The sequence below is a fragment of the Triticum aestivum genome, chromosome 6D (genome assembly GCF_018294505.1).
Source record: "Triticum aestivum cultivar Chinese Spring chromosome 6D, IWGSC CS RefSeq v2.1, whole genome shotgun sequence".
Lineage (NCBI taxonomy): Eukaryota > Viridiplantae > Streptophyta > Magnoliopsida > Poales > Poaceae > Triticum > Triticum aestivum.
In genome coordinates this window covers 158,828,629-158,900,717 of record NC_057811.1, presented here as the reverse complement: position 1 = coordinate 158,900,717, position 72,089 = coordinate 158,828,629, and the positions used below count along the sequence as shown (strand labels likewise).

Genomic DNA, 72,089 nt, shown 5'->3' with positions numbered 1-72,089 from the left:
TAGAAGGTATACCCAATAGTTTCCTTAGGGTATCCTATGAAGACGCATTTTTCCGACTTGGGTTCGAGCTTTTCAGGTTGAAGTTTCTTGACATAAGCATCGCATCCCCAAACTTTTAGAAACGACAGCTTAGGTTTCTTCCCAAACCATAATTCATACGGTGTCGTCTCAACGGATTTCGACGGAGCCCTATTTAAAGTGAATGCGGCAGTCTCTAAAGCATAGCCCCAAAATGAGAGCGGTAAATCGGTAAGAGACATCATAGATCGCACCATATCCAATAGAGTGCGATTACGACGTTCGGACACACCATTTCTCTGAGGTGTTCCAGGCGGCGTGAGTTGTGAAACTATTCCACATTTCCTTAAGTGTGCACCAAACTCGTGACTTAAATATTCTCCTCCACGATCTGATCGTAAGAACTTTATTTTCCTGTCACGTTGATTCTCAACCTCACTCTGAAATTCCTTGAACTTTTCAAAGGTTTCAGACTTGTGTTTCATTAGGTAGACATACCCATATCTACTTAAATCATCAGTGAGAGTGAGAACATAACGATATCCTCCGCGAGCCTCAACACTCATTGGACCACACACATCGGTATGTATGATTTCCAATAAGTTGGTTGCTCGCTCCATTGTTCCGGAGAACGGAGTCTTGGTCATCTTACCCATGAGGCATGGTTCGCACGTGTCAAATGATTCGTAATCAAGAGACTCCAAAAGTCCATCTGCATGGAGCTTCTTCATGCGCTTGACACCAATGTGACCAAGGCGGCAGTGCCACAAGTATGTGGGACTATCGTTATCAACTTTACATCTTTTGGTATTCACACTATGAATATGTGTAACATCACGTTCGAGATTCATCAAAAATAAACCATTGACCAGCGGGGCATGACCATAAAACATATCTCTCAAATAAATAGAACAACCATTATTCTCGGATTTAAATGAGTAGCCATCTCGAATTAAACGAGATCCAGATACAATGTTCATGCTCAAAGCTGGCACTAAATAACAATTATTGAGGTTTAAAACTAATCCCGTGGGTAGATGCAGAGGTAGCGTGCCGACGGCGATCACATCGACCTTGGAACCATTCCCGACGCGCATCGTCACCTCGTCCTTCGCCAGTCTCCGTTTATTCCGTAGTTCCTGTTTTGAGTTACAAATATGAGCAACCGCACCGGTATCAAATACCCAGGAGCTACTACGAGTACTGGTAAGGTACACATCAATTACATGTATATCACATATACCTTTGGTGTTGCCGGCCTTCTTCTTGTCCGCTAAGTATTTGGGGCAGTTCCGCTTCCAGTGACCACTTCCCTTGCAATAAAAGCACTCAGTCTCGGGCTTGGGTCCATTCTTTGACTTCTTCCCAGTAACTGGTTTACCGGGCGCGGCAACTCCCTTGCCGTCCTTCTTGAAGTTCTTCTTACCCTTGCCCTTCTTGAACTTAGTGGTTTTATTCACCATCAACACTTGATGTTCTTTTCTGATCTCTACCTCAGCTGATTTCAGCATTGAATATACCTCAGGAATGGTCTTTTCCATCCCCTGCATATTGAAGTTCATCACAAAGCTCTTGTAGCTTGGTGGAAGCGACTGGAGGATTCTGTCAATGACCGCGTCATCCGGGAGATTAACTCCCAGCTGAGACAAGCGGTTGTGCAACCCAGACATTCTGAGTATGTGCTCACTAACAGAACTGTTCTCCTCCATTTTACAGCTGAAGAACTTGTCGGAGACATCATATCTCTCGACCCGGGCATGAGCTTGAAAAACCAGTTTCAGCTCCTCGAACATCTCATATGCTCCATGTTTCTCAAAACGCTTTTGGAGACCCGGTTCTAAGCTGTAAAGCATGCCGCACTGAACGAGGGAGTAATCATCAGCACGTGATTGCCAAGCGTTCATAACGTCTTGGTTCTCTGGGATTGGTGCTTCACCTAGCGGTGCTTCTAAGACATAATCTTTCTTGGCTACTATGAGGATGATCCTCAGGTTCCGGACCCAGTCCGTATAGTTGCTGCCATCATCTTTCAGCTTGGTTTTCTCTAGGAACGCGTTGAAATTGAGGACAACGTTGGCCATTTGATCTACAAGACATAGTGTAAAGATTTTAGACTAAGTTCATGATAATTAAGTTCATCTAATCAAATTATTTAATGAACTCCCACTCAGATAGACATCCCTCTAGTCATCTAAGTGAAACATGATCCGAGTTTAACTAGGCCGTGTCCGATCATCACGTGAGACGGACTAGTCAAGATCGGTGAACATCTCCATGTTGATCGTATCTTCTATACGACTCATGCTCGACCTTTCGGTCCTCCGTGTTCCGAGGCCATGTCTGTACATGCTAGGCTCGTCAAGTCAACCTAAGTGTATTGCGTGTGTTCCGAGGCCATGTCTGTACATGCTAGGCTCGTCAACACCCGTTGTATTCGAACGTTAGAATCTATCACACCCGATCATCACGTGGTGCTTCGAAACAACGAACCTTCGCAACGGTGCACAGTTAGGGTGAACACTTTCTTGAAATTATTATAAGGGATCATCTTACTTACTACCGTCGTTCTAAGCAAATAAGATGCAAAAACATGATAAACATCACATGCAATCAAATAGTGACATGATATGGCCAATATCATCATGCTCCTTTGATCTCCATCTTCGGGGCACCATGATCATCTTCGTCACCGGCATGACACCATGATCTCCATCATCATGATCCCATCATTGTGTCTTCATGAAGTCGTCACGCCAACGATTACTTCTACTTCTATGGCTAACGCGTTTAGCAACAAAGTAAAGTAAATTACATGGCGTTATTCAATGACACGCAGGTCATACAAAATAATAAAGACAACTCCTATGGCTCCTGCCGGTTGTCATACTCATCGACATGCAAGTCGTGATTCCTATTACAAGAATATGATCAATCTCATACATCACATATATCATTCATCACATCTTCTAGCCATATCACATCACATAGCACTTGCTACAAAAACAAGTTAGACGTCCTCTAATTGTTGTTGCAAGTTTTTTTTACGTGGTTTGTAGGTTTCTAGCAAGAACGTTTCTTACCTACGTATGACCACAACGTGATTTGCCAATTTCTATTTACCCTTCATAAGGACCCTTTTCATCGAATCCGTTCCGACTAAAGTAGGAGAGACAGACACCCGCTAGCCACCTTATGCAACTAGTGCATGTCAATCGGTGGAACCTGTCTCACGTAAGTGTACGTGTAAGGTCGGTCCGGGCCGCTTCATCCTACAATGCCGCCGAAACAAGAAAAGACTAGTAGCGGCAAGAAGAATTGGCAAACTCAACGCCCACAACTTCTTTGTGTTCTACTCGTGCATAGTAACTACGCATAGACCTGGCTCTGATACCACTGTTGGGAATCGTAGCATAATTTTAAAATTTTCTTACGCTCACCAAGATGCATCTATGGAGTATACTAGCAACGAGGGGAAAGGAGTGCATCTACATACCCTTGTAGATCGCGAGCGGAAGCGTTCCAATGAACGTGGATGACGGAGTCGTACTCGCCGTGATCCAAATCACCGATGACCGAGTGCCGAACGGACGGCACCTCCGCGTTCAACACACGTACGGTGCAGCGACGTCTCCTCCTTCTTGATCCAGCAAGGGGGAAGGAGAGGTTGATGGAGATCCAACAGCACGACGGCGTGGTGGTGGATGTAGCGGGTCTCCGGCAGGGCTTCGCCGAGCTTCTGCGAGAGAGAGAGGTGTTGCAGGGGAGGAGGGAGGCGCCCAAGGCTGTAGTTGCTGCCCTCCCTCCCCCCCTTTATATAGGCCCCCTGGGGGGGGCGCCGGCCCTGGAGATGGATCTCAAGGGGGGGCGGCGGCCAAGGGGGAAGGGGTTGCCTTGCCCCCAAGGCAAGGGGGAAGCTCCCCCCCCTAGGGTTCCCAACCCTAGGCGCATGGGGGGAGGCCCAAGGGGGGCGCCCCAGCCCACTAAGGGCTGGTTCCCTTCCACTTTCAGCCCACGGGGCCCTCCGGGATAGGTGGCCCCACCCGATGGACCCCCGGGACCCTTCCGGTGGTCCCGGTACAATACCGGTAACCCCCGAAACTTTCTCGGTGGCCGACACTTGACTTCCTATATATAATTCTTCACCTCTGGACCATTCCGGAACCTCTCATGACGTCCGGGATCTCATCCGGGACTCCGAACAACTTTTGGGTTTCCGCATACATATATCTCTACAACCCTAGTGTCACCGAACCTTAAGTGTGTAGACCCTACGGGTTCGGGAGACATGCAGACATGACCGAGACGCCTCTCCGGTCAATAACCAACAGCGGGATCTGGATACCCATGTTGGCTCCCACATGTTCCACGATGATCTCATCGGATGAACCACGGTGTCGAGGATTCAATCAATCCGGTATGCAATTCCCTTTGTCAATCGGTATGTTACTTGCCCGAGATTCGATCGTCGGTATCCCAATACCTTGTTCAATCTCATTACCGGCAAGTCTCTTTACTCGTACCGCAATGCATGATCCCGTGACTAACGCCTTAGTCACATTGAGCTCATTATGATGATGCATTACCGAGTGGGCCCAGAGATACCTCTCCGTCACACGGAGTGACAAATCCCAGTCTCGATCCGTGCCAACCCAACAGACACTTTCGGAGATACCCGTAATGCACCTTTATAGTCACCCAGTTACGTTGTGACGTTTGGCACACCCAAAGCACTCCTACGGTATCCGGGAGTTGCACGATCTCATGGTCTAAGGAAAAGATACTTGACATTGGAAAAGCTCTAGCAAACGAAACTACACGATCTTTTATGCTATGCTTAGGATTGGGTCTTGTCCATGACATCATTCTCCTAATGATGTGATCCCGTTATCAATGACATCCAATGTCCATAGTCAGGAAACCATGACTATCTGTTGATCAACGAGCTAGTCAACTAGAGGCTTACTAGGGACACGTTGTGGTCTATGTATTCACACATGTATTACGATTTCCGGACAATACAATTATAGCATGAATAATAGACGATTATCATGAACAAAGAAATAGAATAATAACCCTTTATTATTGCCTCTAGGGCATATTTCCAACACTTGTTACTTCGAATTGCTAGGTTTTGCGGATCATCAGCAAGGCAAGTAACACTTTGATCATACTTTCCATACCCAGTTTTATTGCATTAGATCTATTCCTCAAACAATTGCATGATTAGGATCTGATTAAATTGTGGGAACTGGGAAGTAGTTGAGGTAGTACCTACTACCTGTTTTCTTATCAAACCCTTGGGAGTTACTTCTACGTTGCTATTATATTGCCATGCTATGCTCGTAGACGTGGATTGGGTTTTGAGAGATATTCATGACAGATGTGAGATGTTTATTAATGGTTCAACTTAAGGTGGCAACTAAAACTCACATCTGGGTGGATTGAGGCACCTGGAGAATCCAGTGTTGTCTGTTTGTATAAGGACCGCCACCCAGGCTCAAAGGGATCATAAGATTATTCATGCTAGAAACTTCCGTGTGCAGCCACAAGCTATTATGGGCTCTAGCATAGTTGAGTAGGTTACATGATCTCTTGAAGAGGTGGGCTAGCAGATGTAGGGGAAAGTAGGTGTACCAGTCCATCCAGAGTAAAGAGTGATTGTTTCTGAACGACTGTGTCTCGGTCATCCGTTTCTCAAACATCATGTAGTGCGAGAATCAAGCGGAGGCGATCGAGTCTTGTGGGGAAAAGTGCGCAAACCTCTGCAGAGTGTACAAACTAATCATGGTTAGCCGTGTCCCCGGTTATGGACAACTTGAGTATCTAGTACCTGGATTATCATTTGAATCTCATCACCATGTTACTTTTAATTAATTTTGTTGGGTTAATGATGACACTTAATTGGGATTGAGTTGGAGGTACCTTCTCAATGTTTAACAACCACCATGATAGTTAAATAAAATTTATTCCTTCGCAGTAGGGAAAAATTGGCTTTACGCATAAACTTTAACCGTAGAGCTTTCCACCAGCCTTATATGCATGCAGTATAGCATTATTATTGTTCATTACTCTCTATGTGTTACATTGCCAGCATATTCTATGTGCTGACCCGTTTTCGGGCTGCAACGTTTCATGTTGCAGACTTTTCAGACGACGGGTAAGGTGCCTTAGGTCGTGGTCTTATACTCAGTGATGCCGCTGGAGTTGATGGACTCACTTATCTTCCAAGTCTTCCGCTGTTATCGTTATTAGATGGCCTTAAGCCATATTTATCATAGTTAATCTCTTCGGAGATATTCGATGTAATAAGTGTGTGATTGCTACTCTGTTATAAATCCTCCATTTGTACTGTGCGTGTCAGCATTACTGATCCAAGGATGAAACTGGTGCACAGCAGCACAGACCATTTGAGGTCTGGTCGCTACAGACCGGGGGGCCATAGGTTTCACTAGTGGCTTCTCTCAAGATAGCATGTATTACGGTGGGTGAACAAATTACTGCCGAGCATTGATAGAAAAGCGCATAGTTATGAAGATATCTAAGGCAATGATCATGAATATAGGCATCACGTCCGTGTCAAGTAGACCGAAACGATTCTACATCTACTACTATTACTCCACACATCGACCACTATCCAGCATGCATCTAGAGTATTAAGTTCATAAGAACAGAGTAACGCATTAGGCAAGATAACATGATGTAGAGGGATAAACTCAAGCAATATGACATAAACCCCATCTTTTTATCCTCGATGGCAACAATACAATACGTGCCTTGCTGCCCCTGCTGTCACTGGGAAAGGACACCGCAAGATTGAACCCAAAACTAAGCACTTCTTCCATTGCAAGAAAGATCAATCTAGTAGGCCAAACTATACCGATAATTCGAAGAGACTTGCAAAGATATCAAATCATGCATATAAGAATTCAGAGAAGAACCAAATAATATTCATAGATAATCAAGTTCATAAATCCACAATTCATCAGATCTCGGCAAACACACCGCAAAAGAGTATTACATCGAATAGATCTCCAAGAACATCGAGGAGAACTTTGTATTGAGAATCAAAGAGAGAGAAGAAGCCATCTAGCTAATAACTATGGACACGAAGGTCTGTGGTAAACTACTCACGCTTCATCAGAGAGGCTATGGTGTTGATGTAGAAGCCCTCCGTGATCGATTCCCCCTCTGGCAGATCGCTGGAAAAGGCCCCAAGATGGGATCTCATGGATACAGAAGGTTGCGGCGGTGGAAAAGTGGTTTCGTGGCTCCCCCTGATGTTTTTAGGGCGTAAGAGTATATATAGGCGAAAGAAGTACGTCGGTGGAGCTCCGTGGGGCCCACGAGGGTGGGGGGCGCGCCTACCCCCTGGGCGCGCCCTCCTGCCTCGTGGTCGCCTCGCGGAGTTCCAGACTTCAACTCCAAGTTTTCTGGTTTGCGTTTGTTCCAACAAAGATCATCGCGAAGGTTTTATTCCGTTTGGATTCTGTTTGGTATTCCTTTTCTGCGAAACACTGAAATAGGCAAAAAAGCAGCAATTTGCACTGGGCCTTCGGTTAATAGGTTAGCCCCAAAAATAATATAAAAGAGCATATTAAAGCCCATTAAACATCCAAAACAGATAATATAATAGCATGGAACAATCAAAAATTATAGATACGCCGGAGACGTATCAAGCATCCCCAAGCTTAATTCCTGCTCGTCCTCGAGTAGGTAAATGATAAAAACAGAATTTTTGATGTGGAATGCTACCTAACATATTTTTCAATGTAATCTTCTTTATTGTGGCATGAATGTTCAGATCCGAAAGATTTAAGATAAAAGTTTAATATTGACATAAAAATAATAATACTTCAAGCATACTAACCAAGCAATTATGTCTTATCAAAATAACATAGCCAAAGAAAGCTCATCCCTACAAAATCATATAGTTTAGCCATGCTTCATTTTCGTCACACAAAATGCTCCCATCATGCACAACCCCGATGACAAGCCAAACACTTGTTTCATACTTAGCATTCTCAAACTTTTTCAACTTTCACGCAATATATGAGCGCGAGCCATGGACATAGCACATTAGGTGGAACAGAATGGTGGTTGTGAAGAAGACAAAAAGAGGGAGATAGTCTCACATCAACTAGGCGTATTAATGGGCTATGGAGATGCCCATCAATAGATATCAATGTGAGTGAGTAGGGATTGCCATGCAACAGATGCACCAGAGCTATAAGTGTATGAAAGCTCAACAAAAGAAACTAAGTGGGTGTGCATCCAACTTGCTCGCTCACGAAGACCTAGGGCAATTTGAGGAAGCCCATCATTGGAATATACAAGCCAAGTTCTATAATGAAAAATTCCCACTAGTACATGAAAGTGACAACATAAGAGACTCTCTATCATGAAGATCATGGTGCTACTTTGAAGCACAAGTGTGGAAAAAGGATAGTAACATTGCCCCTTCTCTCTTTTTCTCTCATATTTTTTGTTTGGGCCTTCTCTTTTCTCTTTTTTTATGGCCTCTTTTTTTTCGTCCGGAGTCTCATCCCGACTTGTGGGGGAATCATAGTCTCCATCATCCTTTCCTCACATGGGACAATGCTCTAATAATGAAGATCATCACACTTTTATTTACTTACAACTCAAGAATTACAACTCGATATTTAGAACAAAATATGACTCTATGTAAATGCCTCCGGCGGTGTACCGGGATGTGCAATGAATCAAGAGTGACATGTATGAGAAATTATGAATGGTGGACATGCCAGAAATACGATGTCAACTACATGATCATGCAAAGCAATATGACAATGATGAAGCATGTCATAATAAACGGAACGGTGGAAAGTTGCATGGCAATATATCTCGGAATGGCTATGGAAATGCCATAATAGGTAGGTATGGTGGCTGTTTTGAGGAAGGTAAATGATGGGTTTATGGTACTGGCGAAAATTGCGCGGTACAAGAGAGGCTAGAAAGGTGAATGGGTGAGAGTGCGTATAATCCATGGACTCAACATTAGTAATAAAGAACTCACATACTTATTGCAAAAATCTACAAGTCATCAAAACCAAGCACTACACGCATGCTCCTAGGACGAACTGGTCGAACAAATACCCTGTCGCCATCGAGCACCACTGGTTACCTCTGCTACCCATGTTTACATTCGATGTGTTTCCCTTCATGTGATTTGTCTCGATGCATGACTTAGTTTCCTTTCGGCACTTAGTTTTAGCTTGATGTAGTTTGTTTTTCATTCGCTCCGCTGCTAGGTTCTGAGAGTTTTGAGATTTTCAAAGAAATTTTAAAACTCCCATTCACTCCCTCTGGTAGACATACTTCATTCCTACAATAACACTCAGTTCTGACAGGCTTCCCTTGTTCCAAGTTCTACTGATCAGCTGGTTATTCCTGCCCCAACAACTTCTGGCACAGGTCCTTCATCCTTGGGCTGCAAGGGGAAATAAGTTGTGCCTGAGTGCTCTGTTGCTCTTCGTTGAAGCGCTCGCTCCAACAAATATGATGGCTTTCGGGTGCCGCCGGTTTCTGACAGCAAGATGAAGGTTTCCAAGGTCAAGCCAAGGACTATACCTACTGCCATCAAAAACAGAGAAGCTACTGAAAAGCAGATCCATCCGGCGACGAACGTTAAGGTGATCCAGCAAATTGGTACAACGCTGTGTGCTATTGAAAGTGCAACTATCCCTGTGTGGTTCTGGTAGTTCCTAACAACATATAGCTCATTGAGCTAATGATATCTCAAGATAAATATTTCAGGAAAGCTCAATGATTGGCATGGCATGGATTATAAATGATTGGCATGGCATGGATTAGAAATGTGGACCCCTCAAAATGCTAAGGACAAAAGATTGGCTCAAGCTCTAAAGCTCAAGACTCTACATTTTACATTTAGTGATCCAAGATCAAATTGAGTCCATAGGAAAAGCCAATACTATTAAAAGGGGATGAGGTGTTGCTTAATGGGTTGCTTGCTCAAAATGCTTAGTGATATGCTCCAAAAACCCTCAACTACTTTCTCATATCCACATATGTCCCAAACCAAAAGTCAAACTCGGCCCTACCGATTTGATCTATCTGGCGCCACCGAGTTCATTTGACATAGCCACTGCCACAAACCCTAGTCATTTCGGTCTCACCGAGATGTGATTGCAAACTCTCTGTTTCCCTCCATAACATTTTGGTCTAACCGAGACGAGCAATCGGTCCCACTGAGTTTGCAAAGTCTCTGTTTCCCTTTCATAATGTTTCGGTCTCACCGAGATGAGCGAATCGGCCCCACCAAGTTTGCCTGGACAACTCTCTAGTTAGCTTATTACCAAACTCGGTCCCACCGAGTTTGTGTAATCGGTCTCATCGAGATTAGGTTATGCCCTAACCCTAATGAAATCGGTCTCACCGAGTTGACATGTCGGTCCCACCGAAAATCCTAACATTCACATTTTGAACTAAATCGGTCTGACCGAGTTTCATTATTCGGTCCCACCGAGTTTGGTGATTTGTGTGTAACAGTTAGATTTTGTGTGGAGGCTATATATACCCCTCCACCCACTCTTCATTCGTTGAGAGAGTCATCAGAACAAGCCTGCACTTCCAGCATACATTTTCTGAGAGAGAACCACCTACTCATGTGTTGAGGTCAAGATATTTCCAACCACATAAGTCTTGATCTCTAGCCTTCTCCAAGTTGCTTTCCACTCAAATCAGCTTTCCGCCAAATCCAAATCTGTGAGAGAGAGTTGAGTGTTGGGGAGACTATCATTTGAAGCACAAGAGCAAGGAGTTCATCATCAACACACCATCTATTACCTTTTGGAGAGTGGTGTCTCCTAGATTGGTTAGGTGTCACTTGGGAGCCTCCGTCAAGATTGTGGAGTTGAACCAAGGAGTTTGTACGGGCAAGGAGATCGCCTACTTCGTGAAGATCTACCCTAGTGAGGCAAGCCCTTCGTGGGCGATGGCCATGGTGGGATAGACAAGGTTGCTTCTTCGTGGACCCTTCATGGGTGGAGCCCTCCGTGGACTCGCGCAACCGTTACCCTTCGTGGGTTGAAGTCTCCATCAACGTGGATGTACGATAGCACCACCTATCGGAACCACGCCAAAAATCTCTGTGTCTACATTGTGTTTGCTCCCTTCAAACTCCTCCCTTTACCTTCATGTGCAATGATTTACATTCCGCTGCTATACTCTTAGACTTGCATGTGTAGGTTGATTTCTTGACTAGTGCTAAGTTGCTAAAATTTGCCAAGACTTAAAATTGGGAAAAGGCTAGATTTTTATTTGGTCAAGTAGTCTAATGACCCCCCCCTCTATACATACTTTCGATCCTACAAGTGGCATCAGAGCTATGGTCTCCATTTCCCTTGATTTCCATAGCTTTTGGTGATCATAGCCTTGGTTTCACAACCTAGGAGAGTATGGCGTCTAGCGAGGGAAATTACCACCGTAGAGGTCCTTACTTTGATGGTACTAATTTTGCTAGTTGGAAGCACAAGATGAAAATGCATATTCTTGGACATAACCCCGCCGGTTGGGCTATTGTGTGTATTGGCTTGCAAGGTGAATTCTTTGATGGGAGAGAACCGAACCGTGAAGCTACCGCGGAAGAGTTGAAGATGCTGCAATACAATGCTCAAGCTTGTTTTATTCTCTTCAACGGATTGTGTCCCGAAGAATTCAACAAAATCAACCGTCTTGAGAATGCAAAGGAAATTTGGGATACTTTGATTGATATGCATGAGGGTACCAACTCCATCAAGGAATCCAAATTGGATGTGCTTCAAAGTCAACTTGACAAGTTCAAAATGAAGGATGGTGAAGGTGTCGCTGAAATGTACTCTAGGCTTGCTCTCATCAAAAATGAGATTGCCAGCTTAGGAAGTGAAGAGATGACCGATAGATTCATCATCAAGAAGATCCTAAGAGCCTTGGATGGAAAATATGATACCGTGTGCACATTGATCCAAATGATGCCCAATTACAAAGATATCAAGACAACGGAAGTCATTGGAAGAATTGTTGCTCATGAGATGTCACTTAAGGATAAGGAAGAGCTCCACAACAAGTCAAGTGGTGCTTACAAAGCCTCATGTGATGCTCCCACATCATCAAGTGAGAAAAAAACCTTCAATGAAGAATTAAGCCTAATGGTGAAGAATTTCAACAAGTTCTACAAGAGTAGAAGCAAGGAAAGAAGTTCCAAGTCAAGGTCCTACAATGACAAAATATCTTCAAGTCGTGAACAAAATTCCTACAATTATGGAAGACCCGGACACTACTCCAATGAGTGTACAGCTCCCTACAAAAGAAGAGAAGATTCTCCCAAAAGAAGAAGTAGAAGAGAAGAATCACCACCAAGAGAGAGAAGGAGTAGAGATGATCGTTATGAACGAAGAACCTCTCGGAGAAGCAAGGATTCAGAAAGGAAGGACAAATCATCAAAGAGCTACACAAAACAAAGACATCAAGCTCAGGTTGGTGAATGGGTATCCGGCTCCGACTCCGACCATCACTTCGAAAGAAGTCATCACTCCGACTCCGAATATACTCAAGATGAAGGTGTTGCCGGTCTAGCACTTGTGTCAACCAATTCCTACGACATATTTGACTCGCCAAATGAAGGAATTGGAAGATGCTTCATGGCTAAAGGCCCAAAGGTATCACACCCCGAGTATGTTGATTTCAATAGTGATGAAGATGATTTGCTAGGAGATGATGATTTACTTGTTGACAACTCTAGTTATGAAAACTATGATGAACTTGCTATTAATCATGCTAATCAAGATAAAACGAATGACGATGATAAGAAGGAGATTGAGCGTCAAACTAAAGAACTAAACACTCTTAAGTTAGCTCATGAAACTACCTTGGAAGATCATCGAGAACTTTTAAAGACTCATGAGAAGCTACGCTTTGAAAAGCTCAACCTTGAGCAAGAGCATGGGTTCTTAAAAGCAATCAATGATGATCTTCCGCAAGAAAAGTTCTTCTTACATTGCCAAGCGTTTACTCTTGTCTACTTACATGCCACGAGTAAAATCTAGCAACAAGAGTAAGAAAGATTCTTCATCTAGTAGTAACAATAATCATGCTAAATCCAATGTTGTTGCTTCTAGTAGTTCTCTTGATTCCACTAATGATTCTCTTAGCCAAGTTACACTTGAACAAGAAAATAGCTTATTGAAGGGAATTATAGAGAAAGGTCTTTACAATAGCCTTGCAAGAAGTAAGCAATTTGAGGAAATTGTACGCAAGCAAGGAAGGCCCGGGAAGAATCAAGGTGTTGGTTTTGAACAAAAGTTCAATGCCAATGGAGTTGAGTGGGAAGAAGATCAATACCCCAAGACGAAGTTTGTTCCTCAACAAGAGAAGTATGATCCTACTTCTTTCCAAGGAACACAAGATCAAGATGATCTTCCACCACAAGACCACAAGCAAAAAAGGCAAGGACAAGCTTCAAGAGGAGATTGATGCATTTGAAGAAGCTCCCAAGGCCTTGGTCAAGTGGGTTCCCAAGACTACATTAAGTACGACTACAACTCCAAGGATTCCCATCAAGATGATGTGGATCCCGAAGAAGAAGAACTAGAGAGTTCTTGAAGGTGACTCCGCCAACATACTTCGCTCATATCCTTTGGCAAGGACATGTGCAAACAACTTCCACATATTGCACTAGTTCAAGGAGTCACAAACCCTCTTGTTGGTAAGACAAGGGACAAGGTAACCTAATGCTTTCATGGACATCATCTTGTGTGTACATCACTCTATGTCTATGGATATCCTTGTTTGTTCCTTGTGGGACTAACCCGTGTAGGTATTGAAAGTGCAACCCACTCCAATGGATTGCTCCGGATGATCTACATCAACATTGAGCGTCCACATCTTCAACACCTAGATGAAGTCATCATCAACAAAACTCAAGGTTAGTTCATCCCTCTTAGGGGGGATATCACATCTAGGGGGAGCTTTACTCTAATCAATTGAGCTAAAGCAACTCTAATGGTGTGAACACAACAATGCTTTATGTAAAAGTGGTAACCCCACTTGTGCTTAAATGATGAGTATGACCTATGATCAAATATTCTCATTTGATCCTAAGTCAATATACTCATATATAGATGACCTAGTCATCGCCAATTGCTTGATAGATGCTAGAGAGTTTGTGCATGCTTTGTCACATACTTTATTTGCCATTTTATTGTGTGAGCATGTTGGTTGCATATTTTACTCATTCGAGGACATCCATTTGTTGCTTTGATTGTTTGGCTTTTTCTCTTTTGCCAAATGGATGGACAAGAATGCCTAAGAACTCCCTCTAGCTATCTATGCTCTTCTCGTCCCAAACTCTATTCATGCTACATCACAAAGCTTGATCAAGTTAGATTCGAACCACTCTGTGTGAGGAGCACTCGGAGTCCCCGATTCGTCATAGACTTAAACTTCCAAAACCTCTTTGCGCATTTCGGTATGACCGAGTCATCCACTTCGGTCACACCGAGTTCACTAAGTTGATCTAGGTTTTCCATCTCGGTGCAACCGATTTGAACTTTTCGGTCACACCGAGTTGCAGTAACCGCTTGCGATTCTGCATCTCGGTGCCACCGAGTTGTTCCACTCGGTCACACCGGTAGGGTCGGGATATATAAACCCACGGGTGAGATTTTGGAAAATCCTTGAAACTCCTCAGCCCGCGCGTGTCCTGCTCTGCCTCCTCGGGTCTCCGGATCGTCTCCTCGCCGCCAGCGACCTCCCGCCGCTGGTTTCCGTCGCCGTCAACGAAATTCTGCTCCGTCGTTGTCGCCGTAGTGAACTCCCGCCGAACTAGGGTATGGGTTCGACTCTTTGTGCTATTTCCCTACTCCGATTCATAGCACATTGCTTTTCCATGATCTTTACCACGTATGAAAACAATTTATCCAGAGAAAATATCCTTTAGGTTAAATTTGATTCGAAAATTTAGGGTTAGGTCTCCGCCGAACTCATCTCGGACCGACCGAGTTGTAGAAATCGGTCCCACCGATTTGGCTTAGGCCATTGCACATGTGTTTTTGGTCTGACCAAAAACTGCAAATCGGTGCGACCGAGTTCGACTCTCTGTGAAACCCTGGCAATCTCGGTGCCACCTAATTGTGACTCGGTCTGATCGAGTTCACTAGTTTAGGTTCCAAAAGTTGCTTCGGTATCACCGAGATTAACAAATCGGTAGCTCCGAAATGTTTTCTATGGAGAACTGAAACTAAGTTTTGACTCATTTGTTTTGCAAAAACTCTACACTTTGTGATGCTCATCTACTCTACCTCATCTACATCTACTCACAGGGTTTGCTGTCAGTGTGATTGCCAAGATGTCTAATCAAAGTGATAGCCAAAACAGATCTGAAGAGCAAGTGCAATTGAGTGAGGGCACTAATCCCTCAAGCAACTATGGTGAGGGCTGCAGGAGCACACCAAGTAACTTGCCCAAGGCAGCCACTAGAACAAGGAAGAAGAGAACCTCAGACTCTAAGGATGAGGACTATATGGCTATTGAGGATGAGGCCACCTCAAGGAAGAAAGTGTTGAAGAAAGAGTATGACACAACTGCTGCAACTAAGCCAGGGATGCATAAGAAGGCACCAGCAAAGAGAGTCCCAATGTCAAAGCCAAGGAAAGTTCCAACAGGAGAAACCATGAAATTCACAATAGAATCAGATGATGGTGAGGCAGTTGGAGATGGTAAGAAGAAGAAGAGGGCAAGAACCACATCTGCAAAAGTTCTTGGAAAATCAACTATGGTTAGAGATTTAGAAGAAGAGGAAGAGGAAGAGGATGCTGCACCAGCTCCCAAGTCTCGGAAGCTTATGGGAGATGCCATCAAGTCAGGGGCTGCTCCATCAAAGCCCAAGACTGCTCCCAAAGAAACAGCTCAAACTCAGAAACCCTCTAAGCCCAAGAGAAGCACCAGAAACATTCCTGCTGAAGAGAAGAACAAGGCCCCAGTGCCTGAGGCTGAAGAAGAGGATGATGAAGCCCTAGTGCTAAGAAAACTGAAACCCAAGATTCCAGACCACAATTACACTCATCCTGTGGCTGAGGACATGCACATCAGGAAAGGTGCAGGATTGAGACTTTTGAGACAGTCTGATCCCTATGCTGTGAGGAGGAGGACTGTAGTTGACTACAGGTTTCACACAAAAGAACAACAAGACTTCTATGAGACCATTCTGCTTGACAAGAAGCCAATTGTCTGTGACATGAGATGGGTTGATTGGGAATACATCAAAGAGAATGAAGATCACTTCCCAGGTGTACAAGACAGCTTCAAAGCTTGTGGAGTTGACAAGTTTGTAGGTCAGAAGCTCACCAAATGGAATGATGAGCTAATCATGTAGTTTTATTCCACTGCTCATTTCTATCCAGATGGGAGGATAGTGTGGATGTCTGAAGGTACAAGGTACCAATCAACTGTAGAAGAATGGGCCAAGTTGATCAATGCCCCAGAAGAACATGAGGATAATTTTGATGTGTATGCCAAGAAGAAGAAAGACCACAACTCTATGGCAAACATGTACAAAGAGATCCCTGATAAGGCTTTGGAGACAAACAAGCTTGGATCTGTACATTACTTGTTTTCTGGTCTGCCTACTATCAACACCATCTTAAGGCATACTCTGTTACCCAAGTCTGGAGATCACAAGATGAGTAGAGGACATTCCATCAACTTGCTGCAAATCTTTGATGTCCCTAAAAAATTCAAGGTCATGAGTCTGATTGTTGAGACAATCAAGAGGACAGCTGCTGACCAGAAAAGATCTTGTGGGTATGCTCCACATATTCAGATGCTCATCAACTCCAAGATGGGCACATGGACTTACTTGTTGGACAAAGAGCATTTACCCTTGCTCCCAGATTTTGAAGATAATGAAGTTGTCATGAATGAGAATAAACCTTCATCAGCACAAGCACAAGAGAAGAGAGCTAAAGCAAAGGCATAAAAGGCTGCAAGGATGCCAAGTGCCGAGGAAGCATCTCAGGTGTTCCTGAAGAGCAAGCAAGATTAGCTTGGATATCTGATTCAAGCTACATTGAGGATTGAGAAGGGCTTGGCCACCCTGACTCAAAATCAGGAGAGCTTGGAGAGGATCATAGAAACAAAGTTTTATGATCTTGATCTGAAGGTCACTGAGATACAGACAGCAGTTGAGCAGCTCCAGGAGGAAGCAGAAGAGAAGAAAGGGAAGGCTACTATAGATGCTTTTCGAAGAGTGCCTAGAGGTCAGAGGTCTGCTGCAGTGCCAGTACCAGATATTAGAGCTACATCGTCAGCACCAGCAGCCACAGCTTTAGTGCCACCTCCAGTAGCCACTCCACCAGCTCCAACTACGTCAACTGATGCCTTCGTCCTTGGAGTTCTCTCTACATCACCTCCCAAAGACCAAGCCTGAGAGACGCATAGCACTATGCATTTTTGAACTTTTTGGCAACTTGTTGCCAAAGGGGGGAAATGTATAGATCATATGCTTCAAGAGAGAGTGTTTGCCTCTTTGTCTCTCTTGCTTTTGGTTGAACTTTATTGTGTGCTTGGTTGATACTCTATGTCTGTGTGAGATACTTGTTTGATCATGTGTTTGATCATATGCTACTTTAATGCTTGCTTGGATGATATTATCTCTTATATCCCATATATGTTCATTCACTTTGCTTGGTGATGAGTGCATGCTTTTAATTTCCATCATTTTGAGCGCTCCACCAAGATGTATGTGACATGGAAGAGTAACCCATGATCCTAATCGATTGTGCATTTGCATTCAAAAGCAAATTTTAAATAATGCACAAATTTAGGGGGAGCTCTTGCTTATCACATACTTCTCAAAGCGACGATGTATTTAAATCTTATGATCATTTGTCGAAGCTTTGATCTATATGTTGTCATCAATTACCAAAAAGGGGGAGATTGAAATTGCAACTATCCCTAGGTGGTTTTGGTAATTCCTAACAACATATAGCTCATTGAGCTAATGATATCTCAAGATAAATATTTCAGGAAAGCTCAATGATTAGCATGGCATGGATTAGAAATGTGGACCCCTCAAAATGCTAAGGACAAAAGATTGGCTCAAGCTCTAAAGCTCAAGACTCTACATTTTACTTTTAGTGATCCAAGATCACATTGAGTCCATAGGAAAAGCCAATACTATTAAAAGGGGATGAGGTGTTGCTTAATGGGTTGCTTGCTCAAAATGCTTAGTGATATGCTCCAAAAACCCTCAACTACTTTCTCATATCCACATATGTCCCAAACCAAAAGTCAAACTCGACCCTACCGATTTGATCTATCCAGCGCCACCGAGTTCATTTGACATAGCCACTGCCACAAACCCTAGTCATTTCGGTCTCACCGAGATGTGATTGCAAACTCTCTATTTCCCTCCGTAACGTTTCGGTCTAACCGAGATGAGCGATCGGTCCCACCGAGTTCGCAATGCAAACTCTCTGTTTCACTTTCGTAACGTTTCGATCTCACCGAGATGAGCGAATTGGTCCCACCGAGTTTGCCTGACCAAATCTCTGGTTAGCTTATTACCAACATTGGTCCCACCGAGTTTGTGTAATCGGTCTCACTGAGATTACGTTATGCCCTAACCCTAATGAAATCGGTCTCACCGAGTTGACATGTCGGTCCCACCGAAAATCCTAACGTTCACATTTTGAACTAAATCGGTCTGACCGAGTTTCATTATTCGGTCCCACCGAGTTTGGTGATTTGTGTGTATCGGTTAGATTTTGTGTGGAGGCTATATACACCCCTCCACCCACTCTTCATTCGTTGAGAGAGCCATCAGAACAAGCCTACACTTCCAGCATACATTTTCTGAGAGAGAACCACCTACTCATGTGTTGAGGTCAAGATATTCCATTCCAACCACATAAGTCTTGATCTCTAGCCTTCTCCAAGTTGCTTTCCACTCAAATCATCTTTCCACCAAATCCAAATCTGTGAGAGAGAGTTGAGTGTTGGGGAGACTATCATTTGAAGCACAAGAGCAAGGAGTTCATCATCAACACACCATCTATTACCTTTTGGAGAGTGGTGTCTCCTAGATTGGTTAGGTGTCACTTGGGAGCCTCCGTCAAGATTGTGGAGTTGAACCAAGGAGTTTGTACGGGCAAGGAGATCGCCTACTTCATGAAGATCTACCCTAGTGAGGCAAGCCCTTCATGGGCGATGGCCATGGCGGGATAGACAAGGTTGCTTCTTCGTGGACCCTTCGTGGGTGGAGCCCTCCGTGGACTCGCGCAACCGTTACCCTTCGTGGGTTGAAGTCTCCATCAACGTGGATGTACGATAGCACCACCTATCGGAACCACGCCAAAAATCTCCGTGTCTACATTGCGTTTGCTCCCTTCAAACTCCTCCCTTTACCTTCATGTGCAATGTTTTACATTCTGCTGCTATACTCTTAGACTTGCATGTGTAGGTTGATTGCTTGACTAGTGCTAAGTTGCTAAAATTTGCCAAGACTTAAAATTGGGAAAAGGCTAGATTTTTATTTGGTCAAGTAGTCTAATCACCCCCCCTCTAGACATACTTTCGATCCTACAGCTATTCCAGCAGAAGAACTCTCTGGAGAAGCTCTGCTGGCGCCACAGGAGGAAGAACCATCAGCCTCAACTTAATTTCCCTCTATTTACTTTTCAATGCCTCTTTTGGTGAACTGGAATGTCCTATGTTGGAATGTGCGTAGTTTAAATTCGGGGGATAAACAACTAGTGCTCTCGAATGCTATCGTCTCTAGTGGTTGTGCGGTCGTTTGTCTGCAGGAAACTAAAAATACCTCTTTTAATTTTCCCTTTATTAAATCCTACTGCCCTCGTCAATTTGATCAATTTGCCTTTGTGCCTTCTCGTGGTGCCTTTATTGGCATTGCCATAATATGGAATAGTTCTATTTTCTCGGCTGATGTTCTCTTTTCTAAAGATTTCGCTCTTGTCACATGTTTCCGTTCCACCCAATCGACGTAATGTTGGACACTTGTCAACGTTTATGGGCCATGTCAAGGGGAACAGAGAGATCACTTTATTCAATGGTTATGTGCTCTAGATATTCCTTCCAATGAAGACTGGCTTCTCGTGGGCGACTTCAATTTCATAAGAGCACCGAAGAATCGTAATAAACCAGGAGGAAGCATGACAGATATGATCACTTTTAATGATTTCATACGCTCCCAAAGCCCGATTGAACCGCCTATCAAAGGTCGTACCTTCACTTGGAGTGATATGCAACAAGACCCCCTTCTTGAACAACTCAATTGGTTCTTCACAAGCACAAATTGGACCACTTCATATCCCAAAACTATGGTGAAACCTTTAGGTAAACCTGTCTCCAACCATATACCTTGCGTTGTCAGCATTGAAACAGCTATTCCAAAGTCCAAGCTAATTCGCTTTGAGTCCTTTTGGGTGCAGCACCCTGGATTCATGGAGGTAGTCACGACTTCCTGGGCCAAACATGTCAAATCCACAAACCCTGCCACAACTCTCTGCCAAAAATTAAAAATTTTGCGTCGTGATCTTAAACACTGGAGCAAAGGTATTTCCAGACTATCGGTGGCGATTGAGAACTCTAACAAAGCCCTCCATGAGGTTGATGAGCTGGAAAACAAGCGTGCCCTATCCATACCAGAAACCAATTTTCGAAAAATACTCAAGGCTCACATTTTGAGATTACTAAGATATCAACAACTCTACTGGAAAAAGAGGTGTACCATCCGATGGGTCCAATTTGGCGATGAGTCGTCCCAAAATTTTCAAGCAATGGCCTCAAAAAGCTATAGGAGAAACAATATTGCCTCTCTAACTACTGGAAATGGCATAACTGTTGAAGATCACGCAGGGAAAGAATCCATTATATTCCAAATGTTCAAAGATAGATGGGGTCCTCAACAAAACACAATATGAAATTTGATCTCTCCAGAATCATTAAAAAATGCAAGGGCCTTGATGAGCTTACTGTTCCGTTCTCCCATGAGGAGATTGACAAAGTAACAGAGAGATGTCGGTGGATCAAGCACCTGGCCCGGATGGTTTCACTGGAGTTTTCTTAAAATGATGATGGCCAATCATTAAAGAGGACTTCTACAACTTGTGCAATCAATTTCATAATGGCGATCTCAATCTGGAAGGCATCAATGATGGTTTTATCACTCTGATCCCAAAAATCATCTCACTTAAAACGGTTAATTATTACAGGCCAATCACACTTCTAAAGTGATGTCTTAAAGTCATCACTAAGATATTGGCCAACCGACTGCAAAAAATCATACTGAAGATCATCCACCGTAACCAATATGGCTTTCTTAAAGGAAGATCCATCCAGGATTGTCTTGCATGGGCATATGAGTATATTTATCAATGCCAATCTTCCGAGAGGGAAATTATGCTTCTGAAACTAGATTTTGCAAAAGCGTTCGACACCATTGAACATGAAGCCATGATTGAAATAATGAAACATGGGTTTCAATGACAAATGGCTAAACTGGATTCGCTGCGTATTCTCTTCAGGTAAATTCTCGGTCCTACTCAATGGAACTCCTGGTCGCCAATTTCATTGCAAATGTGGAGTAAGGCAGAGTGACCCCCTTTCTCCCCTCTTTCTCGTGATGGCGGCTGACCTCCTCCAAGCAGCCATTAATGATGCCTTTGCACGCAATCTAATCCAACTGCCATTCCCCTCCCCCAACCAAAAGGAATACCCGGTTATTCAATATGCCAACGACACAATCTTGATATTACTAGCATGCACCCAACATGCAATAGTCATCAAAGACATTCTGACTGATTATGCTACCTCCATTGGGTTAAAAATAAACTTTCATAAATCGACGCTCATGCCCATAAATTGTGCTACCGAAAAGAGTGAGGAGCTAGCCAACATTTTCAGCTGTGTTGTCGGGAAGATGTCGTTTACTTACCTTGGCCTCTCACTTGGCACTACCAGACCTACAGTTCAAGAACTCATGCCGCTGGTCTGTTCGGTGGAGAGAATACTTTCGGCCACACTTAACATGATTTCCTATGGTGGCAAACTATCCTTCCTCAACTCGGTGATCACCTCCCATATCATTTTCCCTTTGCACTCTACAATTATCAACCAAAATCATTGAGTTACTGGATAAGATATGAAGGAAAAGCTTGTGGACCAAGAAAACTGATCATGGAGATAAGAATAATTCACTAGCCTCATGGGACATGGTGTGTTGACCCAAGGACAATGGTGGTCTTGGTGTGATCAATCTCCGAATACAGGGGGATGCCCTACTGATGAAATATTTACACAAATTCTATAATGGTTGGAACATGCCTTGGGTGCAACTTATCTGGGAAACATACTACACGGAAGAAATCCCACATGCCTCCGACCCATGTAGATCATTTTGGTGGAGGGACGTCGCAATAATGCCAACATACAGAGGGATCTCGACGGTACAAGTGGCAAATGGTAAAAATGTGTTGTTTTGGAAAGATCTGTGGAGAGACACCATTCTGGCTGAAACCTACCCACGTGCATTCTCCTACGTAAACAATGAGGACCTCTCGGTAAGAGATCTCTTGGCAATCATGTCATTGCGGGAGGCGTTTCACCTACCTCTTTCCGCATAACACTGCTGGAATCAGCAGATTTGCTGTCTGCCGACTCTTTGCCGTTAGCTAGCGGACAGCAAAGAAAGGCTTTGCCATCAGCCACAAGAAAACGAACGGCAAAGAGGCAGCAGACAAGTTGCAGCTCGAAACCGTGGATGTTGACATCTCCAATGAACCCAATTTTTGGACATACGTTTGGGGGTCTAATGTTTTCACTGCTCAACACTACACATTCTGCTTTGGAGGCATACATGCACACCAAGCATTTGGGTGGATCTGGAAATCAAATCGACCATGAAGATCAAAGTCTTTGGATGGCTACTCCTATCTGACCAACGCAACACAAGAAACATGCTTAAACGATGACACTACAACATAGGAGAGGACCATGATTGCATACTCTGTGGACTACATATTGAAGAAACACTGGAGCACCTGTTCTTTGAATGCCAATTCAGTGCTAGTTGCTGGTCCAGCCTTGGTCGTTCTTGGCCTCATGGTCGCTCAAGACTACAAAACATAACTAGGTCCAAAGAAAATTGGAGTTGGCCGCTATTCATGGAACTATTTCTGCTGGCATCTTGAAGCATATGGAAGGAACGCATCAATAAGCATTTTGGGGGGATTGCTCCTTCAAGAGCCTCTTGGCTAGACGGGCTTAAAACTGATTTCTCTCTCCTTACCTATAGGGTGAAGGAAGAACATAAGCATATCATTCCCCTTATACTTTCCTCTCTTAGATAGACCCTCAGTCTTACCTCCCCAAAGGGGGATGGATTCTAAATCAACTATGTACAACACCCTTCCATTATATTAATTCATAAACAGTAGGAGGTTCTCCTACTGTCCAAGGTTCAAAAAAAATATTGTTAATAACGCTACTTGAAGCAGCGATGCGTCCATCCCATTGCTTTGATAATCCCGGTGGGGAATTTCTTCCCAGTGTATTATGTATTGATGGTTATTTAAGGATTTGTTTTGCAGATGCATTTCTGTAATTGTTCCCGAATCTTGATTGTATTCTTAGGCTTAGTTTGTGATTGTGATGATTGCTATAGCCGGGCGCAACAGAGCACACTATTCTGTCTAGTAAATATCAAATATCGAAACAATGATATGCTAGGAGAACGTAGAGATCCAATGCATAAACGTGACACAAGAATGCTAGTTATATACTTGTCTTTGTATGATTTTAGATATTTATAACGTTCATGCAATAATTCTTTTTATACCATGTTTTAAACATGATTGTAACTGAAATCCACGTACATTTTTTATTACTACAAGTATAACATATTGTGATGATCGTAAAAAAACAGTTAGTTCAAAAAGATTGTTTCATATTTTTTGTATTGAACAAATTCAATTAGTTTTCCTCCTAATAACAATACAAACAAAGATAACAAGGCAAAAAATGCATCCACATTGTTCTAAAAGAGTGAAAACTCTATTTGTTTGAAAAAAGTTACAATTTCTTACTACGCAAGACAAAGTTAAACTTGTGAAGAATATACATGAGTGGAAATTAAATTTGAAAGATAGAAATATCATATCTACATGATTAATGAAAGAAAGCGACTTGTTTGTCTTTGTTAAAGATGGCTCAAGTGTTTTTCAAGGGAAATCCATCATTGCAACTTTATTCAGTGGTTATAATGTTACATGGTTTGCTAGTCACACTAATATTAGATCGTGTGGATCATGCAGCGACATGTTGGCGGGTGATCCAACAAAATTGCTAGATAAGAATGTGCAACTTGACTAGCTTCCCAAGGGGTATTGTTCAAACTTGATATAAGCAAACCCCTGACATATAAAGGTACATTCTTCATAGCTTGCAACTGCGACACCAATGAAGTTCCTACCATTATGCATGGTCCCTCTACTACCTCCACACACCTACAGTTGATTATTAGTCTAGTGCATCGCTAGTCTTGAAAAAAGCACATAGCCGCCCAACAGGGCCCTTGCTTCTTGCATGACGGTCGAATTAACATAGTGTATATATGCTATGAATTTTCTAGGATCATTATAAGTGTTGCATTAGCACCCCACTCATCGTTGTTATCGAAAGCTAGATCCACATCCAATTTTACATAGTAGTTGGGCGGCTTCTCCTAGCTACCTCTGAATCCCTTTTGTCTTCTATGTAGCTGTAGCGTAATGAGACACAAGGCACAAATGAATTGTGTTGAGCGAACCAGAGCTTGAATTGGTTTAGCTCGAACACTATTGGACGTCGATACCACCACTATTTTTTAAGATCCACATATTTCATCATGTGAATCAACTCGTATACGTATTTGTGGATCTTTATCTCTTCATGAGTATTGAAACATGCCAAAAGTAAGGAAACAACTTTTTTGGCTTTGTTAAAAATTGCACAAGATATTAGTATGCTGAGAAAACAACAAGAATGAAGTACTATATAAAAAGCTTCAAACGAATGTTACAGAAAGAGGAGAGATGTTAGGGCATCCATAGTGTTTGATTTTACTGCCTTTATGGCCGCCTCCATGCCTTTAGAGTCCGGCCCCATACATTACAATTGTCTGCCTCTAGGCAAAAATGCCTGGCATCTTCTCCAAGCGAAGAGGCAGCCTCTAAGCTTTTCCTTTGATTAAAATATTCTCACGGGCCTACTTGTTATTAGGATGATCAAGTTCATGCACAGTTTTGATCAGAAGAGACGAGTACAAAATAGAATTATTTAGTTTTTTAAGGGGCACAAAATTATTTAGAGGCGAGTACATGGGCCCCAGCTTAGAGGTTGAGCTGCCTCCAAACCACTGCTGGTGCTCTTATGCTCCTTTTTAGCCCATGATAGCCTACAAGGACTCAACTGTAATTATCTAGCCCAATTTCAGCCCACAGGAGAAGGACAAGATTGTAATTCCATCTTTGCAGAAAGGACCTGCTATTTTTCCCAGTCTAGGGTGCGCGTGAGCACGAGCCCAAATCGGTGCCCAAACCCTAGCCGCACGGCCAGATCGTCGGCGTCTCCCGTAGCCCCACCCCACCCCACCCGCCGTCTTCCCCTCTCGACGCGGCCTCGCTTCTCACGTGCCGGTTCGGTAACCCTAGCGCGGCGCCGGCGGCCGGCGTGCGGGGCAGCAGGCTTCGGCGCCGGGTGGGCCGTTGGGGCAAGCTGCAGTTGCGAGGTGCGTGTCGGCGTCAAGTTCAAGCGAGCAGTGGGGCAGTGTCAGGCGGAGCGGCAGCATCAGTGAAGCTCAAGTTCAAGCTAAAGGTTTGATAACAGGATCGACTGACTGATTCTTCCATTCCGAGTCTTTTATTCTCTTTATTATCCTCGGGTGATCTTTACAGCAATGTGGATCTCTCCACCGACCAAGGGCGAGGTAGCCAAAGTAACGATTGTATAATTCCAGGGATTTTGTGTTTTAAAACGGCCCCTGGGATCATAAGGTCGCAGGGTCGCAGCCAATAGTGTTGTGGTGGCTCATGAGCTTCAAGATACTCCAGTGTTTTAACATATGTCTTTTTTTATCAGATATTCACGTGGTAGGAATTCCTTTCATAAAAAGTTCATTGCTTTGTGCTCCCGGAGTCTGTAATAAGTAGACTGGCTCAGTGGTATTTGGCACCCTGCTTCTCAGCGTTGCAGCCGCTTGTGGATGGTGGTTTTTTTTTTCTTTCCTTGTTTTTAGCTTGGAGTTCATGCTGGTGACATTTCTCCTTCGGGTTGAGATGTGCTGGGCGTGTTGCTTCCTAGAGTCTCTAGTCCGTCTCGGTAGCTTGTGAACCTTGGGTTTCTTTAATGGAAATCGGAAGGGGGAGACCCTTCTTTTATAAACAAAAGGTTCATTGCTTCATGTATGTTTAATAAGGCCCCTAAATTTCTGTCCTGGTTCATGTGAATTTTAAATTGTACTACATGATACGGCAATGTGGTTTTACTAATGGTGAATTATTAATCCATTCCACCCCACCCAGATGATTGCAGTTGTGCAAAGTACTGAACCATCGGATACTTGGTATGTCTGTGTCAACCAAAAGTAATTTGTAAAAAGCTCAGGGCTGAAGAGAATAAAATATGTTTCCTTACCAGTCATAGGCTCGCATATTGTGAGGCAGGAGAATGCTGGTACCATGCATGGGAAACATTTAATAGATTAGAGATTATACCTAAGCCCTTCAAGCATCATTAGTTTACTATTTGCAGCCAAGTCCAAGTTGATCGAAACTAACTAGGGACTGCATATCTGAAAAAGTTAAATTTGTGGGAGGGTCCTGTATTGGTAAAGTGCTATATCGTACTTGTGAAGCACTCGATAATTGAATTTGCTCTTAATTATTAACCAACCGAACTGTAATACAATTAATTAGGATAAACTGTCTTACAGGCAGCCCCAGTGCTCCAGCCTGGACTGTGTCCAAATCATAGTTACCATGTAGGATTTTATCTGACGTGGAGGGGCAATTAAAGGAGAGAGAAAGGGAGATTGTATCCTCAACACGGTGCAACTCTTTTCGGCGAACCCGAGGCATAATAATAGCCATCTTGATCCGGTGTGCCCTATTCTCTCACCCGCAAGCCTTTCTGCTCCATGACTCCGCCACCATTTGCTCCTCGGGGTCGCCTTGCTTGTGGCCACCACTAGTAGCCGATGTTTTCCCTTTGGCCCAAGATGCGGCGTCGCCTCCCCTCCGCCCCAAGCCGCTGCAGTCACATCGTCGTCCCGAGCGACCATCGTCTTGCATCTCGTCACCCAAGCTGCCACCGTGCGGCCACCAGTTTTGCCGCTTGCCTGCTCGAGTAGCTCCTTGCAGACGACGCTCGATCCCGGGAACAAGCCGTAGGCACTGCCATCCAGGACATTCTCTGGCCGCAACCCTCCTTTACGCACTCCTTCAGATATCTAAGCTCGGCGGTTGTTGGAGCCGGGCTCCTTCACTGGCCGACACCTGGAGCTCCTTGTCAATCAGTGGCGCTACAGGCAGTGGCGGAGCTTCTTTGAAGCAAAACTGGGCTGTGGCCCGCCCAGTTTTGCTGCAAAATAGTGGGCCTAAGAGGAAAACTGGGCCTAAGAGGAAAAAAACTTGGGCTCTGCTCTAGTTTGGCCTGTCCAGCCCTTGACTGTAGCTTTGCCGCTGCCTGCAGTGGCGTTTAGGGCTGCGCAGGTAGCCCCATTTTGGGCGACAAGCTGGTCATCGACGCGCTCCTTGCCGATCTCACTGAAATCAATTTGGACCTCATCTCTCACCATGAGTGTGCATACGACTAGTTACATCCATTGCTCTTCTTGGAATAGAAGCAGAGTGGAGTCATTTGTGGACCATCGGTTCATTTGTTCAATTGATTTTGCAGATTCTCTGTTTGGTATCAGCAATCATGAATTTGCAGAAGCTCCTTTTAGAATTTAGATATTTTAGTGCGCACAGTTGTATGGTTTGGAAAGGTGTGTTACAAATGCTTAATGCTTTCTCTGAAATGTGGGCAGATGGTTCCGTGAAATCTAACAAGATCTATCTGAGTGATTCCATATTTTTAAGAGAATCATGTTTGAATGATATTTTTGGAAAACCATATCGGGCGTTTCAGTTGTCAATTTGTTCTAGAGCTGTAGATGAATAAGCATCGTGAGAGCGTGCAATTTTCAGTTAATTTTTCTTGTTATGGTTACTTGCGTAATTGGGCAACTCATTTTTTAGTAATTAGGCTCGACGTGTGGCTGGTTCACACCAAACAGACCACAAAGTTGAGATGATAATATTAATCACAAACCAAGTTAAATAGATGTAACATTCAAGATGCAAACCACTCTAGTAGTTGTATCTAAGCACCTATTGAAAGTATGAGATACAGCTTTAGATTCCTCAACCTGGGATGTACATTAGTTCACTGTTGTTTGATCATCTGTTTGTGGTTGTAACTCAAGCTCTGCCTTTTCAATGGAAAGAAACGCAAATGTCTCTTTGCGTTTTCTCGAAAAAAACTTTAGATTCCTGGGACTGCCCTAAAGCTAATAGCCCTAAAGATTGATTATTTTCTTATTTGTCTTGAGTGTTCAAACAATATGGAAGTTTGTCAAACTCACTCAAATCAATGCTCGATTTTCTATGCCATGCAGACTATTTTTCTATTATTTTTAGTTGGCTCTTTTGATAACCTGCTATTTCTGTCTCTTATTTTTCTTAACAATTTGCTTGGTGCAGCGGTAAAGCTGTTGCCTTGTGATCATGAGGTCACGGGTTCGAGTCCTGGAAACAGCCTCTTGCAGAGATGCAGGGAAAGGCTGCGTACAAAAGACCCAAAGTGGTCGGATACTTCCTTGGACCCTGCGCAAGCGGGAGCTACGTGCACCGGGCTGCCCCTTTTATTTTTCTTAACAATCTACAATTGGAGTTTGATGAGCAAGTTTATCACTGAGCAATATTCAGCACGACTATTTCTTGAACTTGAAGCCTTTTCTTTTAACGGGTTAAATACATACCAACTGAGCAAAAAGGAAAATTGAAACTGCCATAATTGGCTCCCAGTGTAGGCTGCCTTTGGCATCGAGGTGGATTATGATGATCCGACATTCCTAACTAGCTCTTGCATAATTTTTCATTTGGCTATCATACCTTTTTCTGTTCTTGTGGCTATTTTCCCACATCAGATTTTAAAATGAGTTAAGCATGATTCAGCAACCACAAACAGATCCTTATTAAGTGTAAATCTTATGAATTTTGCAGATCATCTCAGGGATCTTTGGATTGGCTATATCATCTTAAGCCATGGGGAGCAGACAAATTGTCGCTGTTCTTCAACTAGGTGGAGTATTCACAACTGATGATGATGGGCATATGACCTATTCTGGCGGAGAGGCACATGCGATGCTTGTGAAAAGTGGTTGGACTTTTAAAGCGTTTAAACATGAGATATCTTCAACACTCAATAACCTCAAGCTTGATTCCTATGCATTCAAATACTTCCTTCCGAAAAATAATAAGACTTTGATTTCAATTTCCAATGACAAAGACCTTAAGCGCATGGTTGAATTCCATGCGGACTCGGAGACAACAGACATCTACGTCATTAAGAAGGTTGACAACAGGTAACCTTCTGACTGATACTAAATATCCCTCTTAAGCTTATTCTAAAAGTGACATGAGATATATTTACAGGGTAAAGAGCTCTGTAGCAGACTCCAGTGCTCCTGCAGATTCTGCTATAGTAGGGACTACTCCAGATGGATCTAAGCGGCAAAAGATATGTGCAAGTTGGGAGAACACAATCACTGGAGTTGGCCAAGTATTTGAGGGTCCAAAGGAATTTCGTGATGCGTTGCACAAGTATGCCATTGCACATAGGTTTCATTACAGATTTGTCAAGAATGACTCTTCTCGTGTTACTGTGGAATGTACCGATGAAGGATGTCCCTGGCGCATACATGCTTCCAAATCTTCTGCAAATCAGGAGTTCATGATCAAGAAAGTGGTTGGGAGCCATACATGTGAATCAGAGACTGTCAAAAGTAATCGTCTAGCTTCTCAAAAATGGGTTGCTAGTGTTATCAAGGAAAAATTACGTGACAGTCCAAACTACAGGCCAAGAGATATTGCAAATGATCTCCAGCGTGAATATGGACTAAGCCTGAACTATTCTCAAGCTTGGCGAGGCAAATTAATAGCTCGAAAAGAACTTTACAGTCCACATGAAGAGGCATGTAATCAGTTACCTTGGTTTCGTGATAGAATTTTCGCAACAAACCCTGGGAGTATGGCAACAGTAGAGGCATTGGAAGGTTCAAAGTTCCGCTTCTTTGTTGCATTCCATGCCTCCCTTCATGGTTTTGAGAATGGTTGCAGGCCTCTTCTCTTTCTTGACGTGATAACTGTGAAACCAAATAAGCATTGGAAACTATTAGGTGCTACTTCTGTTGATGGTGAAGGTGATGTGTTCCCCGTTGCATTATCTGTAGTGGATGACGAGAGTCAAGAAAATTGGCATTGGTTTCTTGAACAGCTACAGGCATCGTTGCCTATGCCTGGAGACATAACATTCATATCAAATGGCAGAAGTGGTCTGTGGGATGATGTTTCTCTAATATTTCCAGATAGTTATCATGGATACAATGTCAACTTTTTCATTGAAGAATTTAAAACAAAATTGGATGACAGCTGGAGTGAAGAAGTAAAAGATATAATGGTCGAGCATCTTAAGGATGCCATATATTCGTGCAGAGTTGATGAATTCAATCATTATCTCGATCTCATCAAAGCTGAGTCTGATAAGCTTGCTGAATGGCTTTTGGAGACTAAACCTGAGCGGTGGTCAGATGCGTTATTCAAAGGGTCACGTCTTGGCCAATACACATGCAATATTTCCGAGACAATTGCGGAGTGGATCCCCAACAGATATGAGCTCCCGGTAGTGCAGCTGCTTGATACAATCAGATGCAACCTGATGGAGATGATCTATACACGCAGGGAATCTTCCAATACATGGTCAGAAGTATTAACACCATCAGCGAATCAGAAACTTCAGGAAGAGATGAACAAAGCTCTTTCACTCAGTGTTGTTTGCTCAACTGAAAATGATGGTAACAATAATGTGTTTGAAGTATGTGATGGTTCGGTCTATACGGTCAACATTGATACATGGGAGTGCACCTGCAGAAAGTGGCATGTGTCTGGGATTCCTTGCTGTCATGCCATCGCTGTGTTTGAGCAAACTGATCAGAATCCAGTGGAGTACTGTTCCAAGTATTTCAGAAGAGATTACTACCGCATGACTTACGCCATGTCAATCAACCCGATACCTGATGTCATTGTACCTCCTGCATCAACTGACGTAACGCAGAGCATGGGATTGCAACCATGCCCCATACTAGCTCGCCGCCAAGTGGGCCGACCAAAGGAAAAGCCAGCTGATCCTCGTATTGCAATTAAAAGGGCGGTGCGCTGCAGCAGGTGCAAGGGCTATGGGCACAACAAAGCAACTTGCAAAGTCCCTCTCACAACATAAGTTGTACTTGCTGTTATCAGTTCCCAGAATGTACATTATGTTGATAGTTGCTTTCCTTCTCCTTAATGAACTCTAGTGGTACCTTTATGTGAAAATTTTCATCGTTCATCTGACAATGTGCAGAACATTACCTTGTCTGTGTGGATCATAGCCCGAAATGTGTTGTACTGCTGCTGTGCGTTATCATTGAATATTTAGAAACATTTCCTAGTAGGCGGCATGGGGAAAGATTTTGAAGGTTGTGTGAACTGAATAACAGATGCACACTGTTATATTGTTCCCCCAGGCCGGGCCTGATTTACATGGTTGTTTTTGCCACCAAAAAGCTGTTCGGTACGTTTCCTTTTGGTGACCTGATGCAAATCATTCTCTTCTCACAAGAGGGGTGGGTTTTGACCAGTAATTCAAGTTATATACTCTCTCCGCCCATAATATAAGACCGTTTTACACTAGTGACGGAGGGAGTAATATCTTGGGATTCATATGTGAAATATATCTATAGCAGGAGGCAGTTTGTGTAGCACTAACTTCACCACAGTATAAACTAAACTGGTTCTTCAAGAATTATCCCTTCTATGCAAAAATCGTCATCTGTTGTGGAATTCGGTTCAGTCTTTCACTGGGCCGATTTTTTTACTCTCCAACAATAGCTCAAGCGGAAAACCGTCAAGTCATACGTGCAGAAGTTTTCTTGGCGGTGAATTTCAGGAAGAGATATTTTCTCCAAAATATACAAATATTGTGGAACAGGGAAAATGTTACTGCGCAAAGTTTATCCGTTGTAGTGGGAACTACTCAAGATGTAGAAGAGGACTCAAGCAGGTTTGGTCATCTTTCTCTGATGTGTTCTTAGAACCCACTACCCTCCCTCCTAAAAGACCATGTGCATCATTGGATTCACCTCACGATAGTCAACCAGCGAATCAAAGGCCTTGCACACCACGGGATGAAATTGCAGCCATAATCAAGGAGTTACTCTAGAATGGTACTATACAACCTAGTTCATGGGAAGTTGTGGCAGCGGCGATGGCTATGGTTGGGTGGAAAGCTAACTGTCATCATCATCCACTAGGTAACAAACCATGTTTTATATGCGGCCATTTGCTTGAAACTACTACGGAGTATAATCCAACAAACAGCTGAACTAGGGCTGAGCACGCCAACAAACAGCTGCTAAAGGTTAGCGATGGCAATGTGGATTATGTGATCATATGAGAAAATTGATGGATGGCAACGCTGTCAACAATGTGGATTATGTGATCTAGAGAGAATATCTGAAACTTGATGGATGGCAACGCTCAGGTAGATGGCCACTGGACGGATCAAATGCAGTTTTTCAGACAGTAGAAATCACATTATGGACTGAAAGGATTTATTGGTTGAGTGTATGTCAACTAACAAGATCACAACTTCTGGATTAGAAACTTCATCTACAACTGATAAAATTGAAAAGTGCATCCGACTCCAGTACCATCACAATATAAAATTGGACCAAACTTTCCTACAGCTACCTACATGTTCAACAACTACACACGCCAAGTCCAAAGTAATTGATCAAATGCATTTTTTTTTCAAAAAGTAGAAATCACATTATGGACTGAAAATGATTTATTGGTTGAGTATATTTCAACTTACAAGACCACAACTTCTGGATTAGAAACTTAATCTACAACTGACAAAATTGGAAAGTGCATCCGATTCCAGTACCATAGCAATATAAAATCCGACCAAACTTTATCATACATGCTACCAATACAGCGACAACATTCCAAATGATGATGCACGACGAGTTCAATCTTCTCAAAAGATACTGGAAATTTAAAAAACAGCAATTATGATAGAAAGTGTGGCAACAAACTACATCCCCATAGATTGCTATGCTGTCTTCGCCATGTAGATGTAGTCAAGTCCATGAGTGGAGAGAGACCTGAACCAGAATATGTAATGAGATTAATGGTCAAAAGATATATCAACTAACCTATAAAAGACAGATATGCCAAGCAAAATCAACTTTGCTGGATGATTCAAGTTCCAAAAATAGTGTAACAATATCAAGGAGAGCTATGAAGGAAACAACTCATCAATTGGAATTTCATTTCTGTCAATTTGGCAGGATGGCAGAAATTATAAAATGACACATCGAGAGCATATAGAATGCATCGCCCTTTGCTAAACTTGAAATGAAAAAAGCCTTATAAGAGTATGAGAGCATTTGTAGTTGAATGATCATGAATGCCACGAACACGAGTGTTTAAATGTCCAGAGAATTTGGGAACGATTCTTCTTATACACTTGATAAATATGTCAATACCATGCAAATCCACAAAGTGATAAGAAAAGAACAAGTTTACAAATTTGAATCAAGGCACTAGTTGATCAACTAAATATTCATTAAACATGCAGGAAACATGCAACGGTGTAGATTGTAACAATATTATAATGCTTGAACCTAATGAACCACCGAGTAGTGAAACAAACATTTTAGAAATCAAATCAAATTTATCTAATACCCGAGGGGATACTCAAAACACTCCCCCACGCCTAGCAGGTACAATGTACTTCACGCTTCCCTGATGATCCTCTCTCTTGGCCAAACCAGCACCCTCTCCTCTCTTGGCCAAACCAGCACCCTCTCCTCCCTTGGCCAAACCAGCATCCTCTCGTCCCTTGACCAAAGCAGCAGGCATTCTTGCACCATCCAATTTTGCCTGAATAGGAGAATCACCAGGGCACTGAAAGCAAACAATAACAGTTCAGTAACATTACTAACAAATACCAACCACACAAGATATAACATTACCTCGTATATATATCTTATCTTAGCCTCCTCCTTCGCCAACATAGCCTTCTCAAACTCCAATCAATCCTGCTTATTCCGGATGTATACAGGTACATCCGGTTGCAAGAAAGGAATATGATTGATACCACGACATTGAATGACCGGGGTAGAGTGGCCACCTTTGTATTTATCAGCATGAACAGGGTGCTTCAAATCATACTCCCCGTACTTCGTACAACCTGAGCATCCGCCTTAGGCAAAACAAAGACATGTAGACAGTCACTACACATTTAGATATATAAAAATGTAGTAAAGCTAAGGGCCAGTGATGAGATGAAGGGCAACCAAAAGGCTAACCAAATTAATGTGACCTAAAACTCTATAAAGAACTTAATCTAAGGTAAAAGGAATACCATTGATTTGTCATTTAATTACCAAATAACTAGCCAGGAGAAAGAAAATATGTGTAGACGATATTAAAAGTAGCTTAGATATTAAAACTGTAGTAAAGCTCAAGGAAAGTGGATGAGATGAACAGAAACATGACACAAGGGGCAACCAAACAGGTCGGCCAAATAAATGTGACCCCAAATTGAGCAGAACATATCTAAGGTGGAAGAAATATCATTGATTTGTCATTTAATTACCAAAAAAAACCAACCAAGCAAAATAAAAGCATGTGCAGAAAGTGACTACATATGGCTGCGAATGAACTAGCTTAGACATTAGAACTATAGTAAAGCTCAAGGACAATGGATGAGATGAAGGGAAACATGACACAAGGGGCAAATAAACAAATGTGACCCCAAACCGTATAAACAGATACAACTGTTACGGTGATTGGCGATTTTACAGGCCGTCCATCCACTGCGATCAAACGGTGGAGAAACTAGAGTTACAAGGAGTTACGAGACTAAAATTACAAATAGTGATGGGACCATTACAAAACTAGGGTGGGGCTAGTCATTTTCTAAAAGGGTAGTTCCGTCCAATTTTAGTCAAGGCCAAATCCTGTTCACACCCTCTTGTGTGGCCCGACACATTTGGGTCGCTCCTCCACTGTTCCCGTAGAAAACTTGTTCGAGCCTTATCAGTTCGAAGCAGCAGGGTAGGATAGGGCGGAGCCGCCGGTGTCCCCGGCGGTGGCGGTGGCAGCGGCAAAGGGGGTCGGCGAGGATGGCCGCTGGGGCGAGGAGGCGGAGCCGATGACCCCGGCGGTGGCGGCGGCAGAGGGGGTTGGCGATGATGGCCGATGCGGCGAGGAGGCGGAGCCGATGACCCCGGCGGCGGCGGAGGGGTCCCAGGGGCTCGAGGACCAACGTCTGATGCAGCCGTGGTTCCTCGCCGTCAAGAGCTAGATCGAGCGCACGGCGGTGTAGCTGTCCAGAGGAAGAGGAAGAACATCCTGCGCCGGTTCGGCCGTGGCGTCACGGAGGAGACGGAGAGAAAGGGCACCGGTGCGTGAAGGTCCAGGAGGTCGCCGCCTCGTCGTGCAGCGCGCGATGGTGGACCGATGGGCGTCCAAGAGGCACTTGACCTTACCGGATCACGCTGCTGCTGGCGTAATCCAGGCTGGATCTGTGGAGAGCCCGGCGTAGCACCGTCTACAGATCCATATCTCTTACAGTCTTACGCTACCTTATTCCTTGTATAAGTTCACGGCTTCCATTGCTCTTCAGTTCTGATTACTAGTTGGAAAGTGGAAAAGTATCTGATGAAGCACATGAGCTTTCCACAGTGGCCATGTAACTAAATTTTAAATGTTGCTTAGTTATGCTTAATGGAGCAGGTGGGCAACCGAAAATTCGGCGGCGTGGACGGGCTCGCCTACTCACGGAATCGCGAGGCGTTGCTTCGCGCTGGGATGCTGGACGCATGCTGTATTTCAAGACATGTACAGCCGCTTATTTAATGTGTATAACGGATGGAAGAAGCCGACGTTTGTACAAGGCGTGACGACGGGACGTGACGGCGTTCTGGTTCTCTGCCAGTGCCGATAACGCCGAAGTGGATGGAAGTCCGCTGGGTCGGCCCACCAACTAAATATAACTAACCATGCAAAAAAAAAAACTAAATTTAACTCCACCTCTCTCCGTCAAGGCTGCACAGTCTCTCCAAAGCAATTTGGCGTAGCTTCCTGGCTCAGACCAGTTGTCGCCGTCGGCGGAGCTACGAGTTTGCTGATCGTAGTCGCCTCAATGATTGTCACCATGTTTCACCTGTATATGGGGAACCTGATGGAAAGCAAATTTGCAAGAAGGCAACATTGAAAACCAACTGAATTTTTGCTTTCAACTGCAATTAGACCAAATTGGCTTGCGATTAAAAAATACTGAAACCTCTGGGAACATGCACACCCCAAATGATATGTCACTGAATTTTCACAGATTATGATAAACATGCATACAAACCAGACATACTGAAGACAAGAGCACACAATGCTTGTTAACAGCTATTATTAGACTTAACACAATGTTCCGGCAAACAGCCAAGGAGCCGTCAACAACACACAAATAAAAATGCTGAATGATTAGGTGACCCGCACATCTCCTTTTTAAGTAGCATTTTCAACAACATGCAGCACAACCGTTTCACCACTTAGCTTCTTTTCTTTCCTTTTGAGGAAGATCACCTCTCTGTGGACAGTTGGTGCTCTTGTAATCTGGCTCACGACATATACTACAAAGCGAGTGCGCTTACTTGTACCGCACCAGTCCGCAGCTTGTGCATTTGCTGCCTTTTTGTACTTTTTGCTATTTGCACCGCGATCATCATATGTAGGCTTGTCCCTGCTGTTGGTTGGTCGAACTGCCTTACGTTTTCGTTCTGGAGCCTTTTTAGACCCACGAAATTACCAATTGCACTACCTTCGGTGTCGCTTGCACATCCGCTGGGAGGTGCACACATTGCGGTCAGCTCTTTATTCTTCCCCTTGTTTGACTGAATTCTGTCTTCCAACCCCATTCCATCCTGCACAGTGGGTATAAGTGTCATCTTATCCACTGCTTTCTTCAGGAGATCCATTGCACACTCATATGCACTTGTGTTTGCATCTCCCAGTCTTATAACTTCAAGGGCATGGGTCTATAGGTTTGAGCATCCGAATGTTATTGAGTTCACTGAAATTTTATCCTTCTGAAGATGAGCCAGGTGCTCTGGCAGTACAACTCTTGTGTCCTTTGTCCAATGTTTCCCAATGTGCTTTACTGGTATCTGGTCTATACCGGGGAAATCAAGGACCTGCATTACAGAAAGGTTGGTATGGTCAATTTTGTTGTTCAAAAAATGGGACTTTGAAACAAAAAACTTGATCATCACACTTAGTATTGTTACCATAACCGTGTGGTAGAACAGCAATCATGTGTGCTCCAAAACATGCGAGTTCCTTGACCTGCTCAACAACTTCAACTTTGTACACAACCCTGTACCACTTGTCATGTTTCTCTGGATGGTACCGTCAGAAAAAATAGGTTTTGAGTACTGCCCTGCTTCATACAGGACCTCGCCAAATTTCTCAAACATCGCTCAAGTGTATATATCGCTAGCGTGTAACTCTAGTGGTGTGTTCATTTTCATTACTGGGGAGGTCTGCATCTATAGGATGCATTAATAATATGTTACACGGCAGGCTCTAAGGTTACAAAGACATGTGTGTCCACAAAAACTTGCCATTTTTGAACACCTATCTTCATAATTCTCAGTTGCCTCCCTATTAAAAAGAGCCTGCCATCAGCTACTGAGCTAAGAAGCAGCATGAACTTCTATATACATAATTCACAGGTCAAAGTATGCTAGACAATAAGATAGGAGAGCCAACCATCAGCTATTGAGCGAAGAAGCAACATGAACTTCTATATACATAGAAATAAGACCAAAGGAAATATACACTGACATTTGACAGCAACTATGTATATCTTGCTATCAGATTCACAGGAAGGGATAAGCTACCTTAGCAGCAAACTAAAGCAATAAGTATTCTAACCAGATTCCAGAATGTCTTATGATGCCTTCAGGATTGGCCAGGAACTAAGTGGCGCAGAACACAGCGCAGCTGGGCGGGCGGTCCATCCAAGTTCAAGGAGCAGTTTTTGCCACCGCTGATGGGGCAGTTCCTGGAGGAGGCGAGGGAAGGAGTCCTCGGCGCGGCCACGTCGGTTGATGACACCGTATTCTCTGACGGTTGCAGACGGGAGTTGTTAGTAAGAAAAGTGAAACACAATTAGATTAGGGCTGATACAAGTACCATTTCTGACTAATCTTTGCACTGTACAACTACAGGGAAGACAGTGTAAAACATTATTCCTACTAAGTGAACCACTAAAAATTCTTTAAAGAACAGAGAAAAAACCTATGAAATTCTCATTAAAAGCATGAGCCAACTAAAGACGCCAAATAAACTGGCACAAAAATCACAACACTAATTTTCTATCTTTTGAGGGAATACACTCTACCAAGGAGTTGAGCATGGAAACTTGAGTGGCAATCAGTCATTACTGAAAACTGAAGAATAATTATGTAAAAGAAATAAGAGACAAAACATGAAGGTGATGGGTCATGTCGGGAATCTATTTCCATCATTTGCACATTAGGATAGATAATTTGCAAACATTATGCAGCCTCTTACTTTTTCCTTCACATAATGAATGTAAAACCATTCAAAAAAGTATCAAGTAAAAGAGGAGAAAATCCAGATAAAGAATCATGCATATATTGAGAATCATACATAATTACCACTGTGCAAAATCATAAAAAAAGTATAGTACTTGCTACTTGTTGGAAGCCAAACAGAGTTGAGAGCAGAGACACATACAACAGAAATCTAATAAGAGTAATAGACTGGAAAACCTGAACAAACTGATCTAGAGAAAGAATCATGCATATATTGAAAATCGTACATAATTACCACTATGCAAAATCAGAAGAAAAAAAATGTATACTTCTTACTACTTATTGGAAGCGAAACAAAGTAGAGAGCAGAGATACATACAACAGAAACCTAATAAGAACAATAGACTTCAAAACCTGAACAATCTGATCAGCTAATAGTAAATTCAAGATGCTAGAACATAAAGGATCACTCTCAGATTGTGCAGAAGTTTCTAGACATATCATATACACAAAGAGCATAATATGTTTTTGTATGAATATGAACATCCAAGAGAAAATTAAGAAATCTTGCAGACATTAGGAACTTGTTTCAGCATGAAACAGCTGGTGTATTGTTATGGTTTAGTACACATTTTATGTCAGACTACTCAAAATTAAGGGATAAATGAACGAATAATAAATACATCGAGAGCATCATATAAGCCATGTACCTCTACGTCTAGCCCGGGGCTTGAGGATCATCTTTGCCCGTTGATTCCTCATAGTTCAGCGCCGACAAACTCAGCCCCTCGCAAGTGTTGTTTAGGTCTACTTGGACTGTCAGCGCCGCATCGCCTACATCACCAATGGTGGACTAGGCGGTTGTGCACACCAGAGTTCGGGTGGGTTCAGCGTCGAGCATGGACTCGCCGCCGCCAAGATCCGGCAGGGGGAACCTATGGCAAAGAAGGGAGCAGAGTATGAAGTTCACGCGGCGAGTCACAGCGGGCAGCAGTACGATGCACGAGACGGAGATATGGAAGGTACCTGTCAACAGGATCCGACAGAAACTCGAAGCCATCGCCCCCCGCCTCCGCCGTCGCCATGGCTGCCTCTTGCGGTCGTCCAAGGGATACTTTTTTTTCTATACTACTATACACGCGTTAGGTGGGGTGGGGGTGGAGCCGCGGTGCCATATATGCTTATCGATTGCAAACTCACCGTTTTGTGTGACGGGATAGAACGTCCCCAATCGTTCTGCACCAGTTCTCCCATCCTGTTGCTGTCAAAAAAAAAAAGTTCTCCCATCCTGTACCGTGGGAACATGTGGACGGAGTGCCGTGACGGCATCGTCACATCAAACGACGCCCTCAAAGTATACCACTGTTCCAGGTTACACATGCTGCTCCTGCCATCTACGCTCGCATTCAATGCCCAGTCCAACATGTCTTTATTCGATTGGTACAAGTGGCGGGAGCAGGCGAGCTCGTCCGCTACATCGCCGCTCTCGGTGGGCAACTCCCTTTTGTCTAAGATTTTGCAAGTCTGTGATATCTGTATTATGTAAAACAGGTCATGACTGATTCTACAGTTGCTGATTTGATTTTATTTTATTTTTGCTTCCAATGCTTTGTTAGATTGATAAGGGCCGGAGCTTCAATGACGAATCTACTATTCAGCACACAGCCCAACTCGACAGTCACTAGCCATGTTAATAGGCACTCAGGGGCATGCTCGCCTCGGCAGTCATCAAGGTGGCAACCATTTCAGGCGAGATCAAGCTGCATAGGAATATGAGAAACAATCCGATCTGGAGAACATGAAGATGACGCTGGAGTCGGTGGACGTTGTGCTCCGCGACGCTGAGAGGGAGTCTATCAAGCATAAGTCCATGCTTCTGTGGCTGAAGCAACTTAAGGATGCCGCGAACGACATCTCTCGCATGCTTGAAAATTTAGTGAACATAGCTTAACAAAATCTGAATATAACTGAACATACATTTCAGAGCGTTGTATTGAATTTAGTTCGACATAGTCTGGAATGCAGCAAATAATTTTGTCGTCAGGATACTAAATGTGAAAATGAATCACACAAATAGTTTTAAAATCACCTAGAATCTGCAGGTGCAGAACCATGCAAACTAAATCAGGATTCCCAGATGCACTACGTAAGGTGGCCGGCTGCTCAAATACAGATTTGCAGCAGTTTGATTCCACGCGGGCGGGGGGGGGGGGGGGGGGGGGGGGGGTAGGGGGGACAGTTACCTGTCCGCGGATTGCTCGCCGGCGTTGATGGCCATCGCCGGCTGCTTGACGGAGGGAGGCGCTACAGTGGGGGGGGGGGGCTTCGGCTGGCCGGTGCGCCGCAGCGGATCCCCGGAACCCTGGTGGCAGGAGCAGGTCGAAACCAGGGAGGTGGCCGCTGGTGCTTGCCCTTGATCGGGGCCGCCGCGGGATCTCTCGATCGGAACGGCGAAAAGGGCGGCGGCGGCTATGCGACGAGAAACACAACAATGTGCGTGGGGGACGGGGGAGCTTATTCTCCTGAACTTTACTATTCTACCCTTTTGACAAAAAAATAATTCTTAACTAATTTCCCAGATCTGACGGTCAGGAAAAATTGGAGGTGGAGTTACATGAAATTACGAGATGTAACTCACCAATCACCCTAAAAGAGCTCATAAACAGAACTTAATCTAAGGTGGAAAAAATACCATTGTCAATAGGTTTAACCATACAGAAACAATTGAGCATGTATTCTTCATTTTCGCCTTCTATTCGTGTGATTTCACCAAATAACAGATTGTCGACGCCACTGTGAAAAACCATCATCTCCTTTGGTTTTTGCAGTCAAATTGATATGATAGAATTTGTTAATAAGGCCGCCCTCCTCCTCGTAAATTTGTCGGGAGCACACAACATTATCAAGTTCATATGCAAGATCCTAAAAAGGAGGCATGGATTGTATCAGCAATTAGTACATGAACAGAAGACCAATACAAGCCTGGTAATAGGACAAAGAGTGAGGGCGGGAGGAGGGAGAGAGATCAAACCCCCAAAAGATGGTGATCTTCATTGTATTTATCCAGTAAAGCTTGAACCAATAGGTTCATATTCCTACGCCCGGGATTGCCTTGGGACGACTTCTTCCTTGTGCCATCAGGCCAGTAAAGGCGATGTCGCACTGCAACCTCCACCGGCGATAGCCCATCTCTGCACCTGGTTGAGGTTAGAACACACTACATGTTAGTAGATTGTAATTTCTGAAATGCAGAAATCCATGGCAAAGTTGAGAAAAAACACATTATTGGAGAGCGCAGGCCATCAAGATGGCTTTTGATAGCCTTTTCAGCTTCCTCCAAGCTCCGGAATGGCCCCCCAGACGAGGATACGTGTGGTAAGAACCCCCAGATCTATTTTGATGAAAAACTGTATATGCCAACCAGGAGGTTTACGAGCCGAGATGAGTGGAGACGAGTGTGTTGACGTTGGTGAGACATCATGAGTTACCACCTCTGCCTGCTTGGAGGATGAGGAAGGGTAGTCACACCTGAAGTGGAACATGGTCAGAAGGTTAGTAGACAACAAATTTTAATATTTGGAGATGAATAATTCATATAATTTAAAGGTCGGGAATATATGTTCTTTGCAGATGCCACATGCACGTCCGAAGTGGAGCACAAGGTTGATGAGTTGAAGAACAACTAGAGAAAGAAAAAAATGTTTATTCTTTATATATATACTAACCAACTAGATATATATATATACGAGAACCCTGTTGGAAATATGCCCTAGAGGCAATAATAAAATGGTTATTATTATATTTCCTTGTTCATTATAATTGTCCATTGTTCATGCTATAATTGTGTTATCCGGAAATCGTAATACATGTGTGAACACATAGATCATAACATGTCCCTAGTGAGCCTCTAGTTGACTAGCTCGTTGATCAATAGATGGTTACGGTTTCCTGACCGTGGACATTGGATGTCATTGATAACGGGATCACATCATTAGGAGAATGATGTGATGGACAAGACCCAATTCTAAGCATAGCACTAGATCGTGTAGTTCGTTTGCTGAAGCTTTTCTAATGTCAAGTATCATTTCCTTAGACCATGAGATCGTGCAACTCCCGGATACCGTAGGAATGCTTTGGGTGTACCAAACGTCACAACGTAACTGGGTGGCTATAAAGGTGCACTACAGGTGTCTCCGAAAGTGTCTGTTGGGTTGGCTCGGATCGAGACTGGGATTTGTCACTCCGTATGACGGAGAGGTATCTCTGGGCCCACTCGTTATTGCATCATCATAATGAGCTCAATGAGACTAAGTAGTTAGTCACGGGATCATGCATTACGGAACGAGTAAAGTGACTTGCCGGTAACGAGATTGAACGAGGTATTGGGATACCGACGATCGAATCTCGGGCAAGTAACGTACCGATTAACAAAGGGAATTGTATACGGGATTGCTTGAATCCTCGACATCGTGGTTCATCCGATGAGATCATCGTGGAACATGTGGGAGCCAACATGGGTATCCAGATCCCGCTGTTGGTTATTGGCTAGAGAGGTGTCTCGGTCATGTCTGCATGATTCCCGAACCCGTAGGGTCTACACACTTAAGGTTCGATGACGCTAGGGTTATAAGGAAGGTTTGTATGTGATTACCGAATGTTGTTCGAAGTCCCGGATGAGATCCCGGACATCACGAGGAGTTCCGGAATGGTCTGGAGGTAAATATTTATATATGGGAAGTCACCATACGGTCACCGGAAATATTCGGGGGTATACCGGTATTGTACCGGGACCACCGGAGGGGTTCCGGGGGTCCACCGGGAGGGTCCACCTGCCCCGGAGGGCCTTATGGGCTTTAGGTGGAAGGGAACCAGCCCTTAGTGGGCTGGGCGCCAACCCCCCCTAGGGCCCATGCGCCTAGGGTTTGGGGGGAACCCTAAAGGGGGGCGCCCCCCCTGCTTGGGGGGCAAGCCACCTCCCCCCTTGGCCGCCGCCCCCCTCTAGATCCCATCTAGAGGGGCCGGCCCCCTTCCCCCTTCTCCCTATAAATAGAGGGGTGAGGGGAGGGCTGTAGCACCACATCCAAGGCGCAGCCCCTCCCCTCCCCAACACCTCTCCTCCTCCGCGTGTGCTTGGCGAAGCCCTGCCGGAGAACTGTCACTCCACCACCACCACGCCGTCGTGCTGCTGTTGGAGCCTTCTTCCTCAACCTCTCCCTCCTCCTTGCTGGATCAAGGTGTGGGAGACGTCACCGCTCCGTACGTGTGTTGAACGCGGAGGTGCCGTCCGTTCGGCGCTTGGATCATCGGTGATTTGGATCACGACGAGTACGACTCCATCAACCCCGTTCTCTTGAACACTTCCGCTCGCGATCTACAAGGGTATGTAGATGCACTCCTCCCCTCTCGTTGCTAGTAAACTCCATAGATTGATCTTGGTGATGCGTAGAAAATTTTAATGTATGCTACGATCCCCAACAGTGGCATCATGAGCCAGGTTTATGCGTAGTTTCTATGCACGAGTAGAACACAAGTTGTTGTGGGCGTTGATTTTGTCAATTTACTTGTCGTTACTAGTCTTATCTTTGTTCGGCGGCATCGTGGGATGAAGCGGCCCGGACCGACCTTACACGTACGCTTACGTGAGACAGGTTCCACCGACTGACATGCACTAGTTGCATAAGGTGGCTAGCGGGTGTCTGTCTCTCCCACTTTAGTCGGATCGGATTCGATGAAAAGGGTCCTTATGAAGGGTAAATAGAAATTGGCATATCACGTTGTGGTTTTGGCGTAGGTAAGAATCGTTCTTGCTAGAAACCTATAGCAGCCACGTAAAAGTTTGCAACAACAATTAGAGGACGTCTAACTTGTTTTTGCAGCAAGTGTCATGTGATGTGATATGGCCAGAAGGATGTGATGAATGATATATGTGATGTATGAGATTGATCATGTTCTTGTAATAGGAATCACGACTTGCATGTCGATGAGTATGACAACCGGCAGGAGCCTAGGAGGTGTCTTAATTTATTTATGACCTGCGTGTCAACTGAAACGTCATGTAATTACTTTACTTTATTGCTAACCGTTAGCCATAGTAGTAGAAGTAATAATTGGCGAGACAACTTCATGAAGACACAATGATGGAGATCATGATGATGGAGATCATGGTGTCATGCCGGTGACGATGATGAACATGGCGCCTCGAAGATGGAGATCAAAAGGAGCAAAATGATATTGGCCATATCATGTCACTATTTGATTGCATGTGATGTTTATCATGTTTTACATCTTATTTGCTTAGAACGACGGTAGCATAAATAAGATGATCCCTCGCTAAAATTTCAAGAAAGTGTTCCCCTAACTGTGCACCGTTGTGAAGGTTCGTTGTTCCGAAGCACCACGTGATGATCGGGTGTGATAGGTTCTAACGTTCGCATACAACGGGTGTAAGCCAGATTTACACACGCAATACACTTAGGTTGACTTGACGAGCCTAGCATGTACAGACATGGCCTCAGAACACAAGAGACCGAAAGGTCGAACATGAGTCGTATAGCAGATACGATCAACATGAAGATGTTCACCGATGATGACTAGTCCGTCTCATGTGATGATCGGACACGGCCTAGTTGACTCGGATCATGTATCACTTAGATGACTAGAGGGATGTCTGTCTGAGTGGGAGTTCGTTAATAATTTGATTAGATGAACTTCATTATCATGAACTTAGTCTAAAAACCTTTACAATATGTCTTGTAGATCAAATGGCCCACGCTAATGTGGCCCTCAACTTCAACGCGTTCCTAGAGAAAACCAAGCTGAAAGACGATGGTAGCAACTACACGGACTGGGTCCGTAACCTGAGGATTATCCTCATAGCTGCCAAGAAAGCATATGTCCTTGAAGCACCGCTAGGTGATGCACCTGTTTTCCCAGCAACTCAAGACGTTCTGAACGCCTGGCAGTCACGTAGTGATGATTACTCCCTGGTTCAGTGCGGCATGCTTTACAGCTTAGAACCGGGGCTCCAAAAGCGTTTTGAGCAGCACGGAGCATATGAGATGTTCCAAGAGCTGAAAATGGTTTTCCAAGCTCATGCCCGGGTCGAGAGATATGAAGTCTCCGACAAGTTCTACAGTTGTAAGATGGAGGAGAATAGTTCCGTCAGCGAACACATACTCAAAATGTCTGGGTTGCACAACCGCTTGTCTCAGCTGGGAGTTAATCTCCCGGATGACGCGGTCGTTGACAGAATCCTTCAGTCGCTCCCACCTAGCTACAAGAGCTTTGTGATGAACTTCAATATGCAGGGGATGGAAAAGACCATTCCTGAGGTATATTCAATGCTGAAATCAGCGGAGGTGGAGATCAAAAAGGAACATCAAGTGTTGATGGTGAATAAAACCACTAAGTTCAAGAAAGGCAAGGGTAAGAATAACTTCAAGAAAGACGGCAAGGGAGTTGCCGCGCCCGGTAAGCAAGCTGCTGGGAAGAAGACAAAGAATGGACCCAAGCCTGAGACTGAGTGCTTTTATTGCAAGGGAAACGGTCACTGGAAGCGGAACTGCCCCAAGTACTTGTTGGAAATATGCCCTAGAGGCAATAATAAAATGGTTATTATTATATTTCCTTGTTCATGATAATTGTCTTTTGTTCATGCTATAATTGTGTTATCCGGAAATCGTAATACATGTGTGAACACATAGACCATAACATGTCCCTAGTGAGCCTCTAGTTGACTAGCTCGTTGATCAATAGATGGTTACAGTTTCCTGACCATGGACATTGGATGTCATTGATAACGGGATCACATCATTAGGAGAATGATGTGATGGACAAGACCCAATCCTAAGCATAGCACTAGATCGTGTAGTTCGTTTGCTGAAGCTTTTCTATTGTCAAGTATCATTTCCTTAGACCATGAGATCGTGCAACTCCCGGATACCGTAGGAATGCTTTGGGTGTACCAAACGTCACAACGTAACCGGGTGGCTATAAAGGTGCACTACAGGTATCTCCGAAAGTGTCTGTTGGGTTGGCACAGATCGAGACTGGGGTTTGTCACTCCGTATGACGGAGAGGTATCTCTTGGCCCATTCGGTATTGCATCATCATAATGAGCTCAATGTGACTAAGTAGTTAGTCACGGGATCATGCATTACGGAACGAGTAAAGTGACTTGCCGGTAACGAGATTGAACGAGGTATTGGGATACCGACGATCGAATCTCGGGCAAGTAACATACCGATTGACAAAGGGAATTGTATACGGGATTACTTGAATCCTCGACATCGTGGTTCATCCGATGAGATCATCGAGGAGCATGTGGGAGCCAACATGGGTATCCAGATCCCGCTGTTGGTTATTGACCGGAGAGTCGTCTCGGTCATGTCTGCGTGTCTCCCGAACCCGTAGGGTCTACACACTTAAGGTTCGGTGACGCTAGGGTTGTGGAGATATTAGTATGCGGTAACCCGAAAGTTGTTCGGAGTCCCGAATGAGATCCCGGACATCACGAGGAGTTCCTGAATGGTCCGGAGGTAAAGATTTATATATAGGAAGTCCAGTTTCGGCCACTGGGAAAGTTTCGGGGGTCACCGGTATTGTACCGGGACCACCGGAAGGGTCCCGGGGGTCCACCGGGTGGGGCCACCTATCCCGGAGGGCCCCATGGGCTGAAGTGGGAAGGGAACCAGCCCCTGGTGGGCTGGTGTACCCCCCATGGGCCTCCCCCTGCGCCTAGGGTTGAAAACCCTGGGGGTGGGGGGCGCCCCACCTGACTTGGGGGGCAAGTCCCCCCCTTGGCCGCCGCCCCCTGGAGATGGGATCTCCAGGGGCCGGCGCCCCCCCAGGGCCCCTATATAAAGGGGGGGAGGGAGGGCTGCGCACCCAAGCCCCTGGCGCCTCCCTCTCCCCCCGTAACACCTCTCCCTCTCGCTGAGCTTGGCGAAGCCCTGCCGAGATCCCCGCTGCTTCCACCACCACGCCGTCGTGCTGCTGGATCTCCATCAACCTCTCCTTCCCTTTGCTGGATCAAGAAGGAGGATACGTCTCTCCCAACCGTACGTGTGTTGAACGCGGAGGTGTCGTCCGTTCGGCGCTAGGATCATCGGTGATTTGGATCACGACGAGTACGACTCCATCAACCCCGTGAAGGAAATATGCCCTAGAGGCAATAATAAAGTTATTATTTATTTCCTTATATCATGATAAATGTTTATTATTCATGCTAGAATTATATTAACCGGAAACATAATACATGTGTGAATACATAGACAAACAGAGTGTCACTAGTATGCCTCTACTTGACTAGCTCGTTGATCAAAGATGGTTATGTTTCCTAGCCATAGACATGAGTTGTCATTTGATTAACGGGATCACATAATTAGGAGAATGATGTGATTGACTTGACCCATTCCGTTAGCTTAGCACTCGATCGTTTAGTATGTTGCTATTGCTTTCTTCATGACTTATACATGTTCCTATGACTATGAGATTATGCAGCTCCCGTTTACCGGAGGAACACTTTGTGTGCTACCAAACGTCACAACGTAACTGGGTGATTATAAAGGTGCTCTACAGGTGTCTCCAAAGGTACTTGTTGGGTTGGCGTATTTCGAGATTAGGATTTGTCACTCCGATTGTCGGAGAGGTATCTCTGGGCCCACTCAGTAATACACATCACTATAAACCTTGCAAGCATTGTGACTAATGAGTTAGTTGCGGGATGATGTATTACGAAACGAGTAAAGAGACTTGCCGGTAACGAGATTGAACTAGGTATCGAGATACCGACGATCGAATCTTGGGCAAGTAACATACCGATGACAAAGGGAACAACGTATGTTGTTATGCGGTCTGATCGATAAAGATCTTCGTAGAATATGTGGTAACCAATATGAGCATCCAGGTTCCGCCATTGGTTATTGACCGAAGAGGTGTCTCGGTCATGTCTACATAGTTCTCGAACCCGTAGGGTCCGCACGCTTAACGTTACGATGACAGTTATATTATGAGTTTATATGTTTTGATGTACCGAAGGTTGTTCGGAGTCCGGGATGTGATCACGGACATGACGAGGAGTCTCGAAATGGTCGAGACATAAAGATTGATATATTGGAAGCCTATGTTTGGACATCGGAAGTGTTCCGGGTGAAATCGGGATTTTTCCGGAGTAATGAGAGGTTACCGGAACCCCCCGGTAACTTAGTGGGCCTTAGTGGGCCTAGGTGGAAGAGAGGAGAGGAGGCCAGGGCAGGGCCGCACGCCTCTCCCCCCCCAGTCCGAATAGGACAAGGAGAAGGGGGCGGCGCCCCCCCCCCTTTCCTTCCTCCCCTCCACCTCTTCCCCCTCTCTCTCCTAGTCCAACATGGAAAAGGGGGGAGTCCTACTCCCGGTAGGAGTAGGACTCCTCCTGGCGCGCCTCTCCCCTTGGCCGGCCGAACCCCCCCTTGCTCCTTTATATACGGGGGCAGGGGGGCACCTCTAGACACACAATTGATCATTGATCTCTTAGCCGTGTGCGGTGCCCCCCTCCACCATATTACACCTCGATAATATCGTAGCGGTGCTTAGGCGAAGCCCTGCATCGGTAGAACATCATCATTGTCACCACGCCGTCGTGCTGACGAAACTCTCCCTCAACACTCGGCTGGATCGGAGTTTGAGGGACGTCATCGAGCTGAACGTGTACTGAACTCAGAGGTGCCGTGCGTTCGGTACTTGATCAGTCGGATCGTGAAGACGTACGACTACATCAACCGCGTTGTGTTAACGCTTCCGCTTTCGGTCTACGAGGGTACGTGGACAACACTCTCCCCTCTCGTTGCTATACATCACCATGATCTTGCGTGTGCATAGAATTTTTTTGAAATTACTACGTTCCCCAACACCCCGTTCTCTTGAACGCTTCCGCTCGCGATCTACAAGGGTATGTAGATGCACTCCTTCCCTCTCGTTGCTAGTAAACTCCATAGATTGATCTTGGTGATGCGTAGAAAATTTTAAATTTCTGCTACGATCCCCAACAGTGGCATCATGAGCTAGGTCTATGCGTAGTTTCTATGCACGAGTAGAACACAAGTTGTTGTGGGCGTTGATTTTGTCAATTTACTTGCCGTTACTAGTCTTATCTTGATTCGGCGGCATCGTGGGATGAAGCGGCCTGGACCGACCTTACACGTACGCTTACGTGAGACAGGTTCCACCGACTGACATGCACTAGTTGCATAAGGTGGCTAGCGGGTGTTTGTCTCTCCCACTTTAGTCGGATCGGATTCGATGAAAAGGGTCCTTATGAAGGGTAAATAGAAATTGGCATATCACGTTGTGGTTTTGGTGTAGGTGAGAATCGTTCTTGCTAGAAACCTATAGCAGCCACGTAAAAGTTTGCAACAACAATTAGAGGACATCTAACTTTTTTTTGCAGCAAGTGTCATGTGATGTGATATGGCCAGAAGGATGTGATGAATGATATATGTGATGTATGAGATTGATCATGTTCTTGTAATAGGAATCACGACTTGCATGTCGATGAGTATGACAACCGGCAGGAGCCTAGGAGGTGTCTTAATTTATTTATGACCTGCGTGTCAACTGAAACGTCATGTAATTACTTTACTTTATTGCTAACCGTTAGCCATAGTAGTAGAAGTAATAATTGGCGAGACAACTTCATGAAGACACAATGATGGAGATCATGATGATGGAGATCATGGTGTCATGCCGGTGATGATGATGAACATGGCGCCCTGAAGATGGAGATCAAAAGGAGCAAAATGATATTGGCCATATCATGTCACTATTTGATTGCATGTGATGGTTATCATGTTTTACATCTTATTTGCTTAGAACGACGGTAGCATAAATAAGATGATCCCTCGCTAAAATTTCAAGAAAGTGTTCCCCCTAACTGTGCACCGTTGCGAAGGTTCGTTGTTGCGAAGCACCACATGATGATCGGGTGTGATAGGTTCTAACGTTCGCATACAACGGGTGTAAGCCAGAGTTACACATGCAATACACTTAGGTTGACTTGACGAGCCTAGCATGTACAGACATGGCCTCGAAACACAAGAGACCGAAAGGTCGAACATGAGTCGTATAGCAGATACGATCAACATGAAGATGTTCACCGATGATGACTAGTCCGTCTCACGTGATGATCGAACACGGCCTAGTTGACTCGGATCATGTATCACTTAGATGACTAGAGGGATGTCTGTCTGAGTGGGAGTTCGTTAATAATTTGATTAGATGAACTTCATTGTCATGAACTTAGTCTAAAAACCTTTACAATATGTCTTGTAGATCAAATGGCCCACGCTAATGTTGCCCTCAACTTCAACGCGTTCCTAGAGAAAACCAAGCTGAAAGACGATGGTAGCAACTACACGGACTGGGTCCGTAACCTGAGGATTATCCTCATAGCTGCCAAGAAAGCATATGTCCTTGAAGCACCGCTAGGTGATGCACCTGTTTTCCCAGCAACTCAAGACGTTCTGAACGCCTGGCGGTCACGTAGTGATGATTACTCCCTGGTTCAGTGCGGCATGCTTTACAGCTTAGAACCGGGGCTCCAAAAGCGTTTTGAGCAGCACGGAGCATATGAGATGTTCCAAGAGCTGAAAATGGTTTTCCAAGCTCATGCCCGGGTCGAGAGATATGAAGTCTCCGACAAGTTCTACAGTTGTAAGATGGAGGAGAATAGTTCCGTCAGCGAGCACATACTCAAAATGTCTGGGTTGCACAACCGCTTGTCTCAGCTGGGAGTTAATCTCCCGGATGACGCGGTCGTTGGCAGAATCCTTCAGTCGCCCCCACCTAGCTACAAGAGCTTTGTGATGAACTTCAATATGCAGGGGATGGAAAAGACCATTCCTGAGGTATATTCAATGCTGAAATCAGCGGAGGTGGAGATCAAAAAGGAACATCAAGTGTTGATGGTGAATAAAACCACTAAGTTCAAGAAAGGCAAGGGTAAGAAGAACTTCAAGAAAGACGGCAAGGGAGTTGCCGCACCCGGTAAGCAAGCTGCCGGGAAGAAGACAAAGAATGGACCCAAGCCTGAGACTGAGTGCTTTTATTGCAAGGGAAACGGTCACTGGAAGCGGAACTGCCCCAAATACTTAGCGGTCCAATGAGAGTTGAGGCTCGCGGTGGCTATCGTTATGTTCTCACCCTCACTGATGACTTGAGTAGATATGGGTATGTCTACTTAATGAAACACAAGTCTGAGACCTTTGAAAAGTTCAAGGAATTTCAGAGTGAGGTTGAGAATCAACGTGACAGGAAAATAAAGTTCTTACGATCAGATCGTGGAGGGGAATATTTGAGTCACGAATTTGGCACACACTTAAGGAAATGTGGAATTGTTTCACAACTCACGCCGCCTGGAACACCACAGCGTAATGGTGTGTCCGAACGTCGTAATCGCACTCTATTGGATATGGTGCAATCTATGATGTCTCTTACCGATCTACCGCTATCATTCTGGGGTTATGCTTTAGAGACTGCCACATTCACTTTAAATAGGGCTCCGTCGAAATCCGTTGAGACGACACCGTATGAATTATGGTTTGGAAAGAAACCTAAGTTGTCGTTTCTTAAAGTTTAGGGATGCGATGCTTATGTCAAGAAACTTCAACCTGAAAAGCTCGAACCCAAGTCGGAAAAATGCGTCTTCATAGGATACCCTAAGGAAACCATTGGGTATACCTTCTACCTCAGATCCGAAGGCAAGATCTTCGTTGCCAAGAACGGGTCCTTTCTGGGGAAAGAGTTTCTCTCGAAAGAAGTAAGTGGGAGGAAAGTGGAACTTGATGAGATGACCCCTCTCGAACCGGAAAGTAGCACAACACAAGAAAATGTTTCTGTGGTGCCTGCACCGACTAGAGAGGAAGTTAATGATGACGATCATGATCAAGTTACCACTGAACTTCGTAGGTCCACAAGGACACGTTCCGCACCAGAGTGGTACGGCAACCCTGTCCTGGAAATCATGTTGTTGGACAACGGTGAACCTTCGAACTATGAAGAAGCAATGGCGGGTCCAGATTCCAACAAATGGCTTGAAGCCATGCAATCCGAGATAGGATCCATGTATGAAAACAAAGTGTGGACTTTGACAGACTTGCCCGATGATCGGCGAGCGATAGAAAATAAATGGATCTTTAAGAAGAAGACGGACGCAGATGGAAATGTTACCATCTATAAAGCTCGACCTATCGCTAAGGGTTATCGACAAGTTCAAGGAGTTGACTATGATGAGACCTTCTCACCCGTAGCGAAGCTGAAGTCCGTCCGAATCATGTTAGCTATTGCTGCATTCTACGATTATGAAATATGGCAAATGGACGTCAAAACGGCATTCCTTATCGGCTTCCTTAAAGAAGAATTGTATATGATGCAGCCGGAAGGTTTTGTCGATCCTAAGAATGCTGACAAAGTATGCAAGATCCAGCGCTCAATCTATGGGCTGGTGCAGGCATCTCGGAGTTGGAACATTCGCTTTGATGAGATGATCAAAGCGCTTGGGTTTACACAGACTTATGGAGAAGCCTGTGTTTACAAGAAAGTGAGTGGGAGCTCTGTAGCATTTCTCATATTATATGTGGATGACATACTATTGATGGGAAATGATATAGAATTCTTGGAAAGTATAAAGGCCTACTTGAATAAGTGTTTTTCAATGAAGGACCTTGGAGAAGCTGCTTACATATTAGGCATCAAGGTCTATAGAGATAGATCGAGACGCCTCATAGGTCTTTCACAAAGCACATACCTTGACAAGATATTGAAGAAGTTCAAGATGGATCGGTCCAAGAAGGGGTTCTTGCCTATATTGCAAGGTGTGAGATTGAGCACGGCTCAATGCCCGACCACGACAGAAGATAGAGAAAAGATGAGTGTCGTCCCCTATGCCTCGGCCATAGGGTCTATTATGTATGCCATGCTGTGTACCAGACCTGATGTAAACCTTGCCGTAAGTTTGGTAGGAAGGTACCAAAGTAATCCCGGCATGGAACACTGGACAGCGGTCAAGAACATCCTGAAGTACCTGAAAAGGACTAAGGATATGTTTCTCGTTTATGGAGGTGACGAAGAGCTCGTCGTAAAGGGTTACGTCGATGCTAGCTTCGACACAGATCTGGATGACTCTAAGTCACAAACCGGATACGTGTATATTTTGAATGGTGGGGCAGTCAGCTGGTGCAGTTGCAAGCAAAGCATCGTGGCGGGATCTACATGTGAAGCGGAGTACATGGCAGCCTCGGAGGCAACACATGAAGCAATCTGGATGAAGGAGTTCATTGCCGACCTAGGAGTTATTCCCAATGCATCGGGGCCGATGACTCTCTTCGGTGACAACACTGGAGCTATTGCCCTTGCAAAGGAGCCCAGGTTTCACAAGAAGACCAGGCACATCAAGCGTCGCTTCAACTCCATTCGTGAAAATGTTCAAAATGGAGACATAGATATTTGTAAAGTACATACGGATTTGAATGTCGCAGATCCGTTGACTAAACCTCTTCCACGGGCAAAACATGATCAACACCAGAACTCTATGGGTGTACGATCCATCACAATGTAACTAGATTATTAACTCTAGTGCAAGTGGGAGACTGTTGGAAATATGCCCTAGAGGCAATAATAAAATGGTTATTATTATATTTCCTTGTTCATTATAATTGTCTATTGTTCATGCAATAATTGTGTTATCCGGAAATCGTAATACATGTGTGAACACATAGATCATAACATGTCCCTAGTGAGCCTCTAGTTGACTAGCTCGTTGATCAATAGATGGTTACGGTTTCCTGACCGTGGACATTGGATGTCATTGATAACGGGATCACATCATTAGGAGAATGATGTGATGGACAAGACCCAATCCTAAGCATAGCACTAGATCGTGTAGTTCGTTTGCCGAAGCTTTTCTAATGTCAAGTATCATTTCTTTAGACCATGAGATCGTGCAACTCCCAGATACCGTAGGAATGCTTTGGGTGTACCAAACGTCACAACATAACTGGGTGGCTATAAAGGTGCACTACAGGTATCTCCGAAAGTGTCTGTTGGGTTGGCTCGGATCGAGACTGGGATTTGTCACTCCGTATGACGGAGAGGTATCTCTAGGCCCACTCGTTATTGCATCATCATAATGAGCTCAATGAGACTAAGTAGTTAGTCACGGGATCATGCATTACGGAACGAGTAAAGTGACTTGCCGGCAACGAGATTGAACGAGGTATTGGGATACCGACGATCGAATCTCGGGCAAGTAACGTACCGATTGACAAAGGGAATTGTATACGGGATTGCTTGAATCCTCGACATCGTGGTTCATCCGATGAGATCATCGTGGAACATGTGGGAGCCAACATGGGTATCCAGATCCCGCTGTTGGTTATTGGCTAGAGAGGTGTCTCGGTCATGTCTGCATGATTCCCGAACCCGTAGGGTCTACACTCTTAAGGTTCGATGACGCTAGGGTTATAAGGAAGGTTTGTATGTGATTACCGAATGTTGTTCGGAGTCCCGGATGAGATCCCGGACATCACGAGGAGTTCCGGAGGTAAAGATTTATATATGGGAAGTCACCATACGGTCACCGGAAATATTCGGGGGTATACCGGTATTGTACCGGGACCACCGGAGGGGTTCCGGGGGTCCACCGGGAGGGTGCACCTGCCCCGGAGGGCCTTATGGGCTGTAAGTGGAAGGGAACCAGCCCTTAGTGGGCTGGGCGCCAACCCCCCTAGGGCCCATGCGCCTAGGGTTTGGGGGGAACCCTAAAGGGGGGCGCCCCCCTTGCTTGGGGGGCAAGCCACCTCCCCCCTTGGCCGCCGCCCCCCCTCTAGATCCCATCTAGAGGGGCCGGCCCCCTTCCCCCTTCTCCCTATAAATAGAGGGGTGAGGGGAGGGCTGCAGCACCACATCCAAGGCGCAGCCCCTCCCCTCCCCAACACCTCTCCTCCTCCGCGTGTGCTTGGCGAAGCCCTGCCGGAGAACTGTCACTCCACCACCACCACGCCGTCGTGCTTCTGTTGGAGCCTTCTTCCTCAACCTCTCCCTCCTCCTTGCTGGATCAAGGTGTGGGAGACGTCACCGCTCCGTACGTGTGTTGAACGCGGAGGTGCCGTCCGTTCGGCGCTTGGATCATCGGTGATTTGGATCACGACGAGTACGACTCCATCAACCCCGTTCTCTTGAACGCTTCCGCTCGCGATCTACAAGGGTATGTAGATGCACTCCTCCCCTCTCGTTGCTAGTAAACTCCATAGATTGATCTTGGTGATGCGTAGAAAATTTTAATTTATGCTACGATCCCCAACAAACCCTTCATCCCCTCAGACTCATATTTGTTTTCCTAGTAATAAACTAACCAACTAGTGAATATAGCCACCAACATAGCAGAGACAAGAGGTAGAAAGCCAGTGGATCATGATTAAGATAGTATAGTTGAAGATTGCACACTACTTAACAAGTGTAACTGGAAATGTTTGCCTTGGCTCTTTTAATAAAAAGTTGGGGCGGGGGAAACACCTTTGATTCAAAAAAAAGTGTAACTTGAAATGAATATAAGGTGCGAGAATTTGGTTATGTTGCTTAAAAGACAGTTGAGAGAGGGACGGTTCGATAAAGGTCATACTGTGGAGGCTGTGGGCGACCGTAGGGCCTCATCTGGATGTGGGAGCAGGTGACTTCCATGCGTGCATCTCGCATGCTTGGTCTCGGGTGGTGGAGGTTGGAGTAGTCGCCCAAGTGAGGGTCAGGGCTACGACTGTCGTTGGAAGAGGGAGACCAGACGAGAGCATTGCCTAGTCCGGGCGACGGGGGCGATTTCTCTGTAGAGATCACCATGCATGTGGTGTCGTCGGGTCGGCATGGGGTGGTGGAGAGGTCCAGGGTTTGGAGGATGTTTTTATGGATGTAGGTTTTGAAGGTTGGGTTTGCCGGGGAAGCGATGGGAAATGGGGAAAGACAGAAGCTTTCCCGAGGGGGAAGCGAGGGAAAGAACAAGAGGGAGTGAAGGAAGGTTGGTGCACTGTCCACGGTCCATCTATAGGCATACCTAGCCAAGTAAAGAATGTCGTCCAAGCCAAGAAATACCCTTTGTTCCTAGTGTATATACAACTGATATAGGTAGTTCAAAGCTGCGACATTTATTTTAGATTGGAGGGGGTAATAATTAAAAAACATTAAAAAGTTAGATTTTTTTTAGAATAAACTTGACTTCCTTTTTTACTAGTATATAATTTTTCATGAATAAAAAATCAGGGTCGACTTTTGGGCAAAAAAAGAACAAAATTTATTTGCTATTATAGGTCACTATTCACATTATTTTGGCTGAAATTTTATTTTTGAAAGAAGTCAACGGGTTTTTTCTGTTTGTGTTTTTTTACAAGTACAATGAAAGTTCAAATTTATTTCATAAATATTTTCAGAATTTTTAAAACTTTAATTTAATTACTAAATTTTCCCATATAGAGTATATATACGCCCATAGACCAAATGTCCTTGTCCGCTCCAAGTCATCCAAACTGGTGCAATTTTCTTCTAAAAAAGGAAAAAAGCTAGTGCGATTTAAAATTTTCTTTTGGAGAGATCGCTCTTTATTTTACGGAACTAGGTAATTGCCCGTGCGTTACAACGGGATACACAATTAAAACACTATGAGACAAACTGGTCTATCGTCAAAGCAACCACTACCATAACATCGTCACATGTTTGATCTTATAAAGGAGAGATTAACATATGGAACTAAATGAATATGGATGAGAATTAATGATTTTTCTGCCGCAAAGATCCTTTGGCGCTACTATGGTAGTGGTTAATTTCACGATAGACCAATTTGCCGCCACGGTAGCGTTTTAATTGTGTATATTCGTTGCAACGCACGCGAAAATACCAAGAGTATATATACAAAAAAGGAACTGTCATACCAAGTGTCCATGCGTACGGCTATAACAAAATTCCGAGAAGCAATAGTATGTAGATAAAACTACAACAACCAGTTTTGTGCATAAATAAACATTTATGTGCTTACGGCTATAACAAAATTCCGAGAAACAATAGTATGTAGATATTACTACAACAACCAGTTTTGTGCATAAATAAGCATTTATGTGATGCAAATCCAAGTATATATGTCTAACTTTTCATTGCATACTTCTAAATACCTATTTCATGGTATACTTTAAAACCTATTCAAGAAACGAACAAAACTAAATCTCAATTCTATTATACGTTAAAAATATGTAAAATCTATCTCTCATGGTCACGGTCTTCCACCCCGAATCCTACTGTCTCTCCCGTTAATCTCTCTCAATTAATCCTGTGATAACATCTCATTTACTCCCGCTAAAATATCTCTCTCCACTATTCTCCCGCAAATCTCTCTTTCAATTATTCCTCCCGTGATAACTTCTCAAAAGAAAAAACTCCCTCCCTCCCTCCCTCCCCCCTCCCTCTCTCCTGCTGTGAAAATCTTTCTCTTCTATGAAATCCAAAAATGCTACAGCTACGCACACCAACGTTCTTCGTTTACTAAACTTCCTAAATTATTTTGACGGATACGTAAACTTCCTAATTTTTTTTACGGATACATAAACTTCCTAATTTATCTCTCCACCCCCATGAATTCAATTGGGTGGGCCTCCCTCCTCTAATTTCGCCCAATAAAAAACTGCCACCTCTATTACATTAATTACATAAGACTGATTACGTATGAAATATCTCTCTCTCTCCCTATGCCCTTCATGCTCTCGGAACGACAATCCATCAATCCATAGCAGAACGGTCATACAACTAATTAGCGCTAGCAGAATGACAACCCATCAATCCATGGAATGTTTTTTTTCTGGTGGGTCCATCCATGAATGGGTTGGCCATTGCAAAAGTCGACCATGTGTGATATGTGTTCGTGTATCATCTAGGTCACGTGTAACTATAACTTGACGAGCTTTAAGAGCTGCGCCGCTTGAATTCTTGCACAGCTCCCGCTGCCCGTCTCGGTTGCATCTTTGCTGTCGGCGTCTTCCTCGAGACCGCACTTGCCGCTTAGCCCACCAGACCCCAACTCCACCAAGAATTAAGATTGAAAAGTTATGATCTGAACAACAGGAGCTGCTCCAACGCAAAACACGGTGGATGTTTCACCATTAACAACCTCCGACGGCAAGGAGAACAAGCTAGTAACACGGTAATGCTTGGAGGTGAAGGAGAGCATTCAAAAAATCTTCAAACCCTAGTCACAAAAGGAGAGGATGAGGCATAAAATATAAGATTCTCACGCTGGAAACGAAGTCCGCGATCTCCTCCGTCTGTCCGAGGAAGACGACATCAGCCTGCCGTCGTCGCCTTCCCGCGGCACCGTCCCCGTCACAGACGACGACATGAGGGTCTACAAACTCTCCAAGCGCCTCTGGGAGGGCACGGTGGCGGACACGCTGGCGGAGAGGGCGAGGTGCCGGGAGCATCGCGCCGCTGACAGGGCCGCGAGGCGCCACCACGAGCGGAGGGGCTTCGCGGAGCTCGAGGCGCTCTACTCGTGCCTCTCCGTCGAGGTGGAGGAGATCGCGTCGCGGCGGCCGTGCGGGGTGCTCAAGACGGCATTCGGGATGATCGGCGACGAGAGGGCGGCGGCGCTGGAGGCCAGGGTTAGGAGGCAGCGGCGGGCGGAGCTGAAGGCCAGGATGAAGCGGGACGAGCTGAGGGGCCAGGTAGCCAGGACGCTACTCGAGCTCATCGAATGATTTGATTTCCTTATAGCAAAAAAAATGACATCGAGCGGGAGAGCCGCCGGACGGAGCCGTAGTAGCGGTTGCGCAGGGAGTCCACGCGCCTGGCGGCCTGCTCGCCGCTGTACCGGAGGCGGACGGCAAGGGCGGCGGCGAGGTCATCGCGGGAGGGGAGCTGGCCGTGCCGCTGTGCGCGACGACGGCCTCCAGGAGGACCACGTACCTCGTCCGCGGTCGGCCAGCTTCGCGGCCGCCCTCCCGTGCCTCTCCGGGGTCGTCGCGGCTTCTTGGCTGCGGTAGCGGCCGCGGGCGCGTCCTCCGAGGAGGACGCGTAAGGTTCGGGAGAGGGCTTGGGGGACGGGGAAGGCGACGACGGCAGGCTGATCTCTGCTGCGACGGCACCTAGGCCCGCTGACGATACAACGTTGGCCACCGCTTGATCCACCGTGCTGCTACAGAAAAGAAGCAATATGGGGGAGGGGTTTGGTCGGGGACTTGCCTCACGGTTGAGACGGGAGAGAGGTAGATGGAAGGAGAGGGCAAAGGTAAAAAAGGAATCAAACCTGATGGGAGGCGAGGTGATTGAGTCACGATTTTTCAGGGCAGGTGAGATGGAAGAGAGAGGTCGAGGGAAGGAAAGGGGCAAGGTAAAAAAAAGAATCATCAATGTGATAGGAAGCGACGTAACTGAGTCATGATTTTATCGGGTAGATTTTTTCAATCGGTGATTGTGTAAGGTGGGACCGTGGGAAGAAAATCGGGAGGTGGAACGATGCGAGGGAGAGGGGGTCGTACCTCGTAGGAGAGGGGTGGACGAAGGAGGGGAACGTAAGAGGGGAGAGGGAACCTTACGTTTCTTTTAGATAGTATAGCAAAAAAATGACATCGAGCGGGAGAGCCGCCGGACGGAGCCGTAGTAGCGGTTGCGCAGGGAGTCCACGCGCCTGGCGGCCTGCTCGCCGCTGTACCAGAGGCGGACGGCAAGGGCGGCGGCGAGGTCGTCGCGGGAGGGGAGCTGGCCGTGCCGCTGTGTGCGACGACAGCCTCCAGGAGGACCACGTACCTCGTCCGCGGTCGGCCAGCTTCGCGGCCGCCCTCCCGTGCCTCTCCGGGGTCGTCGCGGCTTCTTGGCTGCGGTAGCGGCCGCGAGCACGTCCTCCGAGGAGGACGCGTAAGGTTCGGGAGAGGGCTCGGGGGACGGGGAAGGCGACGACGGCAGGCTGATCTCTGCTGCGACGGCACCTAGGCCCGCTGACGATACAACGTTGGCCACCGCTTGATCCACCGTGCTGCTACAAAAAAGAAGCAATATGGGGGAGGGGTTTGGTCGGGGACTTGCCTCACGGTTGAGACGGGAGAGAGGTAGATGGAAGGAGAGGGCAAAGGTAAAAAAGGAATCAAACCTGATGGGAGGCGAGGTGATTGAGTCACGATTTTTCAGGGCAGGTGAGATGGAAGAGAGAGGTCGAGGGAAGGAAAGGGGCAAGGTAAAAAAAAGAATCATCAATGTGATAGGAAGCGACGTAACTGAGTCATGATTTTATCGGGTAGATTTTTTCAATCGGTGATTGTGTAAGGTGGGACCGTGGGAAGAAAATCGGGAGGTGGAACGATGCGAGGGAGAGGGGGTCGTACCTCGTAGGAGAGGGGTGGACGAAGGAGGGGAACGTAAGAGGGGAGAGGGAACCTTACGTTTCTTTTAGATAGTATAGCAAAAAAATGACATCGAGCGGGAGAGCCGCCGGACGGAGCCGTAGTAGCGGTTGCGCAGGGAGTCCACGCGCCTGGCGGCCTGCTCGCCGCTGTACCAGAGGCGGACGGCAAGGGCGGCGGCGAGGTCGTCGCGGGAGGGGAGCTGGCCGTGCCGCTGTGTGCGACGACAGCCTCCAGGAGGACCACGTACCTCGTCCGCGGTCGGCCAGCTTCGCGGCCGCCCTCCCGTGCCTCTCCGGGGTCGTCGCGGCTTCTTGGCTGCGGTAGCGGCCGCGAGCACGTCCTCCGAGGAGGACGCGTAAGGTTCGGGAGAGGGCTCGGGGGACGGGGAAGGCGACGACGGCAGGCTGATCTCTGCTGCGACGGCACCTAGGCCCGCTGACGATACAACGTTGGCCACCGCTTGATCCACCGTGCTGCTACAAAAAAGAAGCAATATGGGGGAGGGGTTTGGTCGGGGACTTGCCTCACGGTTGAGACGGGAGAGAGGTAGATGGAAGGAGAGGGCAAAGGTAAAAAAGGAATCAAACCTGATGGGAGGCGAGGTGATTGAGTCACGATTTTTCAGGGCAGGTGAGATGGAAGAGAGAGGTCGAGGGAAGGAAAGGGGCAAGGTAAAAAAAAAGAATCATCAATGTGATAGGAAGCGACGTAACTGAGTCACGATTTTATCGGGTAGATTTTTTCAATCGATGATTGTGTAAGGTAGGACCGTGGGAAGAAAATCGGGAGGTGGAACGATGCGAGGGAGAGGGGGTCGTACCTCGTAGGAGAGGGTTGGACGACGGAGAGGAACCTTACGTCTCTTTTAGATAGTAGTAGAGATTGATAACGGCCGAGCGTCAGATTTCTTACGTCCCGCGCCGAACGGCCTTTTTATCGTCGGGATCTAAGCACAAATCTTAAAGTGGAAGTTTACGGCCACGTCGGAGTGAAAGCGTTCGGTAAAAAGAATTCTCATCCCAAACGAATCCCGTCGCCGCATTTCTCTATTCCCCTCCTTATCCATTCCTCTCAGGCCGCGCCCAACCAGAGAGTGAGGCGGAGGCCGACCGCCGTAGGTCGCCGCGATGCTCGCCGGCGTGAAGCAACAGGCCGGCGTGCTCCGGGTCCGCGCGAGCGGCTTCAGCTGCCGTTGTGGTTGGAGGCTGAGGGCCGCGGCAGCCTCCACCGCTCCACGGACACGCCTCCATCCGCGCGATCCTCGCCGTCGCCGAGGTCGCCGCCATCCGAGGCTTCCGTCCCCGAGCTGACCATACTCGACGCCGACGGAGTCCGCCCTCGCCGAGCTGCGTCTCCTCCGCCGCACACCTTCGCGTCCGTCGCGACGGCGCGGCCATTTTTAGGCGATAGCATCGCCCCTCGCCTCGGCGCCCACCTCGGTCGCGTCTTCTCCGAGCACGGTGTCCATGGGCGACGGGACCCTCCTCCTCGTCTTCTCTGGCTTATCGGACGCCGGGGAACTCGTGCGCTGCGCGTTCACCCGGAGACGACGGCGCCATCCTGCGTGGCGGCGCCCTCCACGGCCACGTCTTCTCCTAGCACGGCGACCAGGCGCTGCCCATGGGCGACGGGACCATCCTGCTCGTCTTCTCCGGCCGCTCGGGCGTTCAGGAACTCGTCTGCTGCACATGAACTCTCGAAGGACAGGTTCAGTTTTATGTTACTGGCTCAACACATGACCTCTCGACGGTGATTCACCTTTTTTAGCTCAATCCATATGATGCAATTATTGTATGATTCATTTTCTCAGTCATTCATGGATTGCAGAAACTCTTTTTACTTTCATGTGGTGTTAATTGACCAATTTTGCATTGCATTTTTTTAGAAATTATAGTTGATGGAAAGGCAAAATATGTTTTTGCCATGCAAACACAAAATATGTTGCCATGTTGCCTCAACTTTTGCTGCCGTCCCAGTTTAAATTATTTCTTACCATGGCAAAATATCTAATATCTTGCCATGGAAACACAAAGTATGTCGCCATTTGCCATGGAAATAGAACATAATATGTTTTGCCATGATTCTGAAGTTGTTAGTACTATTTCCAAGGCAATTTTATAGACGCTGTTCTCAATAAACCGTGGCAATTCTTTTGTAAAAACGCCATGACAATTTACTGAAATTTGTGTTAGCTAGAACATGGCAAATTGGTTTGATTTTTTTGTCTTTTGTATTTGTTTGGGCTATCACAATTTGGAAAACATCTTTGTTCTACAACATGGAAAGAGGTGTATGTCAGTAGCTTCCCAAGCAGCTCATCTTTCTTGTGCTTGTATTTGTATACATGACAGCAACTTCTCTAGGCAAACAAGTTGGTTGCGCTCAATATACTTGCATAGTGTAAATTTTGACATGGCAAACATAGAGTAAATTTTGCCGTGGCAACAATAGAGTAAATTTTGCCATGGCAAATAAACTTGCCATGTGAATAAAAATATTTTTGCCATGGCAAAAATAGAGTAAATTTTGCCATGGCAAATTAAACTAAAACTTGCCATGTGAATAAAAGTATTTTTCTCATGGCAAATTAAACTAAAACTTGCCATGTGAATAAAAGTATTTTTGCCATGGCAAAAATAGAGTAAATTAAACTAAAACTTGCCATGTGAATAAAAGTATTTTTTTTGCCATGGCAAAAATAGAGTAAATTTTGCCACAGCAAATTAAACTAAAACTTGCCGTGTGAATAGAAGTATTTTTGCGATGGCAAAAATAGAGTAAATTTTGCCATGGCAAATTAAGCTAACACTTGCCATGTGCATAAAAGTATTTTTTCCATGGCAAAAATTAGAGTAAATTTTGCCATGGCAAATTAACTAAAACTTGCCATGTGAATAGAAGTTGACAAAAATAGAGTACATTTTTCCATGCTAAATTAAACTGAAATTTGCCATGTGCATAAAAGTATTTTTTGCAATGGCAAAAATAGAGTAAATTTTGCCATGGAAAATTAAACTAAAATTTTCCATGTGAATTAAAGTATTTTTGCCATGGAAAAATTGTGTAAATTTTGCTATGGGAATTTTCCAGTTTTTGATTTCCTAGTATGTGTGCAATTGCTAGCTTTTTTAATACTTGGGTCTTTGTGTGCGTACGCTGGGCCTTTTTTTACCCACTGTCTTTAAACTGCACGTATTGCCAAGTTGCTCGTGAATGAGGGGTTCGGGCTGGTGCGTTTCTACACCAAACGATTCTATTCGGTAGAGTGCTGTCCCAGATCCGAATGTTTCGTTCGGTCTGGCGCTTGCCCAGGCCGAACGTTCGGTCCTTATCGAGGTCCTTTTTTTATATAGACAAGGAGAACTCGCACCTATACAGCGCTTCATGCGTGGCTTAGTCGACGGAGCACAACTTTAAGGGCCGGCCCATGTAGCGCTAGCGCCTGATTCGTCCCTCTCTTTTCTTAGTAACAAAACAGGCTTGTCTCAAAAAACAAAATAGTAACAAAACAGGCATCTACAAGTTTTCTAACCGTTGACTTTGGTTATGCCTGACCATTAAAAATATTCATAAACTCTAAACAAATCCCGTCTTTCGAAATGTTTCATGGATTTAAAAAACCTCACAAATATCATAATGTTCAATAATTTTAAAATTCTCATGAATTTAAAAATTATTTTAAAATATTAACAAATTTGAAAAATATGACTTTTAAAATGAAATAAAAAATGATAAAGTGAAATAAAACAAACGTAGAAACACCGAAGAAAGAAAATATCAGGAAAATCGGACAGGAAGCTTCGAGCAGGTTCCCAAAAACCGAAACTATGGAAGTCAAATAGATGGCCCATGTAGAAACGACGTGGGCACTATGCACGGGTAACACACTGACTAGCGCATAAGCGCGAATAGGATTTGATTATTATTTTTCAATCAGGTAAAGGATTTGAGAGATGGAGACTGCGGTTGAAGATTCCCTCACTTTCGGCTGTCATCTTGGTGCTGAAAAGTGTGGATACATCAGATTTAATAGTGATGTGGTCTTCGGTAGCTTTTTCATAGTGGGCTTTTACGAAGAAGAAAAAAAATCTAAACCATAAAATGTCGGTGCATGGAGCTAGTGAGCTTTGTGTTCTGACATATCCATTTATTTGAATCTGGTAACTTTCTGTTATTGTGACGAATTGTTTTTGCTAGTTTGGTTTTTTGTGGAGTTGAAATATTTCCTCGACGTTGCGACGAAGATCTTGTCATTCGACGACACATTATTTGTAGGGGATTAACCCCGACCCAAGTCCGTTCATCAGGCATGGCTTCCCATCTATTTGGACGACAACTGAAATGACCTTTAAAAAAATCTTTATTAGTAATCAAGTTCTTATATAGGTGAATAAATGATAGTATCACTGTGTTGCTCCAATTGCAGTATCTTTGATGAAGTTTTAGAAATGCTCACTCTAAAAGATTTTATTGACGTGGATCGTACGCAGGGAGGTGGTGCCGTTGGGCGCCGTGGTGGCATCGACGGGTGGCCGGACTGGCAAAGATGACACGGATCTCCTTTCTGAAAATGGATCAGCGATACAATGATGATGGCGGCTTCTAAAACGTGTGCATGTGGTGTACGCTTTAGGTTTGCTGCACCGGCTGTAGGTTTCGATACGTTATGTGGATATATCAGACGACACCAGTTTTAAATATGGGGAGTGAGAGCACTCCACATTATCAAGCTTGTAGGTGTGAGTGGTGGCTTCGGGTGGGTTGATGTATGTTCTTGTTAGACCTTTGTTGAATAATTAATAAAGATGGCTGCATGCATCGATTGATGCTGAGGCCGGCGGTCTTAACCTCCTTTAAAAAAAGATGGACGCCGATAACGCCCACACGTGTGGCATATTAGATATCCGCTCACACACCATGTGCGGTGTGAGCAGGAGGCAGCCCACACGGGCTGTGTGTGGACGAACATTAGAATTGCCTACACGTGTGGACGCAGCTACTTCGTGCCACACGCCCAACAAGTACTACTCATCTTCATCCCGCGCGTGTGGCACGAAGCAAAAATGCCCACACGTCCTGCCGCAACTACATTAGGTACCTCGCGGGATGACGATTTAGTTGCCATCCGGGATGGCAGATGTAGTTATCCGGAATGGCAAATGTAGTTGTAAAAGCATGACAACTCTATCTGTTTTGGTTAATTATAGTTGCCATGTCTAATTTATGATAGTTGCCGCGTGTAATCAAACCATAGTTGCCGTGTGTGATTAACTACTTGCCACATATGGTCAAACAGTAGTTGCCATGTGTGTTTACCTAGTTGCCACGTGTGGTCCAACCATAGTTGCCATGTATGGTTAATCACAGTTGCTATGTGTGTTTATCTGGTTGCCACGTACGCGCAACTGCAGTTGCCGTCTAGCAACGAATCATAGTTGCCATGTGTGTTTACCTAGTTGCCACGTACGCATAACTGCAGTTGCCATCCAACAACGTACGAGTGTCGTGTGGGCGAAAAGCAGTTCGCCCACACGCGCGTGGACTAGGTGGTGGCTGTGTGGACAGAAACTAGTTCGCCCACACAACGCAGCTGGCAACCGCGTGCTGCGGGTCGTGTGGGCGAACTCTCCAATGCCCACACACCAGCCTCGTCCTACGTGGCATGCAAAATCCGCCTCAAGGTGTCAAGATTCGTGCAAACTCGACTTGACGGTGATCCACGCGTGTGGGCGAGTTGCAAAACTGCCACACGTGTGGGCGTTAGTATTTTCGAAAAAGATTTTATTGAAATGTTTAGTAATAGGAGTTACTTTGTAATTTTTTGGATTTTGGATTCAAATTATTGTGCCCATAATTTCTACAAGTATGACTATATTTATAGCTGTTTAAAAGAACAAGTACGATTTTCTTGACTCAAGAAAAAAAACACAATATTTGTAGGTGTTTAAAAGAACAAGTACGATTTCCTTGACTCATGCGCTGGGTTAATGATTAAATTCACCCTCGATTTTCTTGACTCAAGAAAAAAAAACAATACAGCGTTTCACGATCTAAGACATCTGGTCCTGATGAAAGTGTCCAGAGAGGACAATTTTATAACATTTTCATACTACTTTTGTTGAGGATATAACCATCAGAGTCACCCGCCCAGGAGGGGCCGGGTTACGTCATAATGGTCATCACGTGAAGCCCAATACCGAACTTGAAGACGGCGGGTCAATAATGGGCTTAAGACCCGGAGATGGCTTAAGGCCCGTAGTGATAATCGCCGTTATGGTGAAACTTGTAGTGTAAGGCAAGAATAGTTAAGAGTCCGAGCCGGACACTGTTATGAGCCGGCCGGGACTCTGAGAGCCGCTGGGCGTCAACCTCTCTATATAAAGGGACGACCCGGCGGCGGTTTAGGGAGAAGGAAGACCAAATCGATAACCAGGAACTCAACGGTAGCTCCTGGTCGTCGAAACCCTAATCAATACCACCTCAACTGGACGTAGGCTTTTACCTTCACCGCAAGGGGCCGAACCAGTATAACCCTCGCGTTCCTTGTCCCGTTTAACCCCTTTAAGCTTCCTAGCTGCGATGGCTCCACGACTAAGTCCTTGCAAGAGGACATCTGACGTGACAATTCCACGACAGCTGGCGCCCACCGTGGGGCCAGCGCATGGTGGATTTGAGTTCTTGAAGGGCAGCTTCGAAGGGCTCAAGGGATACGCTATGGGCCGGATGACCAAGAGTCGTCGCGGCAAGCTCTACATCGACGATGCAAACTGGGGCCCCGACGCCAGCTCAATCGAGTACGGGTACCGGGTCCCCTTCGGCGGAATCCATGTCTTCATTGGCAAGATTGGTGAGCCGGGCCCTGAGCCGGACCTCCGCGCCGATCTCATCGAGACGGCTCAGCGTGCACGACCCGCCCGGGCTCTACCTGCCTTGAAGCATGCTTTCGTGGGATGTGTCCATGGAGGACTCTCTGAAGGATCTGGATCTGGTGATGAGACGGCCGCCGGCTCCGACGGCGAGTCATCTACGGATGAATCAAACTCGTTGTATCAACTTCAAGATGGCGGGCTCAGGGGTTGTTCCGATGGCGACAGCGTTCCGGACCCCTTTGAGCCGCCGAGCCGGGTTGGAATCTTCATGGCCGGCGCACAACCAGTTCAAAACCCCGCCGCCGGGTCAGGAAGCCCTGTGCCCTCGTCGGCTCAGGTGCTGATGGATCTCACAGACAAGATGACGGCCCTGTTGACCACTACGGTTGCCCCGGCGGATCAAGTTCAGCATGCCGCGGAGGTGGCACAGTTAAATTTGGATCTACCAAAAGCCAAGGAGGATCTGGCGGCGGAAGGGATCAGGATGGCTGCAGAGAGGGCGGCTCTCGACGCCCAGACTCAACTGATTCAGGCACAGTCTTTCCGGCTCTCGATGGATCAAAACGCGTCCAATGAGGTCATGAGAAGGAGGCATCAAAAGGCCCAATGTCGACTCCCTCCGGTTTACGATCCTCGAAACCTCTTCAACATGCCTGGTGCAGGGCCCAGTAACCCGCCAGAGGTCACGACGCCCGGGGCTGGAACGTCAATTCAGCCCCAAGTGATGGGACCACCCCGGGTGAACGCTGCCCCGCCTCAGTATGTGCCAATACCACCAGGTCATTATACCAACCCGTTGGAAAACATGGTCGCCGCGGCGGCGCGACTGGCGGCTCTCCCAATCGATGGCGACTCTCCAACGGCGGTTGAGACCCGCCGGGTCAGAGAACTCCTTCAGACGGCTCTGGCGCAGCAGGAGGCATATTCTTATAGCCGGGACAGGATTCATTCAACCCCTCGTCCAGGCCGGAGCCCGAGTTATAGCAGACACATGGTCTCAACGACCGGCTCAAGTAACGTCCGACGCAATGACTTGCCTCCTGGCCACGGCTCGGCTTATCTGACGGCTCATAACGGAGCCTTTCATGCGGTAGATCAAGACAGGGCACGGCAAGAGGCGGAGCAGACGCCTCAGTTGACGGCTTACCAGCCACCCACGGCTTATCCGACGGCCTCTATCGATGCGGGTATACCTACGAGGACTGGAGGTGTCCCTTGTCTGGTGCCGGCTCTCCGCAATGAACGTCTGCCCAAGGATTTCAAAGGGCCTAGGAAGGTGCCTAATTACACGGCTGATTTACAACCCGGAGCCTGGATCGAGAGTTACGAGATGGCCATGGAGTTGCTGGAGGTTAGTGAAGCAGCAATGGCCAAGTACTTCACCATGATGTTGGATGGAACTGCCCACACTTGGTTGAAGGGGCTGTCACCAAACTCTATTGGGTCCTGGGCTGAACTGAAAGCCCGGTTCATCCAGAACTTCAAAGATACCTGTAGGCAGTCTATGTCAATTGTGGATTTGACTAACTGTAAACAGCAGGAGGGTGAGTCTACCACCCATTGGGTTCGCCGGGTCAAGGAGATAATACATTCATCTGATAAGATGGATGCCGGCTCTGCAGTCTTAATGTTAGAGCAGAATTGTCGGTTCATGCCCCTGAAGATGAAACTCGGGCGGCTCAAGCGCGATTGCAATGATATGGGTACGCTGATGGCGGCTCTCGTCAAGTACGCTGACTTTGATAGTACCAAGTACCCCGCGTCGGATGATGAAAGGACAGGGAAGGGAAAGAAGAACGGCAATGGCAAGGGTCCTCAGCATAACCCGGCGAACCAAGGAGGTAGCAAGCGTAAGGCTGATGGCAGCATAGAGTTTGTGGCCAACGCCAGCTCACAGGGTAACAACCAGCGACGTAAGGGGAGGCCACCTCCCCGAGCCGGCGGGCCAGGCCCGACGCTTGAGCAGTTGTTGTATGAGCCTTGTCCAAGGCATGGCTCTAGGGAGAAGCCAGCTACTCATCTATGGAAAGATTGTGCAATCATGAAGGCCTTCAAGAATTCCAATGCCTTTAATGGCAACAATGGCTCGGGCGGCGGCTCAGGCGCCGACGGCTTTCATGGCCCGGGCGGCGGCTCAAATTCCAATCCTCAGAATGTCCAAGGGGGCTTTAATCAGCAGTCCGGCCAGGGTCATCAACAACAGCAAGGGGATACCAGACCAATCCAAAGCAGCTCAATGGTGGACAGTATCATGTGTTTACCACCAGTCTGTGCAAGCGAGATCAGAAGCTTCATAAGAGGGCTGTGAATGCTGTTGAGCCGGCGGTTCCACGCTATTTAAGGTGGTCTGAGCAGCCTATTGTGTGGAGCAGGGAAGATCACCCCCTGGGTTGATAATCCGGGTCACCTGGCCCTGGTGGTGGCTCCTCAGGTGGGGGGATATAAGTTCACTAAGGTGCTCATGGACGGAGGCAGCAGCATCAACATTCTCTATTATGAGACCTTCCGTCGTATGGGGTTGATTGATAAGAACCTCAGCCAGTCCAATACTGTTTTCCATGGTGTGGTGCCTGGTAAGTCAGCATATCCAGTTGGTAAGATCGAGCTGGAAGTGGCTTTTGGAGATGAGTACAACTACAGGGCGGAAAAATTGACCTTTGAGGTGGTTAAGATAAGAAGTCCGTATCATGCTATATTTGGGCGGCCGGCTTACGCCAAGTTCATGGCACGGCCGTGTTACGTGTATTTACAGCTCAAGATGTCGGGTCACAATGGGACCATTACGGTTCATGGCAGCCGAAAGATAGCCTTGGAGTGTGAGGAAGGTGACGCGGCTTATGCAAAATCTGTTTGTGCAACAGAGGAGTTGAAGTTTTACAAGGACAATGTTGACCCGGCGGATATGACATCTTTGAAAAAGCCGACCACGGAGCATGAGCCGGCAATGAAATTTAAGTCAGCTGATGAGACTAAACTTGTTGACTTCGTTCCAGGTGACTCATCTCAGCAGTTTAGCATCAGTGCCAATCTGGATCCGAAATAGGAAAGCGCGCTCATCGAGTTCATCTGTGAGAATAGGGACATTTTTGCATGGAAACCTTCTGACATGCCAGGTGTACCTAGAGAACTCGCTGAGCACACTCTCAATATTGATCCGAAATTTAAGCCGGTCAGGCAATTCCTTCGGCGGTTTAATGAGGAGAGGCGGAAAGCCATCGGTGAGGAGGTGGCCCGGCTCTTGGCGGCCGGGCTTATTGTTGAAGTCTTTTATCCAGAATGGTTAGCTAACCCGGTACTCATGCTCAAGAAGAATGGCACCTGGCGGATGTGTGTGGACTACACGGACTTAAACAAGGCTTGTCCGGCTGATCCTTTTGCTCTCCCCCGTATTGATCAAATCATTGATGCTACGACGGGTTGTGAGCGCTTAAGTTTTTTGGATGCTTATTCTGGATATCATCAGATTAAAATGGCAGTTAAGGACCAGGAGAAGACGACGTTCATCACTCCCTTTGGAGCCTTCTGTTACGTGTCTATGCCTTCTGGACTCAAGAGTGCACATGCGACTTATCAGCGTTGCGTGCAGAATTGTCTTCATAACCAGATTGGGCGCAATGTTCATGCCTATGTGGATGATATCGTGGTTAAGTCCAGGGAGAAAGAGACCCTGATAGATGATCTTAGAGAAACCTTTGATAATCTCCGGGTTTACAAGATGATGCTTAACCCGGCCAAGTGTGTTTTTGGTGTTCCCGCAGGTAAGCTCTTGGGTTTCCTGGTTTCTCAAAGAGGCATTGAGGCTAACCC

The 72,089-nt window shown here is 45.6% G+C and overlaps 2 protein-coding genes and 2 long non-coding RNA genes across 4 annotated transcripts; 2 read left to right on the top strand and 2 right to left on the bottom strand.

Annotated features, from left to right (window-relative positions):
* The first annotated feature begins 25,588 nt into the window (after positions 1 to 25,588).
* LOC123144281 (uncharacterized) lies at positions 25,589 to 31,914 on the top strand. Its single transcript, XM_044563361.1, has 3 exons — positions 25,589 to 25,902; positions 29,355 to 29,716; positions 29,787 to 31,914. Exons 2-3 carry the CDS (start codon positions 29,397 to 29,399, stop codon positions 31,627 to 31,629), a joined length of 2,163 nt encoding a protein of 720 aa, XP_044419296.1. The 5' UTR covers positions 25,589 to 25,902; positions 29,355 to 29,396; the 3' UTR covers positions 31,630 to 31,914.
* Positions 31,915 to 34,429: 2,515 nt separating this feature from the next.
* LOC123144280 (uncharacterized) lies at positions 34,430 to 42,403 on the bottom strand. The gene is made up of 4 exons (XR_006471358.1): positions 42,298 to 42,403; positions 42,048 to 42,213; positions 41,709 to 41,938; positions 34,430 to 34,659 (listed from the first exon to the last, which is right to left on the bottom strand). It is a non-coding gene; the product is annotated as an uncharacterized lncRNA (long non-coding RNA).
* On the bottom strand, positions 36,772 to 40,241 carry LOC123144279 (uncharacterized). The gene is made up of 4 exons (XR_006471357.1): positions 40,043 to 40,241; positions 39,727 to 39,951; positions 37,742 to 38,581; positions 36,772 to 37,648 (listed from the first exon to the last, which is right to left on the bottom strand). It is a non-coding gene; the product is annotated as an uncharacterized lncRNA (long non-coding RNA).
* Positions 42,404 to 62,003: 19,600 nt separating the features above from the next.
* On the top strand, positions 62,004 to 66,266 carry LOC123142546 (serine/arginine repetitive matrix protein 1). Its single transcript, XM_044561414.1, has 3 exons — positions 62,004 to 62,043; positions 62,385 to 63,162; positions 65,904 to 66,266. The coding sequence occupies exons 1-3, from the start codon at positions 62,004 to 62,006 to the stop codon at positions 66,001 to 66,003; spliced, it is 918 nt and encodes a 305-aa protein (XP_044417349.1). The 3' UTR covers positions 66,004 to 66,266.
* The last annotated feature ends 5,823 nt before the right edge of the window (positions 66,267 to 72,089 follow it).

What these genes read in the sequence shown, in the direction of transcription:
- LOC123144281 (XM_044563361.1), top strand. Translation starts at nt 29,397, where the DNA reads ATGGGGAGCAGACAAATTGTCGCTGTTCTTCAACTAGGTGGAGTATTC. An exon ending in ATTAAGAAGGTTGACAACAG is followed by an intron (nt 29,717 to 29,786) that starts GTAACCTTCTGA and finishes ATATATTTACAG; the next exon opens with GGTAAAGAGCTCTGTAGCAG.
- LOC123142546 (XM_044561414.1), top strand. Translation starts at nt 62,004, where the DNA reads ATGGGAGGCGAGGTGATTGAGTCACGATTTTTCAGGGCAG. An exon ending in GTCACGATTTTTCAGGGCAG is followed by an intron (nt 62,044 to 62,384) that starts GTGAGATGGAAG and finishes TTAAAGTGGAAG; the next exon opens with TTTACGGCCACGTCGGAGTG. An exon ending in CAACACATGACCTCTCGACG is followed by an intron (nt 63,163 to 65,903) that starts GTGATTCACCTT and finishes GATCGTACGCAG; the next exon opens with GGAGGTGGTGCCGTTGGGCG.